This window comes from Pelobates fuscus, chromosome 10 (assembly GCF_036172605.1).
Source record: "Pelobates fuscus isolate aPelFus1 chromosome 10, aPelFus1.pri, whole genome shotgun sequence".
Classification (NCBI taxonomy): domain Eukaryota; kingdom Metazoa; phylum Chordata; class Amphibia; order Anura; family Pelobatidae; genus Pelobates; species Pelobates fuscus.
Genome location: NC_086326.1, coordinates 138,489,140 through 138,561,228, shown reverse-complemented (window position 1 = coordinate 138,561,228; position 72,089 = coordinate 138,489,140). Strand labels below are relative to the sequence as shown.

Here is a 72,089-nt window from a genome sequence, read left to right as displayed (position 1 = left end):
AGTGGGGCTGCTGAGCGGCTGACGTGCAGGTGGCGATGGAGCAGTGATCTTCCTGCTCAGCTCCCTCGCGCGCCTCTTAGTGGTCCCGGAGCCGGAGTGATGTCATATTCCAGCTCCAGCACCACTGCTGTGCACGCAAGGGAGATCACTGCTCCCTCGCCGCCCACGCCCATTTTGTTTTCAATTATTTTGGCGACCCCAATCAGTGTTCCTCAGAACCCTAGGGTTCCGCGGAACACCAATTGGGAAACACTGTTTTATAACATACTTGCACCTTGTGTCAGACAGTGTTTGACAAATGACAGGCTCTATGGTCTTCCCAGCTTCAATCTCTGCACAGTGCAGTGACCTCATCAGACCCAATGACCTTATCAGATCCAATGACATTATCAGACCCAATGACCTTATCAGACCCAATGACCTTATCAGACCCAATGACCTCATCAGACCCAATGACCTCATCAGACCCAATGACCTCATCAGACCCAATGACCTTATCAGATCTAATGACCCTATCAGATCCAATAAAATGAAAATCCAGCGCATTCCCTTATCTACTAAACAGCTACTTTGGTGCTGACAGATTTTGCATTTTTACTGTACCTTTTATTTTCATTTTTACTGTACTTATTGGTTTGGTTTTTTTTTTTTTTAGTTTTTTCTTTACTGGTACTATTTTTGAAAATTTTCTGAAATCGCAGGAACCTGGAGAGAGCATTAAAGGCTGCCTAACCCAATGTGGGCTCTCAGACTGGTTTAAAAGGCAGTGTTTTACATGTGTGATTTTTAGTATTGTATTAGACAGTCTAATTCATTATGATGGATATTCTGCTTAATCTTCATGCGGGAACTGTTTACGTTTGTTGTGTGTTTGATTTGGCTATTTAACTTTACTAAACACAAAAGACAAAATTTTATCGGTCAATACTTTTCGACAAAAAGATAATAGATGAATCCTTTAAGCGAGGGAAAGATCTGCAGGTAGATAACATCAAAGTCCTAACTCAACACTAGCAGGTGTGACAGGAAGGTGACTGAACTCTAATTACACTTGGGACCAAAGTGTTCCAATAGCAGCAGCTTCTTTAAAGTGGCCTTTTAAGAGGTTTGTTGTTCTTTTTCTTCACCTAATTGCAATCATCAAGTAATGTAATTTATATGTGTTCATCTGATTTATTTAATTGACTACATTTTAGTGTTCTTGCCATACTTTGCATACAGGGTTACACACCAAAGGAAGAATTGTCCGGACTTCAAAGTGAATTCAATTGAATTTAAATTTTCAGTCCAAAATAGTTGAACTGTTAACATTTTCCAAGCTATCTATGCTTCCAGTTTGGATATTTTGTCCTTAAATTTGAAATTTACTTTGAAATCCCAACAAGTCTCACTTTAGTGACTAGCTCTTTTATGGTTGCCAGGTCCACCATGTTTTCATGGACTCACATCTATTCTACTGGTAAACATACCTCCTATAATGTCTTCGATGTACGCTAAACTAGACACCTTCTATAATGGCTTTGCTGTATGCTAAACTAGACACCTTCTATAATGGCTTCGATGTACGCTAAACTAAACTAGACACATTCTATAATGGCTTTGATGTACGCTAAACTATACACCTTCTATAATGGCTTTGCTGTATGCTAAACTAGACACCTTCTATAATGGCTTCGATGTACGCTAAACTAGACACCTTCTATAATGGCTTTGATGTACGCTAAACTAGACACCTTCTATAATGGCTTATATGTACGCTAAACTAAACTAGACACCTTCTATAATGGCTTCGATGTACGCTAAACTAGACACCTTCTATAATGGCTTTGATGTACGCTAAACTAGACACCTTCTATAATGGCTTTGATGTACGCTAAACTAGACACCTTCTATAATGGCTTTGCTGTACGCTAAACTAGACACATTCTATAATGGCTTCGATGTACGCTAAACTAAACTAGACACCTTCTATAATGACTTTGATGTACGCTAAACTAGACACCTTCTATAATGGCTTCGATGTACGCTAAACTAGACACATTCTATAATGGCTTCGATGTACGCTAAACTAAACTAGACACCTTCTATAATGGCTTCGATGTACGCTAAACTAGACACCTTCTATAATGACTTTGATGTACGCTAAACTAGACACATTCTATAATGGCTTTGATGTACGCTAAACTAGACACATTCTATAATGACTTTGATGTACGCTAAACTAGACACATTCTATAATGGCTTCGATGTACGCTAAACTAGACACCTTCTATAATGGCTTTGATGTACGCTAAACTAGACACCTTTTATAATGGCTTTGATGTACGCTAAACTAGACACCTTCTATAATGGCTTCGATGTACGCTAAACTAAACTAGACACCTTCTATAATGACTTTGATGTACGCTAAACTAGACACCTTCTATAATGGCTTCGATGTACGCTAAACTAGACACATTCTATAATGGCTTCGATGTACGCTAAACTAGACACCTTCTATAATGGCTTCGATGTACGCTAAACTAAACTAGACACCTTCTATAATGACTTTGATGTACGCTAAACTAGACACCTTCTATAATGGCTTCGATGTACGCTAAACTAGACACATTCTATAATGGCTTCGATGTACGCTAAACTAAACTAGACACCTTCTATAATGGCTTCGATGTACGCTAAACTAGACACCTTCTATAATGACTTTGATGTACGCTAAACTAGACACATTCTATAATGGCTTTGATGTACGCTAAACTAGACACATTCTATAATGACTTTGATGTACGCTAAACTAGACACATTCTATAATGGCTTCGATGTACGCTAAACTAGACACCTTCTATAATGACTTTGATGTACGCTAAACTAGACACATTCTATAATGGCTTTGATGTACGCTAAACTAGACACCTTCTATAATGACTTTGATGTACGCTAAACTAGACACATTCTATAATGGCTTCGATGTACGCTAAACTAGACACCTTCTATAATGACTTTGATGTACGCTAAACTATACACCTTCTATAATGACTTTGATGTACGCTAAACTAGACACATTCTATAATGGCTTTGATGTACGCTAAACTAGACACATTCTATAATGGCTTTGATGTACGCTAAACTAGACACATTCTATAATGGCTTTGACGTATGCTAAACTAGACACCTTCTATAATGGCTTTGATGTACGCTAAACTAGACATTTTCTATAATGGCTTTGATGTACGCTAAACTAGACACCTTCTATAATGGCTTATATGTATGCTAAACTAGACACCTTCTATAATGGCTTTGATGTACGCTAAACTATACACCTTCTATAATGACTTTGATGTACGCTAAACTAGACACATTCTATAATGGCTTTGACGTATGCTAAACTAGACACCTTCTATAATGGCTTTGATGTACGCTAAACTAGACATTTTCTATAATGGCTTTGATGTACGCTAAACTAGACATTTTCTATAATGGCTTATATGTACGCTAAACTAGACACCTTCTATAATGGCTTCGATGTACGCTAAACTAGACACCTTCTATAATGGCTTATATGTATGCTAAACTAGACACCTTCTATAATGGCTTTGATGTACGCTACACTAGACACCTTCTATAATGGCTTTGATGTACGCTAAACTAGATACCTTCTATAATGGCTTATATGTACGCTAAACTAGACACCTTCTATAATGGCTTTGATGTACGCTAAACGAGACACCTTCTATAATGGCTTCGATGTACGCTAAACTAGACACCTTCTATAATGGCTTATATGTACGCTAAACTAGACACCTTCTATAATGGCTTCGATGTACGCTAAACTAGACACCTTCTATAATGGCTTTACTGTACGCTAAACTAGACACCTTTTATAATGGCTTTAATGTATGCTAAACTAGACACCTTCTATAATGGCTTTGATGTACGCTAAACTAGACATCTTCTATAATGGCTTCGATGTACACTAAACTAGACACCTTCTATAATGGCTTTACTGTACGCTAAACTAGACACCTTTTATAATAGCTTTAATGTATGCTAAACTAGACATCTTCTATAATGGCTTTGATGTACGCTAAACTAGACATCTTCTATAATGGCTTTGATGTACGCTAAACTAGACACATTCTATAATGGCTTTGCTGTATGCTAAACTAGACACATTCTATAATGGCTTTGACGTATGCTAAACTAGACACCTTCTATAATGACTTTGATGTACGCTAAACTAGACACCTTCTATAATGGCTTCGATGTACGCTAAACTAAACTAGACACCTTCTATAATGGCTTCGATGTACGCTAAACTAGACACCTTCTATAATGGCTTTGATGTACGCTAAACTAGACACCTTCTATAATGACTTTGATGTACGCTAAACTAGACACATTCTATAATGGCTTCGATGTACGCTAAACTAGACATTTTCTATAATGGCTTTGATTTACGCTAAACTAGACACATTCTATAATGGCTTTGATGTACGCTAAACTAGACACCTTCTATAATGACTTTGATGTACGCTAAACTATACACCTTCTATAATGACTTTGATGTACGCTAAACTAGACACATTCTATAATGGCTTTGACGTATGCTAAACTAGACACCTTCTATAATGGCTTTGATGTACGCTAAACTAGACACCTTCTATAATGGCTTTGATGTACGCTAAACTAGACATTTTCTATAATGGCTTTGATTTACGCTAAACTAGACACATTCTATAATGGCTTATATGTACGCTAAACTAGACACCTTCTATAATGGCTTCGATGTACGCTAAACTAGACACCTTCTATAATGGCTTATATGTATGCTAAACTAGACACCTTCTATAATGGCTTTGATGTACGCTAAACTAGACACCTTCTATAATGGCTTTGATGTACGCTAAACTAGATACCTTCTATAATGGCTTATATGTACGCTAAACTAGACACCTTCTATAATGGCTTTGATGTACGCTAAACGAGACACCTTCTATAATGGCTTTGATGTACGCTAAACGAGACACCTTCTATAATGGCTTCGATGTACGCTAAACTAGACACCTTCTATAATGGCTTATATGTACGCTAAACTAGACACCTTCTATAATGGCTTCGATGTACGCTAAACTAGACACCTTCTATAATGGCTTTACTGTACGCTAAACTAGACACCTTTTATAATGGCTTTAATGTATGCTAAACTAGACACCTTCTATAATGGCTTTGATGTACGCTAAACTAGACATCTTCTATAATGGCTTCGATGTACACTAAACTAGACACCTTCTATAATGGCTTTACTGTACGCTAAACTAGACACCTTTTATAATAGCTTTAATGTATGCTAAACTAGACATCTTCTATAATGGCTTTGATGTACGCTAAACTAGACATCTTCTATAATGGCTTTGATGTACGCTAAACTAGACACATTCTATAATGGCTTTGACGTATGCTAAACTAGACACATTCTATAATGGCTTATAGGTATGCTAAACTAGACACCTTCTATAATGGCTTCGATGTACGCTAAACTAAACTAGACACCTTCTATAATGGCTTCGATGTACGCTAAACTAGACACCTTCTATAATGGCTTTGATGTACGCTAAACTAGACACCTTCTATAATGACTTTGATGTACGCTAAACTATACACCTTCTATAATGACTTTGATGTACGCTAAACTAGACACATTCTATAATGGCTTTGACGTATGCTAAACTACACACCTTCTATAATGGCCTTGATGTACGCTAAACTAGACATTTTTTATAATGGCTTTGATTTACGCTAAACTAGACACATTCTATAATGGCTTATATGTACGCTAAACTAGACACCTTCTATAATGGCTTAGATGTACGCTAAACTAGACACCTTCTATAATGGCTTATATGTATGCTAAACTAGACACCTTCTATAATGGCTTTGATGTACGCTAAACTAGACACCTTCTATAATGGCTTTGAAGTACGCTAAACTAGATACCTTCTATAATGGCTTATATGTACGCTAAACTAGACACCTTCTATAATGGCTTCGATGTACGCTAAACTAGACACATTCTATAATGGCTGCGATGTACGCTAAACTAGACACCTTCTATAATGGCTTATATGTACGCTAAACTAGACACCTTCTATAATGGCTTATATGTACGCTAAACTAGACACCTTCTATAATGGCTTATATGTACGCTAAACTAAACTAGACACCTTCTATAATGGCTTCGATGTACACTAAACTAGACACCTTCTATAATGGCTTTGATGTACGCTAAACTAGACACATTCTATAATGGCTTTGACGTATGCTAAACTAGACACATTCTATAATGGCTTATATGTATGCTAAACTAGACACCTTCTATAATGGCTTCGATGTACGCTAAACTAGACACCTTCTATAATGGCTTATATGTACGCTAAACTAGACACCTTCTATAATGGCTTCGATGTACGCTAAACTAAACTAGACACCTTCTATAATGGCTTCGATGTACGCTAAACTAGACACCTTCTATAATGACTTTGATGTACGCTAAACTAGACACATTCTATAATGGCTTTGACGTATGCTAAACTAGACACATTCTATAATGGCTTATATGTATGCTAAACTAGACACCTTCTATAATGGCTTCGATGTACGCTAAACTAAACTAGACACGTTCTATAATGGCTTCGATGTACGCTAAACTAGACACCTTCTATAATGGCTTATATGTACGCTAAACTAGACACCTTCTATAATGGCTTCGATGTACGCTAAACTAAACTAGACACCTTCTATAATGGCTTCGATGTACGCTAAACTAGACACCTTCTATAATGGCTTTGATGTACGCTAAACTAGACACCTTCTATAATGACTTTGATGTACGCTAAACTAGACACCTTCTATAATGACTTTGATGTACGCTAAACTAGACACATTCTATAATGGCTTTGATGTACGCTAAACTAGACATTTTCTATAATGGCTTTGATTTACGCTAAACTAGACACATTCTATAATGGCTTATATGTACGCTAAACTAGACACCTTCTATAATGGCTTCGATGTACGCTAAACTAGACACCTTCTATAATGGCTTATATGTATGCCAAACTAGACACCTTCTATAATGGCTTTGATGTACGCTAAACGAGACACCTTCTATAATGGCTTTGATGTACGCTAAACTAGACACCTTCTATAATGGCTTATATGTACGCTAAACTAGACACCTTCTATAATGGCTTCGATGTACGCTAAACTAGACACATTCTATAATGGCTTTGATGTACGCTAAACTAGACACCTTCTATAATGGCTTATATGTACGCTAAACTAGACACCTTCTATAATGGCTTATATGTACGCTAAACTAGACACCTTCTATAATGGCTTATATGTACGCTAAACTAAACTAGACACCTTCTATAATGGCTTCGATGTACACTAAACTAGACACCTTCTATAATGGCTTTGATTACGCTAAACTAGACACCTTTTATAATGGCTTTGATGTATGCTAAACTTGATCCCTTCTATAATGACTTTGATGTACACTAAACTAGACACCATGTATAATGGCTTCGATGTACGCTAAACTAGACACCTTCTATAATGGCTTCGATGTACTCTAAACTAGACACCTTCTATGATGGCTTATATGTACGCTAAACTAGACACCTTCTATAATGGCTTATATGTACGCTAAACTAGACACCTTCTATAATGGCTTCGATGTACGCTAAACTAGACACCTTCTATAATGGCTTTACTGTACGCTAAACTAGACACCTTTTATAATAGCTTTAATGTATGCTAAACTAGACACCTTCTATAATGGCTTTGATGTACGCTAAACTAGACATCTTCTATAATGGCTTCGATGTACACTAAACTAGACACCTTCTATAATGGCTTTACTGTACGCTAAACTAGACACCTTTTATAATAGCTTTAATGTATGCTAAACTAGACATCTTCTATAATGGCTTCGATGTACGCTAAACTAGACATCTTCTATAATGGCTTTGATGTACGCTAAACTAGACATCTTCTATAATGGCTTTGATGTACGCTAAACTAGACACATTCTATAATGGCTTTGACGTATGCTAAACTAGACACATTCTATAATGGCTTTGACGTATGCTAAACTAGACACCTTCTATAATGACTTTGATGTACGCTAAACTAGACACATTCTATAATGGCTTCGATGTACGCTAAACTAAACTAGACACCTTCTATAATGGCTTCGATGTACGCTAAACTAGACACCTTCTATAATGGCTTTGATGTACGCTAAACTAGACACCTTCTATAATGACTTTGATGTACGCTAAACTATACACCTTCTATAATGACTTTGATGTACGCTAAACTAGACACATTCTATAATGGCTTCGATGTACGCTAAACTAGACATTTTCTATAATGGCTTTGATTTACGCTAAACTAGACACATTCTATAATGGCTTTGATCTACGCTAAACTAGACACCTTCTATAATGACTTTGATGTACGCTAAACTATACACCTTCTATAATGACTTTGATGTACGCTAAACTAGACACATTCTATAATGGCTTTGACGTATGCTAAACTAGACACCTTCTATAATGGCTTTGATGTACGCTAAACTAGACATTTTCTATAATGGCTTTGATTTACGCTAAACTAGACACATTCTATAATGGCTTATATGTACGCTAAACTAGACACCTTCTATAATGGCTTCGATGTACGCTAAACTAGACACCTTCTATAATGGCTTATATGTATGCTAAACTAGACACCTTCTATAATGGCTTTGATGTACGCTAAACTAGACACCTTCTATAATGGCTTTGATGTACGCTAAACTAGATACCTTCTATAATGGCTTATATGTACGCTAAACTAGACACCTTCTATAATGGCTTTGATGTACGCTAAACGAGACACCTTCTATAATGGCTTCGATGTACGCTAAACTAGACACCTTCTATAATGGCTTATATGTACGCTAAACTAGACACCTTCTATAATGGCTTCGATGTACGCTAAACTAGACACCTTCTATAATGGCTTTACTGTACGCTAAACTAGACACCTTTTATAATGGCTTTAATTTATGCTAAACTAGACACCTTCTATAATGGCTTTGATGTACGCTAAACTAGACATCTTCTATAATGGCTTCGATGTACACTAAACTAGACACCTTCTATAATGGCTTTACTGTACGCTAAACTAGACACCTTTTATAATAGCTTTAATGTATGCTAAACTAGACATCTTCTATAATGGCTTTGATGTACGCTAAACTAGACATCTTCTATAATGGCTTTGATGTACGCTAAACTAGACACATTCTATAATGGCTTTGACGTATGCTAAACTAGACACATTCTATAATGGCTTATAGGTATGCTAAACTAGACACCTTCTATAATGGCTTCGATGTACGCTAAACTAAACTAGACACCTTCTATAATGGCTTCGATGTACGCTAAACTAGACACCTTCTATAATGGCTTTGATGTACGCTAAACTAGACACCTTCTATAATGACTTTGATGTACGCTAAACTATACACCTTCTATAATGACTTTGATGTACGCTAAACTAGACACATTCTATAATGGCTTTGACGTATGCTAAACTACACACCTTCTATAATGGATTTGATGTACGCTAAACTAGACATTTTCTATAATGGCTTTGATTTACGCTAAACTAGACACATTCTATAATGGCTTATATGTACGCTAAACTAGACACCTTCTATAATGGCTTCGATGTACGCTAAACTAGACACCTTCTATAATGGCTTATATGTATGCTAAACTAGACACCTTCTATAATGGCTTCGATGTACGCTAAACTAGACACCTTCTATAATGGCTTTGAAGTACGCTAAACTAGATACCTTCTATAATGGCTTATATGTACGCTAAACTAGACACCTTCTATAATGGCTTCGATGTACGCTAAACTAGACACATTCTATAATGGCTTCGATGTACGCTAAACTAGACACCTTCTATAATGGCTTATATGTACGCTAAACTAGACACCTTCTATAATGGCTTATATGTACGCTAAACTAAACTAGACACCTTCTATAATGGCTTCGATGTACACTAAACTAGACACCTTCTATAATGGCTTTGATGTACGCTAAACTAGACACATTCTATAATGGCTTTGACGTATGCTAAACTAGACACATTCTATAATGGCTTATATGTATGCTAAACTAGACACCTTCTATAATGGCTTCGATGTACGCTAAACTAAACTAGACACCTTCTATAATGGCTTCGATGTACGCTAAACTAGACACCTTCTATAATGGCTTATATGTACGCTAAACTAGACACCTTCTATAATGGCTTCGATGTACGCTAAACTAAACTAGACACCTTCTATAATGGCTTCGATGTACGCTAAACTAGACACCTTCTATAATGACTTTGATGTACGCTAAACTAGACACATTCTATAATGGCTTTGACGTATGCTAAACTAGACACATTCTATAATGGCTTATATGTATGCTAAACTAGACACCTTCTATAATGGCTTCGATGTACGCTAAACTAAACTAGACACGTTCTATAATGGCTTCGATGTACGCTAAACTAGACACCTTCTATAATGGCTTATATGTACGCTAAACAAGACACCTTCTATAATGGCTTCGATGTACGCTAAACTAAACTAGACACCTTCTATAATGGCTTCGATGTACGCTAAACTAGACACCTTCTATAATGGCTTTGATGTACGCTAAACTAGACACCTTCTATAATGACTTTGATGTACGCTAAACTAGACACCTTCTATAATGACTTTGATGTACGCTAAACTAGACACATTCTATAATGGCTTTGATGTACGCTAAACTAGACATTTTCTATAATGGCTTTGATTTACGCTAAACTAGACACATTCTATAATGGCTTATATGTACGCTAAACTAGACACCTTCTATAATGGCTTCGATGTACGCTAAACTAGACACATTCTATAATGGCTTCGATGTACGCTAAACTAGACACCTTCTATAATGGCTTATATGTACGCTAAACTAGACACCTTCTATAATGGCTTATATGTACGCTAAACTAGACACCTTCTATAATGGCTTATATGTACGCTAAACTAAACTAGACACCTTCTATAATGGCTTATATGTACGCTAAACTAGACACCTTCTATAATGGCTTAGATGTACGCTAAACTAGACACATTCTATAATGGCTTCGATGTACGCTAAACTAGACACCTTCTATAATGGCTTATATGTACGCTAAACTAGACACCTTCTATAATGGCTTATATGTACGCTAAACTAGACACCTTCTATAATGGCTTATATGTACGCTAAACTAAACTAGACACCTTCTATAATGGCTTCGATGTACACTAAACTAGACACCTTCTATAATGGCTTTGATTACGCTAAACTAGACACCTTTTATAATGGCTTTGATGTATGCTAAACTTGATCCCTTCTATAATGACTTTGATGTACACTAAACTAGACACCATGTATAATGGCTTCGATGTACGCTAAACTAGACACCTTCTATAATGGCTTCGATGTACTCTAAACTAGACACCTTCTATGATGGCTTATATGTACGCTAAACTAGACACCTTCTATAATGGCTTTGATGTACGCTAAACTAGGCATTTTCTATAATGGCTTTGATTTACGCTAAACTAGACACATTCTATAATGGCTTATATGTACGCTAAACTAGACACCTTCTATAATGGCTTCGATGTACGCTAAACTAGACACCTTCTATAATGACTTTGATGTACGCTAAACTAGACACATTCTATAATGGCTTTGACGTATGCTAAACTAGACACATTCTATAATGGCTTATATGTATGCTAAACTAGACACCTTCTATAATGGCTTCGATGTACGCTAAACTAAACTAGACACGTTCTATAATGGCTTCGATGTACGCTAAACTAGACACCTTCTATAATGGCTTATATGTACGCTAAACTAGACACCTTCTATAATGGCTTCGATGTACGCTAAACTAGACACCTTCTATAATGACTTTGATGTACGCTAAACTAGACACCTTCTATAATGACTTTGATGTACGCTAAACTAGACACATTCTATAATGGCTTTGATGTACGCTAAACTAGACATTTTCTATAATGGCTTTGATTTACGCTAAACTAGACACATTCTATAATGGCTTATATGTACGCTAAACTAGACACCTTCTATAATGGCTTCGATGTACGCTAAACTAGACACCTTCTATAATGGCTTATATGTATGCCAAACTAGACACCTTCTATAATGGCTTTGATGTACGCTAAACGAGACACCTTCTATAATGGCTTTGATGTACGCTAAACTAGACACCTTCTATAATGGCTTATATGTACGCTAAACTAGACACCTTCTATAATGGCTTCGATGTACGCTAAACTAGACACCTTCTATAATGGCTTCGATGTACGCTAAACTAGACACCTTCTATAATGGCTTATATGTACGCTAAACTAGACACCTTCTATAATGGCTTATATGTACGCTAAACTAGACACCTTCTATAATGGCTTATATGTACGCTAAACTAAACTAGACACCTTCTATAATGGCTTCGATGTACACTAAACTAGACACCTTCTATAATGGCTTTGATTACGCTAAACTAGACACCTTTTATAATGGCTTTGATGTATGCTAAACTTGATCCCTTCTATAATGACTTTGATGTACACTAAACTAGACACCATGTATAATGGCTTCGATGTACGCTAAACTAGACACCTTCTATAATGGCTTCGATGTACTCTAAACTAGACACCTTCTATGATGGCTTATATGTACGCTAAACTAGACACCTTCTATAATGGCTTTGATGTACGCTAAACTAGGCATTTTCTATAATGGCTTTGATTTACGCTAAACTAGACACATTCTATAATGGCTTATATGTACGCTAAACTAGACACCTTCTATAATGGCTTCGATGTACGCTAAACTAGACACCTTCTATAATGGCTTATATGTATGCTAAACTAGACACCTTCTATAATGGCTTTGATGTACGCTAAACTAGACACCTTCTATAATGGCTTATATGTACGCTAAACTAGACACCTTCTATAATGGCTTCGATGTACGCTAAACTAGACACATTCTATAATGGCTTTGATGTACGCTAAACTAGACACCTTCTATAATGGCTTATATGTACGCTAAACTAGACACCTTCTATAATGGCTTATATGTACGCTAAACTAGACACCTTCTATAATGGCTTATATGTACGCTAAACTAAACTAGACACCTTCTATAATGGCTTCGATGTACACTAAACTAGACACCTTCTATAATGGCTTTGATTACGCTAAACTAGACACCTTTTATAATGGCTTTGATGTATGCTAAACTTGATCCCTTCTATAATGACTTTGATGTACACTAAACTAGACACCATGTATAATGGCTTCGATGTACGCTAAACTAGACACCTTCTATAATGGCTTCGATGTACTCTAAACTAGACACCTTCTATGATGGCTTATATGTACGCTAAACTAGACACCTTCTATAATGGCTTATATGTACGCTAAACTAGACACCTTCTATAATGGCTTCGATGTACGCTAAACTAGACACCTTCTATAATGGCTTTACTGTACGCTAAACTAGACACCTTTTATAATAGCTTTAATGTATGCTAAACTAGACACCTTCTATAATGGCTTTGATGTACGCTAAACTAGACATCTTCTATAATGGCTTCGATGTACACTAAACTAGACACCTTCTATAATGGCTTTACTGTACGCTAAACTAGACACCTTTTATAATAGCTTTAATGTATGCTAAACTAGACATCTTCTATAATGGCTTCGATGTACGCTAAACTAGACATCTTCTATAATGGCTTTGATGTACGCTAAACTAGACATCTTCTATAATGGCTTTGATGTACGCTAAACTAGACACATTCTATAATGGCTTTGACGTATGCTAAACTAGACACATTCTATAATGGCTTTGACGTATGCTAAACTAGACACCTTCTATAATGACTTTGATGTACGCTAAACTAGACACCTTCTATAATGGCTTCGATGTACGCTAAACTAAACTAGACACCTTCTATAATGGCTTCGATGTACGCTAAACTAGACACCTTCTATAATGGCTTTGATGTACGCTAAACTAGACACCTTCTATAATGACTTTGATGTACGCTAAACTATACACCTTCTATAATGACTTTGATGTACGCTAAACTAGACACATTCTATAATGGCTTCGATGTACGCTAAACTAGACATTTTCTATAATGGCTTTGATTTACGCTAAACTAGACACATTCTATAATGGCTTTGATGTACGCTAAACTAGACACCTTCTATAATGACTTTGATGTACGCTAAACTAGACACATTCTATAATGGCTTTGACGTATGCTAAACTAGACACCTTCTATAATGGCTTTGATGTACGCTAAACTAGACATTTTCTATAATGGCTTTGATTTACGCTAAACTAGACACATTCTATAATGGCTTATATGTACGCTAAACTAGACACCTTCTATAATGGCTTCGATGTACGCTAAACTAGACACCTTCTATAATGGCTTATATGTATGCTAAACTAGACACCTTCTATAATGGCTTTGATGTACGCTAAACTAGACACCTTCTATAATGGCTTTGATGTACGCTAAACTAGATACCTTCTATAATGGCTTATATGTACGCTAAACTAGACACCTTCTATAATGGCTTTGATGTACGCTAAACGAGACACCTTCTATAATGGCTTCGATGTACGCTAAACTAGACACCTTCTATAATGGCTTATATGTACGCTAAACTAGACACCTTCTATAATGGCTTCGATGTACGCTAAACTAGACACCTTCTATAATGGCTTTACTGTACGCTAAACTAGACACCTTTTATAATGGCTTTAATGTATGCTAAACTAGACACCTTCTATAATGGCTTTGATGTACGCTAAACTAGACATCTTCTATAATGGCTTCGATGTACACTAAACTAGACACCTGCTATAATGGCTTTACTGTACGCTAAACTAGACACCTTTTATAATAGCTTTAATGTATGCTAAACTAGACATCTTCTATAATGGCTTTGATGTACGCTAAACTAGACATCTTCTATAATGGCTTTGATGTACGCTAAACTAGACACATTCTATAATGGCTTTGACGTATGCTAAACTAGACACATTCTATAATGGCTTATAGGTATGCTAAACTAGACACCTTCTATAATGGCTTCGATGTACGCTAAACTAAACTAGACACCTTCTATAATGGCTTCGATGTACGCTAAACTAGACACCTTCTATAATGGCTTTGATGTACGCTAAACTAGACACCTTCTATAATGACTTTGATGTACGCTAAACTATACACCTTCTATAATGACTTTGATGTACGCTAAACTAGACACATTCTATAATGGCTTTGACGTATGCTAAACTACACACCTTCTATAATGGATTTGATGTACGCTAAACTAGACATTTTCTATAATGGCTTTGATTTACGCTAAACTAGACACATTCTATAATGGCTTATATGTACGCTAAACTAGACACCTTCTATAATGGCTTCGATGTACGCTAAACTAGACACCTTCTATAATGGCTTATATGTATGCTAAACTAGACACCTTCTATAATGGCTTTGATGTACGCTAAACTAGACACCTTCTATAATGGCTTTGAAGTACGCTAAACTAGATACCTTCTATAATGGCTTATATGTACGCTAAACTAGACACCTTCTATAATGGCTTCGATGTACGCTAAACTAGACACATTCTATAATGGCTTCGATGTACGCTAAACTAGACACCTTCTATAATGGCTTATATGTACGCTAAACTAGACACCTTCTATAATGGCTTATATGTACGCTAAACTAGACACCTTCTATAATGGCTTATATGTACGCTAAACTAAACTAGACACCTTCTATAATGGCTTCGATGTACACTAAACTAGACACCTTCTATAATGGCTTTGATGTACGCTAAACTAGACACATTCTATAATGGCTTTGACAAATGCTAAACTAGACACATTCTATAATGGCTTATATGTATGCTAAACTAGACACCTTCTATAATGGCTTCGATGTACGCTAAACTAAACTAGACACCTTCTATAATGGCTTCGATGTACGCTAAACTAGACACCTTCTATAATGGCTTATATGTACGCTAAACTAGACACCTTCTATAATGGCTTCGATGTACGCTAAACTAAACTAGACACCTTCTATAATGGCTTCGATGTACGCTAAACTAGACACCTTCTATAATGACTTTGATGTACGCTAAACTAGACACATTCTATAATGGCTTTGACGTATGCTAAACTAGACACATTCTATAATGGCTTATATGTATGCTAAACTAGACACCTTCTATAATGGCTTCGATGTACGCTAAACTAAACTAGACACGTTCTATAATGGCTTCGATGTACGCTAAACTAGACACCTTCTATAATGGCTTATATGTACGCTAAACTAGACACCTTCTATAATGGCTTCGATGTACGCTAAACTAAACTAGACACCTTCTATAATGGCTTCGATGTACGCTAAACTAGACACCTTCTATAATGGCTTTGATGTACGCTAAACTAGACACCTTCTATAATGACTTTGATGTACGCTAAACTAGACACCTTCTATAATGACTTTGATGTACGCTAAACTAGACACATTCTATAATGGCTTTGATGTACGCTAAACTAGACATTTTCTATAATGGCTTTGATTTACGCTAAACTAGACACATTCTATAATGGCTTATATGTACGCTAAACTAGACACCTTCTATAATGGCTTCGATGTACGCTAAACTAGACACCTTCTATAATGGCTTATATGTATGCCAAACTAGACACCTTCTATAATGGCTTTGATGTACGCTAAACGAGACACCTTCTATAATGGCTTTGATGTACGCTAAACTAGACACCTTCTATAATGGCTTATATGTACGCTAAACTAGACACCTTCTATAATGGCTTAGATGTACGCTAAACTAGACACATTCTATAATGGCTTCGATGTACGCTAAACTAGACACCTTCTATAATGGCTTATATGTACGCTAAACTAGACACCTTCTATAATGGCTTATATGTACGCTAAACTAGACACCTTCTATAATGGCTTATATGTACGCTAAACTAAACTAGACACCTTCTATAATGGCTTCGATGTACACTAAACTAGACACCTTCTATAATGGCTTTGATTACGCTAAACTAGACACCTTTTATAATGGCTTTGATGTATGGTAAACTTGATCCCTTCTATAATGACTTTGATGTACACTAAACTAGACACCATGTATAATGGCTTCGATGTACGCTAAACTAGACACCTTCTATAATGGCTTCGATGTACTCTAAACTAGACACCTTCTATGATGGCTTATATGTACGCTAAACTAGACACCTTCTATAATGGCTTTGATGTACGCTAAACTAGGCATTTTCTATAATGGCTTTGATTTACGCTAAACTAGACACATTCTATAATGGCTTATATGTACGCTAAACTAGACACCTTCTATAATGGCTTCGATGTACGCTAAACTAGACACCTTCTATAATGACTTTGATGTACGCTAAACTAGACACATTCTATAATGGCTTTGACGTATGCTAAACTAGACACATTCTATAATGGCTTATATGTATGCTAAACTAGACACCTTCTATAATGGCTTCGATGTACGCTAAACTAAACTAGACACGTTCTATAATGGCTTCGATGTACGCTAAACTAGACACCTTCTATAATGGCTTATATGTACGCTAAACTAGACACCTTCTATAATGGCTTCGATGTACGCTAAACTAGACACCTTCTATAATGACTTTGATGTACGCTAAACTAGACACCTTCTATAATGACTTTGATGTACGCTAAACTAGACACATTCTATAATGGCTTTGATGTACGCTAAACTAGACATTTTCTATAATGGCTTTGATTTACGCTAAACTAGACACATTCTATAATGGCTTATATGTACGCTAAACTAGACACCTTCTATAATGGCTTCGATGTACGCTAAACTAGACACCTTCTATAATGGCTTATATGTATGCCAAACTAGACACCTTCTATAATGGCTTTGATGTACGCTAAACGAGACACCTTCTATAATGGCTTTGATGTACGCTAAACTAGACACCTTCTATAATGGCTTATATGTACGCTAAACTAGACACCTTCTATAATGGCTTCGATGTACGCTAAACTAGACACCTTCTATAATGGCTTCGATGTACGCTAAACTAGACACCTTCTATAATGGCTTATATGTACGCTAAACTAGACACCTTCTATAATGGCTTATATGTACGCTAAACTAGACACCTTCTATAATGGCTTATATGTACGCTAAACTAAACTAGACACCTTCTATAATGGCTTCGATGTACACTAAACTAGACACCTTCTATAATGGCTTTGATTACGCTAAACTAGACACCTTTTATAATGGCTTTGATGTATGCTAAACTTGATCCCTTCTATAATGACTTTGATGTACACTAAACTAGACACCATGTATAATGGCTTCGATGTACGCTAAACTAGACACCTTCTATAATGGCTTCGATGTACTCTAAACTAGACACCTTCTATGATGGCTTATATGTACGCTAAACTAGACACCTTCTATAATGGCTTCGATGTACGCTAAACTAGACACCTTCTATAATGGCTTATATGTATGCTAAACTAGACACCTTCTATAATGGCTTTGATGTACGCTAAACTAGACACCTTCTATAATGGCTTTGATGTACGCTAAACTAGATACCTTCTATAATGGCTTATATGTACGCTAAACTAGACACCTTCTATAATGGCTTCGATGTACGCTAAACTAGACACATTCTATAATGGCTTCGATGTACGCTAAACTAGACACCTTCTATAATGGCTTATATGTACGCTAAACTAGACACCTTCTATAATGGCTTATATGTACGCTAAACTAGACACCTTCTATAATGGCTTATATGTACGCTAAACTAAACTAGACACCTTCTATAATGGCTTCGATGTACACTAAACTAGACACCTTCTATAATGGCTTTGATGTACGCTAAACTAGACACATTCTATAATGGCTTTGACGTATGCTAAACTAGACACATTCTATAATGGCTTATATGTATGCTAAACTAGACACCTTCTATAATGGCTTCGATGTACGCTAAACTAAACTAGACACCTTCTATAATGGCTTCGATGTACGCTAAACTAGACACCTTCTATAATGGCTTATATGTACGCTAAACTAGACACCTTCTATAATGGCTTCGATGTACGCTAAACTAAACTAGACACCTTCTATAATGGCTTCGATGTACGCTAAACTAGACACCTTCTATAATGACTTTGATGTACGCTAAACTAGACACATTCTATAATGGCTTTGACGTATGCTAAACTAGACACATTCTATAATGGCTTATATGTATGCTAAACTAGACACCTTCTATAATGGCTTCGATGTACGCTAAACTAAACTAGACACCTTCTATAATGGCTTCGATGTACGCTAAACTAGACACCTTCTATAATGGCTTTGATGTACGCTAAACTAGACACCTTCTATAATGACTTTGATGTACGCTAAACTAGACACCTTCTATAATGACTTTGATGTACGCTAAACTAGACACATTCTATAATGGCTTTGACGTATGCTAAACTAGACACCTTCTATAATGGCTTTGATGTACGCTAAACTAGACATTTTCTATAATGGCTTTGATTTACGCTAAACTAGACACATTCTATAATGGCTTATATGTACGCTAAACTAGACACCTTCTATAATGGCTTCGATGTACGCTAAACTAGACACCTTCTATAATGGCTTATATGTATGCTAAACTAGACACCTTCTATAATGGCTTTGATGTACGCTAAACTAGACACCTTCTATAATGGCTTTGATGTACGCTAAACTAGACACCTTCTATAATGGCTTATATGTACGCTAAACTAGACACCTTCTATAATGGCTTTGATGTACGCTAAACTAGACACCTTCTATAATGACTTTGATGTACGCTAAACTATACACCTTCTATAATGACTTTGATGTACGCTAAACTAGACACATTCTATAATGGCTTTGACGTATGCTAAACTAGACACCTTCTATAATGGCTTTGATGTACGCTAAACTAGACATTTTCTATAATGGCTTTGATTTACGCTAAACTAGACACATTCTATAATGGCTTATATGTACGCTAAACTAGACACCTTCTATAATGGCTTCGATGTACGCTAAACTAGACACCTTCTATAATGGCTTATATGTATGCTAAACTAGACACCTTCTATAATGGCTTTGATGTACGCTAAACTAGACACCTTCTATAATGGCTTCGATGTACGCTAAACTAGACACCTTCTATAATGGCTTATATGTATGCTAAACTAGACACCTTCTATAATGGCTTTGATGTACGCTAAACTAGACACCTTCTATAATGGCTTTGATGTACGCTAAACTAGACACCTTCTATAATGGCTTATATGTACGCTAAACTAAACTAGACACCTTCTATAATGGCTTCGATGTACACTAAACTAGACACCTTCTATAATGGCTTTGATGTACGCTAAACTAGACACCTTTTATAATGGCTTTGATGTATGCTAAACTTGATCCCTTCTATAATGACTTTGATGTACACTAAACTAGACACCATGTATAATGGCTTCGATGTACGCTAAACTAGACACCTTCTATAATGGCTTCGATGTACTCTAAACTAGACACCTTCTATGATGGCTTATATGTACGCTAAACTAGACACCTTCTATAATGGCTTCGATGTACTCTAAACTAGACACCTTCTATGATGGCTTATATGTACGCTAAACTAGACACCTTCTATAATGGCTTCGATGTACGCTAAACTAGACACCTTCTATAATGGCTTCGATGTACGCTAAACTAGACACCTTCTATAATGGCTTCGATGTACGCTAAACTAGACACCTTCTATAATGGCTTCGATGTAAGCTAAATGAGACACCTTCTATAATGGCTTCGATGTACGCTAAACTAGACACCTTCTATAATGGCTTTGATGTACGCTAAACTAGACACCTTCTATAATGGCTTCGATGTACGCTAAACTAGACACCTTCTATAATGGCTTTGATGTACGCTAAACTAGATCCCTTCTATAATGGCTTTGATGTACGCTAAACTAGACACATTCTATAATGGCTTCGATGTACGCTAAACTAGACAGATGGAAATCCTTGCCCTTTTCTCTTCTTGGATGGATACATTTATTAAAAATCGTCGGCTCCCCATAACTGCTCTTTCCAGTCCAAGTGTTCCCAGTCTTACTCTCCACCCTAAACAAAAAAGTACGGTAATTCATGTGGAAAGATTTTACTCCTTGTTCAGTTATCACCAGTGTCTTCTTCTCAAAATGACCCACAGTGCCTATTTCACACCTGTCCGGTTATGTTCAATGGAAACCTGATAGCAAATGCTTTTAAATGTTTAACTGAAAATGCTGGTATGCTTCATTGTTTTTGGGGATGCTTGGTGATTGGAAATTTCTGGAAGGAGGTTCAAAATTACTTCGCAATCCACAAACTGCCCTGCCCTACCCTAAAATTTGGTTCATTTATTTTTTATATTGGGCCCTACAAACCAGCATTATTTTGATAAGAAATTTACCATAATTGTAGTGGCAGTAGGTCGAAAAACTACTATACAAGTGTGGAGTCAACCCACATCCCTCTCACTCTAATTATTCTTAACAAAACTCCAATACCTCTTCAAATTGGGCTGACCTCTCACCTTAACTATGAAGAAATGACGTACTAAAATCCTTCATTCCAGCGTACATTACAAACTACTTTAGAATACACTGTTTGGTATTAGAGGAGATGGCGGGCCATACACCCGTTCAAAACTCAAGTATAAATTGGCAATAAATGTTATTTATTTTTTGTCCTTCACATAGCAATACACACTTTCCAGGATTCCACAAGTAGAGAGACATGGTTTATGTTTGTTAACTGTGTTCTCATGTTCTTGTGGACATAACCACTCTTTCCTTACTCTGATATTGAGGAAACCATACCTTGTTTTGTTTTTACTTTTGGTCTTTCTTTAACCTCACCATTTTGTTTTTCCTTAAACAAAAATTTGAAATGAGAATGTTCAATGCTATATATTTGGTGTGAACACACTACAACTTGCTATCTCTAATTTGGAGATATATCATTGCTCTAATGTCTACAACATTCTCAATAAAATGTTTGAGGTGAAAAAAAAACCGCTATATACATGTTATGTTTTGATTTCACCACTATTTTGATCTATAAAAATATATACAGATTTTATAGAAAGAGGTATACCTCACTAAGCCACTACCCACGTATGTATACCTGTGTATACATCACTAAGCCACTACCCACGTATGCATACCTGCGTATACATCACTAAGCCACTACCCACGTATGTATACCTGCGTATACATCACTAAGCCACTACCCACGTATGCATACCTGCGTATACATCACTAAGCCACTACCCACGTATGCATACCTGCGTATACATCACTAAGCCACTACCCACGTATGTATACCTGCGTATACATCACTAAGCCACTACCCACGGATGCATACCTGCGTATACATCACTAAGCCACTACCCACGTGTGTATACCTGCGTATACATCACTAAGCCACTACCCACGTATGCATACCTGCGTATATATCACTAAGCCACTACCCACGTATGTATACCTGCGTATACATCACTAAGCCACTATCCACGTGTGTATACCTGCGTATACATCACTAAGCCACTACCCACGTATGCATACCTGCGTATACATCACTAAGCCACTACCCACATATGTATACCTGCGTATACATCACTAAGCCACTACCCACGTATGCATACCTGCGTATACATCACTAAGCCACTACCCACGTATGCATACCTGCGTATACATCACTAAGCCACTACCCACGTATGTATACATGCGCATAAATCACCCATCCACTACCTGCGCATACATCGCCCATCCACTACCTGCGCATACATCGCCCATCCACTACCTGCGCATACATCGCCCATCCACTACCTGCGCATACATCGCCCATCCACTACTTGCGCATACATCGCCCATCCACTACTTGCGCATACATCGCCCATCCACTACCTGCGCATACATCGCCCATCCACTACCTGCGCATACATCGCCCATCCACTACCTGCGCATACATCGCCCATCCACTACCTGCGCATACATCGCCCATCCACTACCTGCGCATACATCGCCCATCCACTAACTGCGCATACATCGCCCATCCACTACCTGCGCATACATCGCCCATCCACTACGCATGCACACAGATACAAAATCTCCTGCCTATGTGTGGGTGAGGTTCACGGGAACCCTCTAGATGTGGTATACAAAATATTACATTCAGAATTAGAACTATCCTCACACAGCCAAAAGCTAAAAAAAAATCAAAACAATATTGTCCTTTCAATGCAGAATATTTTGATGTCTGTTTTTATTTGTATTAATTAATATTATTACTTCCATTATTATTGTTCATTGCATTTATCTACACAGATCATTTCTATTATTACATAATCCTTAACACATATCGTCATCTGCATCATATCACTTTGGAGGAAATAGAACATAAACTGTAGAATATTTGCTCTGCCTTAAACTAACATCCTCTTCCTTCCCCTGCCTTGCTAGTGTCACACGGATCGGGGAATGGGACTTTGATAAGACCCTGTTCTTCTGTGCAGCATCTACAACTTCCTTATTTTTTTATTCTCCACTAAATGTTGTCCTTGCCACACAGGAACACACTCACATTGTCGGCTGACCTTTCACATTTCAATACTGACTGGGAGGGATTTTTTCCGTTCTTTGTTAAAGCCTCCCCCCCACCCCTAGTTCTCAAGTTGAAGGCAGTTCAAAGGGGATTTTGAGACGTTATTCATTCCCAGAGCTTGGAAGTTCAAGTGGGCCCTAGTAGAGAAGAGACTGAAGCTATGGAGGGCAAACTGTGTTCTATAATATTCTGTCTTGGAATGGTGAATGCGGTTACTTCTTTGGTTAACCGACATGCCTATGATGGATCTTTATCTGTAGGGTCCAGACTTGAAGTTCACGGATCTTCCTTATACAATCACGGTCTCCCTGGATATGACAGACATCTGGTGAAAAAAGAACATTTGGAACAGAGCCTTTCCGATACACCAAAGACTACAGCAACAGACCCCGTGGATAGAAATTCCCCAGGTGCTGAGCATCCAGATCCAAGGAGGGGGTGAGTGCAGACATATCATTTAAGACTCCGTGCTATTTGCTAAACTGAGAATATAAAGTGAATTTTACATCTAAGGCCATGTCGTTGAACTGAAAGCACGTTTCCTTAAAATTGAAATTCACTTTGAATCCTCTTAGGGTTATTCACTAACATGAGAAGAATTCGATCAATCTTTGACACATAATGACCTCGTACTGAAAATCACTGGTTGGTTAGATACTACATAAAACTTGTTTAGTTCATCTTTGCACTTATTACCACAATCATCATATTTGTCGTAAAGGGCCAATTTATTCAGTTTTACTACAGCAGCAAACGTTTACTTGTGGTCCTAGTGATCTCCGAATCCAGCATGCGTAGAACTTCTACAAACTGTAACACAGGAGATGCTTTTGTAGTCGCTGTGTGAGTTTAAATTCTAATGTTTGCTTTAGAACAGGTATAAAAAAACACTACATGCACATCAGCCTTAATTACTCCTCACAGACAGGGAGTTTGAAATGAATGAAGACAAGGCTGAATTAATACGCTCTGAATTTACAATCAAATTGACAGATTTTCCTATAACAGCTGAATTTAATTAAAAAATAAAAATAAGGCATTTAATTGTAAAATGTAGCAGTCCGGCTATGAATCGGCAGATAAATAGTGAATGGGAATCTGGTACTCTTTCTTAAAACAGTAAATTGAATTTATAAACAAATGTATTGGCTATCTAGCCTCATAGGGAAATAAAAAAATACAGATTTAAATATCCTGTGGATTTGCTAGGATCAACCTCTTTTGGCCATTTATCCAATGTGTTGGATGGAGGGTAGACAAACCACAAATTGTGCCAGAACCCCCATAAAGTCTAGATTGGGGTAAAGATTAGTATCCAAGCCAGTGGGCATTCTGTCAGTTAATACTTCTTACCCCATCACTTGTTATACACTAGGGATTATTTAATGAATGCTGGACCAACCACATTAAAGGCAAATTCTGGGAAATATTCAATGTAACTATTTAGCTGTTTTCTTGGCAAGGGAGACAGGTGGGAAGATTCTGATAAGAGAGCCCAATGTATATTGCAGTTGGATAGTGGCATGACTGGTGTAATACAAATTTAGCTACCCATGAAGTCTAGTACACATTCCCTGGTGCATGCTTAATGGGACTGCAGCACACATAACCAAGTCTTATTTAAAACGACACATAATGGTCTATAAACTTAATAGCTAGTAAAATATAGCACAACCACAATATAAAAAATATTATTACACTTATTTCCAGGTCCAACCATGTTCACCAGGAAGCTAAATTAAAGATTTGCGCAGACTTTATTCTATTTTGTATGTGTGTAATCTCCATATATTTGCTACGTGTTTTGCTGCAATATATATCTGTAGAATTATTTTCAGATTAAAATGACGTGTTGTGAATGAGAGAGTCAAAATTAAAGGAACACTCCAAGCACCATAACCACTACTTAAATAAAGGGGAGCATCAAGACACTCCTAGCACCATAACCACTGCAGTGTACTGTAGTGGTTATGGTGCTTGGAATGTTCCTTTAAATATTTTAACAAATCTCCAAAAATCCTTGGATAAAACTCTGATACGACAATCAAATGTAAACGGTGTGTTTGAACACTTTAGATTGAGTGTTATTATTTAATTCATTTATTTATGAAGCATTACAACAGTAGTTCATACGGTAGTCATGCATTCCAGATGATGGGGAAATATGCGTGGGATTGAGTTATTTGCCATCGCTGGGGAAATAAGCTTGTCCCAACATCCTGTCAACTTTGTACCATTAACCAAAAATGAACTGCCTTGCTCTTATATATTTACACCGTAATATGGGCTAAAAAAAGATTCCGATCCATTACAATTCTCCTTTAACATCTCTCAGTTTTTGCTGATGATCCAAAAAAATGCGAAAACCAAATTTGAAGTGATTACATATTAATGAAGAGTTTTTGATCAGCATTATATTAAGATCTCTCTCTTCTTCAATGTATGCAAAAAATGAAAATGCATGTAAAAAAAAAAAGTTGTGCAAAAAGGTTCTCGACAAATACAATGGTTCAAAAACATTAAAATGTTTCCCGCAGTGTGACATGTAAAGGTGCAGTAAAACGCGTAGGCACAGGGATGTACAGTATATTAGGTTGCATTTTGAGATTGCTCAGTGTATCTTTATCCAGAGCAAGTTAGCTGAAATTGATAGCCTGCTCAAAAAAATCAATGTATATATCTAGAGGTAAAAGTTCACTCCCCTGTTTCCTTCACCACGGTGAATGCCAATAAAGTGTTTGCTGAGATGCAGTTTGCACACGTACCTCTGTTGCACTACCGAGATAATCTGAACAAGCGTGCATCCTTTTCCCATGAAGTCAATGGCGGCACGCAGTGATTGGTGGGACATTTTGATAATAGCACAACGTTGCACTCCATACAAGGTTATTCCCTGAAATAGGAATTGTTTGGAATTCACCTGGAAATTGCAAATGTTGGTACAGAATGGCCGTTTGGGAAATAATGCTGACTTGGGGGGATTTTTCCAATTTGGCAGAAATGGGGGATTCCACGAATAATTCCTGAAAGTGAATAAAAAAAGTTTAAAAAAACAAAACCCTAAAGCTGATCGCTAACTTCTAGCTTACTATTAGAATGATCCATTACCACCAGACTGACATTTCTATTTAAATATCAGACATTTAGAGGGGCTCTGCGTCTTACAGTGCTCCTCCAATGATTACAATAATCAACAAATGGACTGCAAATACTGCTCAAACAACCTCAAATTTCAAAATACATTTATACATCAGGCTGTATGGGGTTATACGAAATGCTATGCACTTAAAGGCACACTGTAACAATAGAAGTATAAACGTGTTCTTCTAACGCTATATCTAGCGCTTTCCCTGTCTGTATATATTCCTGGCCCACACTAAAAAGTTCTATAAAGTAGTTTTACTCCTCTTATATTCCATGCCGCACTTCTTTTGCAGTGACCACTGCTCCAACCTTACTGACATCATTACTGATAATCTTAGCCAATTCAGTGGTTCCCTGTGGGGACTACTATGCATGTGTGGCATTTGCCACACTATGCCAATCAGCATCTGCTCATAGATTGAGATCATGTATCTGCCAAATGTCAGTCCTGTACCAGGTGACCGCTGCTAGAGGTGATTATAGAAGGCAATATTAAAAATGAGGTCAGAAAATTCAGTGCTTACAAATGATAGACTGCATAGACAGTCTGTTTGCACCAGAGCCACTACATGTATGTAGTGGTGATGCTGCTTAGTGTCTCTTTAAAGGTTGGCAACGCATCATTGTAGTCTAAGGCAGCTGGAGTGATCCACCTTTTGTCCATTCCTACATTGGGCATAAAAGCATAGTGTATAATAGTTAAATGGTTAAATAATAATTTGACAATTGGCATAATCGTGTAAGTTCGTATATCAACCTTGCTCAAAACATGCCAGAATAATATGTACATAGAGGAAAGTATTTTACATTTGAATATCACTGTTCCATAGATCTTGGATATTAACCAATAGCTCCCTGCTCATCTGGGGGTGAGGTGGTCTCGATTTGGTCTACATAATGTAGACCAAATCGAGACTACCTCACGACTACATACTGATCATTCCTACGTTGTTGTTGTGTTTTGTCTTTATGTTGTTGTGAGTCTCTTCTGCGCAGTGGGGGAGTAAGGTGCCAAAAGGAAAGGAGGGATAAACCCATTGATCAAATACCATGTCTACCACGGCTGACTCACCACCACCTCCGTACCCAAGGTACGGAGGTGGTGGTGAGTCAGCCGTGGTAGACATGGTATTTGATCAATGGGTCTCAGCCTCATGCTGCCGTTTTTTTTTTATGGAATGGTTTTAGAGTAAGGGGGGGGTGATTTATGGGACATCCATACACCCCAACTCGGCTGTGGTGTGTTCCGCTTCCGGGCCTTCTTTAGCGTAATAGTCTATCCATGGTCACCATACCTTCTGCAAGGTGTCATGGCGTGTGGCTGAATCTGCTGCCATGATTTCATATGTGTGAAACAGGTGGGTCATTTTTAAGAGTTGTGTTTCAGAGGGGAAAATTTGTTGTTTCCAATGGAGAGTGATAAGGTGCATTGCTACCATGACAATGAAAGGGTCTGTCTGTTTGGTACTTGTAGATAAATGCTTTGGGAATTGCAACAGTAGGCACGTGTTTACATCAATGTTAAAGCATGCATGCCTATGTGTGACATTATCTGAGTGACTATACCCCATAGTTTGGCTATGGTTGGGCACGACCACCAGATGTGTCATGGTGCCTACACTATCCCTGCATCTCCAACATAGGTCGGAGGTATGAGGAAACACATGGTGTAGCCTTTGTGGTGTGAGGTACCACCTATAGATTAATTTCCTGTGTGCCTCTATATGCGAATAGCACCTACCTGGTGACCCCTTTCAATGCGTTAAGAGCTGAGGCCCACTCCTCGGGCATCAGCTCGCAGCTGAGCTCCCTCGACCATTGTTTCTGTGTCTGGTTGCCCTGCCATCAGGGCTTGATAGCAGTCTGAGAGGGCTTTGGGTTTCTTAGGTGAGGACCTACCTCTCTGGAGGATATTTGTCTCAACAGATGCCACAGGGCTCATGCCAGCGTCCGTTAGGACATAGAACAGAGTTATACTCTTTAGTTGAAGGTATTGAAAAATTTACCGGTTAGGTAAGTTATCTTTGCTTTGTAATTCTGGGAAGGGGGCAATACAACCTTGGGTGTAGATGTCGCCTATATATTTTATACTTTTAAAGCCATGAGTGAAACGTAAACCAAGTGGATATCCCTGACAGAGCTGTGATTGGGGCTTTTTGGTGTAATTTATTGCTATCACCCATTCTGCACTGGAAATTGTCCCACTGGAGTATGGAAAGTTGTGAGGTTGGGTGTAGTGGTATATTCTTACGCCTAAGGTGTTTGGGTGTCCACATGATATCTGTTAGTAAGGTGCCCGAAATCCGTGAGTTTTCTGTGTCAACCCATTGAAGGTAATTTTTTGGGGCGTGCATCCTAATTGCTGACTCTAACAAAGAGGCCTTATGATCTACAGTTACGTTAGGAAGCCCCACTACACCTTTACAAGAGTGTTTTTGCATCAGGGCAAGCGATACTCGGGATCTGTGGGAGTCCCATATGAATTGATGACCAATTAGATACGTTTTCTAAGGGAGGTTGGGAGATGCATGGGTAGCATGCGGAATGTGTACAGTAGTTTTGGCAATATAACTATTTTGGTAGTATTGACTCTACCCAGGCAAGAGAACTTAACTTTTTTTCCATTTTGCAATAGCAGAGGCACACATTTGTGGTAAAGTTTGGTAGCTCAGTTTGAAGGTTCCCTGTAGTATAGGAGCTAGTTTGACCCTTAGGTATGTAGTACTAGATTTCCTCCAATCAAAAGAGTCCTGTTGTGTGAGTTGTTGTACTGTTTGTGTCGGTATACCAACTGGCAGGGCTTGTGTTTTGGCTTGGTTGAGCTTATAATACGAGACAGTGCCATTGTATGAGTAGGTCTGTGAAATTGCTGTAGTGGACATTCTGTGGGTTTAGTTGTGGCAGCTGCACTGAGTGTAAGAAGTGTTGTATGGATTCTGTGGTGGGAGCGGAGTGAGAGGGTCATCTTTCAAGTTATATAGGGTGCTATAATATGTTGTGAATTTGTTGACTATGTCATTTGGGTGGAGGAGTTTGCCTTTTGAGGGTGAGTCAATATAAGCAAATTTGGAGTGTCATACGCGCTTTCAGTTGGGAAGCTAGTAGGGCTTTGTTGCCCTGTGCAAAGAATCTGTGTTTGTATCTCCTGAGCATGGATGTGGTTTTGGCCCATTCCATCTCTTTTAGTTTAGTTTGTAGACGCCTTAATTTGGTTTGGGTTTCTGGTGAAGGATCTGTTTTATTTTTGTCGGTTAGGTCTGCTAGTTCTCGGAGTACCTCTGTGTATGCTTTAGTTCGCAGTTTTTTAGCAAAGCTTGCTGCTTTTATGAAGCTGCCTCGTATTACCGCTTTGTGTGCCTGCCACAGGTTGGCAATGTTTGTATCAGTCGCTTTGAGTAGGAAATAATTCTTGAGTGCTTTCCCTATCGGGGCAACATTATCAGTGTTATGTAGAAGTATCTCATTAAGTCTCCATGAATTGGGTAGGGAATTTTTCTTTTAGGGAATTGGGGCATGGTCAGACCATGTGATCAGCTTTATAGATGTGTTTATTACCTTGGTCATGAGATGGGGTGGGAGGAGAAATCTATCAATTCTGGTGTAAGTATTGTGTGCCGTTGGGTGGAATATTCGCCATACATCAAAGTTATGTTGAAAGAGTTTGAGTTTTAGCTCAGTTGAGGAGGTTTCTATTTTTTTGCTAGAGGCTAGGTAGGGATATTGAGCGGGTAGCTGAGGTGTCTAGGTTGTGGTCTAGGAGAAAATTTGTGTCGCCACCTCTTATTACATCTCCGAAATTGTGTAGGGTTGCCAACGCTAGGATCTTGTCTAAGAAAGCGTGTTGGTTGTTGTGGGGGTCATATGTTTATGAAAGTGTATGGTTCATGATTTATGTAGCATTGCAATACCAGATATCTGCCCTCCTTATCTCCTATCATCTTAACCAGGGAGAATATTACAAATCTTAATGCAATACGATCTATTTCTGGGGTATCCAAACCTGTCATGCATAGGTTATGGAGCCCCATGTGTAGTGAGATCTGTTATTTTGAGGCTGGTCAGGCCTATAGGTTGACATAGCAGTGGGGTAGGGAGGGGGAAGGAAACATAAAGAAAAAACTATAACTATGTACAGATGTCCGTCAAGGGTTGTGCGGCTACGCACAGACGGCTCAAGCATGTCTTTTGTGAGCCTGTGGAGGGTGGAACCTCCCGTGAGAGATCTTACGCCCCTTGTAGTGAAGGTAAGGCTAGGGGCCTTAGTGGTCATTAACATTGTAAGGTACCTTTTTTAGGGGATAGAGTTAAGACTACTGCAAAAATTGTTAGTTTGGTTGCTCGACCTGTCTCTCAAATTGGGTAAACCTTAAAAACAAATGCTATGGCGAGGGCCATATTAAACATTAGGAACCCGTCATAAAACAATTGTTCAACATGGGTACAGTTAGTAAACGTTATATCTTATCTGCCGGTGCCAATCAGAAGATAAATCGAGGGAAATTTCTTAGAGATGGTGAGCGGCCTGGTCACTTCACTGCTGCTGCATACCAGTCTGTGGCAAGTCTCGAGGATGAACAATGGGATTTCCCTTGAGCTGCGTGTTGTGCTGGTATCTCTAACGGTATCTTCCACTCTTTGAGCAGTCTTTCTCCGTCTGCTAGTGTGGTAACATGCCTCGTTGTACCATTGTGGGATATTATGAGGCATGCTGGAACCCCCCATTTGTACTTCACGTTTTCCGTGTGCAGTGCTTGCGTGATCGGTGTGAGAAGGTTCCTTTTCAGGAGTGTTGATGCTGACAGGTCTGTGAAGAGTTTCACTGTCGCGTATTTGCCCTCCAGATCCGGTGAGCGTCTGGGGGCCTGCATGATTTTCTCCTTAGTAGTGAAGTGGTGCAGCTTGATAATTACATCCCTTGGCAAGGATTGCAGTAAGTTTTGTGGCCGTGGCAGGCAGAGTATTCTGGAGTCTCTGGGAGAAAGCTCTGGTACAAGTGACTTGAAGAGCTCCATAGCATAGGTAGCTAGGTCTTGGGGCAGGATATCTTCCAATATACCCCTCAGGCAGATGTTGCTTCGCCTGCCACAATCTTCATGATCTGCCACTTTATTTTCAAGCTTGTCCAGCCTTGTTAGAAGCTCGGTATAGGAGGCAGCCAAGTTGTTATGGGCCTCAATTATCTCCTCCGTTTTCTCCTCTAGCTGGTTGGTCTATTTAGCAATAGTTTGGATGTCAGATCTAACGTCTCTGGCCAGCTTGGCAAATTCCACCTGCATGGTGGACTGCAATTCGAGCAGCATCTTCTGTACTGAGGAGTCTGTTGCTGGAGCTTGTGTATACACGTGCTGTCTCTGCCATCTGAGCAGGATGCGGGCAATCTCGGGTCTTCGGCGCCATCTTGGGATTGCGGGGATGACGGGGCCGAGATCTGTAATGTGGCCTTCTGCTTAGTTTTTTTCGAAGATTTTGGTGCCATGGTGTGCATGGACCTTAGATGCCCTGATATCTTGTTGTTTGCGGGCTGAAAATCGCTAGTAAAATCGCTAGTAAAATCGCAGCTCACGTCCATCTTGGTGAGCTGCTAAGCCACGCCCCCAACAATACTATTTTCATGCATTTGATAGTTTGTTTGGTTTTTCCGCATTAATATGATATATTGTTTTGCATGCTCAAATCATTATAGTTTTTGCATAAATACATGTTTTGCAGAAGCCTGCCTTCTTGAATTAAAAGCTGCTCAGACAGTGCTGTTGGGACTGAGACTGTGTGCGTACGTCTGATAAGGAAGTCTGTCTGGCTTGAGGAGGTGTGGCTAAGGAGGCAGTCTTATGGGGCAGGATTCTGCCAAACATTTAAATGGACACTATAGTATTATAGTAATGTATTTGTTATGGTGAGTATAATCTTTCCCTTCTAGCTTTTTGCAGTAAGCACTGTCTTTTCAGAGAAAATGCAATGTTTACATTAAAGCCTAGTGATAACTCCACTGGCCAATCCTCAGATGGCTACTGGTGCTGCACAGTGTGACTGACATTCAGTATCTCCACCCTCTGCATGGAGACACTGAACTTTCCTCATAGAGATTCATTGATTCAATTCATCAATATGAGGAGATGCTGATTGGTCAGGGCTGTGTTTGACTTGTACTGCCTCTGCCTCTGATCTGTCTCCTTGACAGCCACAGCCAATCCTATTAGAAAGCATTGTGATTGGCTCAGAACAACACTTCTGAGCCAGCAGCAACAGACTGACATAAAGGTAAGATTTTTACTATATTTAGGTGACTCAGAGAGGGCTAGATTGTGGTTTTAATAGTCACCAAAACAACTTTAGCTTAATGAAGCCGTTTTGGTGTATAGAACATGCCCCTGCAGCCTCACGGCTCAATTCTTAAATTACTGTGTTTATGAACCCTAGTCACACCTCCCTGCATGTGACTTGCACAGCCTTCCTAAACACTTCCTGTAAAGAGAGCCCTATTTAGGCTTTCTTTATTGCAAGTTCTGTTTAATTTCGATTTTCTTATCCCCTGCTATGTTAATAGCTTGCTAGACCCTGCAAGAGCCTCCTGTATGTGATTAAAGTTCAATTTACAGAGAAAGAGATAAAATTGTTTAACCCCTTAAGGACCAAACTTCTGGAATAAAAGGGAATCATGACATGTCACACATGGCATGTGTCCTTAAGGGGTTAAGGGAAATTACATCTGATTTGAAAGTGAAAACATTTTTTTTTTTTTTTATGCAGGCTGTGTCAATCAAGCCAAGGGAACAAAGTGATTTAACTCCTAAATGGCAGTAAAACCTGAGATGCATGATCTATACACTAAAACTGCTTCATTAAGCTAAAGTTGTTTAGGTGACTACAGTGTTCCTTTAACACTATAGGGTCAGGAATACATGTTTGTATTCCTTTAATTTTTTTTGTGTGTGTAAATACTGTAAAGAGTTGAGCATGCAAAAAATACAGCATATTAATGAGGGCAAATTCTATCAAATGCATGAACGCTGTATTGAAGTGTCCATTTATGCTCAAAAATAAAGTTAAAAAAATAGCAACGTTGGCACTGTATTATAACCCACACTAATCTAAGGCAGTCCAAGATGTGTATCTCCCAGTTCTGCCAGAGATTAGGGCCTCTGAACTGCATGGAAGCAATGTGTGACTTATTCCGTGTCCCCATTCATGCAGTATGGGAATACATACATCAAATAAACTATGCTGCGTTTCTAACCATATCCTGTAGAGAGAGATGGTAAACAATGTCTGTTATTCATATTATTTAGCTAGGGACTTCCATGGACTTTTAACCTCTTCCTGTCCATAGCTACTATATATGGGATCGGTGAACCGTGACACAAACACTCTAATTATCCTGTAGACAAGCCGGACATTCCTATAGCTACAGTCTAAAAACGCTGGTAATTAGCATTAATTAACATATAATTTGTATATTTAACAATCAGCATGTGTTACAAGCATTGCTCCTTCCTGGAATTACAAACAATTAGCCACTGTGCCAACTAAATGCTGGAGTAATGTTTTATGTTTTGCCATAACCCAAGCACATCAATCAGACTGAGCTCCTGTGTAATAATGCTTTAACATACCTCTTACTGAACGTATGCCAACGAAACAATGTTTAACAAATAGAAACACATGTATTCATTACTGGCATTTATAAAGCACCAACATATTCTGCAGCGCTGTTCAACTGGGAAAAAGACAAACACAATAAGAACAGAGCGGTACAATAGGTAAAGGGCCCTGCCCGTGAGCTTACAATCTAAAGATGTGATTGTATAATAAATGCACCAACAATCTACTGTGAATTTATCCATTTAACCCCTTCACTACGAAGTGCTTTACATTGATTTTATATATATATATATATATATATATATATATAAATAAACAATATAGACACTCATGAAGTCATAATGGGAGCTGAAGACCCTTGGCACCTATCACCGTTTTTTGGTTTAATCCTAAAGTTATCCCATGGCACCCTTATGCAGGGCCTCCTCTATCCTTCGTCCGGGCTGTCACTCTGATAAAGAAGGTTTGCCTTGGGCACCGGTGATAGGCTGCTATCACCATTGCAAATAATATCACCATTTACTGGAGTCCTACCAGAAAAAGAGGTTGCTGTTAGTATGAAACATTGGTACTTCTATGGGGAAATCCTAATGCGAGTGTTGCACAATTTCAGTGTTTGCCACACATTGTGCAGCTTATTGTGCCAGTTACTGTGTAAATGGTAACACTCAAAAGGAGCGTTTCCGGTTGTAAAGGGAGCAGCATTGCCAGAAGAAGGGGAGTTAGGCCGGAGGGAATGTTTGACTAGCCACACCCAGGTCAGCATATTCCCGAAGTGCTTTACCAGAACTCTGTTTGGGCTGATGGCCTGACCGTTTTTTACTGATTGGGGACATTCAGGACAGGAGCTTGAATTAGAGACTGTCCCACTGAACCAAGGACAGTTAGGAGATATGTAATTCATTAACAGATGTGTGATTAACTTCACTCCATACAAGCTATAAGACTTAAAGACGTAAGGTTGGATACAGTGAAAATGATCACATTAACCCCTTAGGGACCAAACTTCTGGAATAAAAGGGAATCATGACATGTCACACACGTCATGTGTCCTTAAGGGTTTAAAGGGACACTATAGTCACCAGAACAACTACAGCGTAATGTATTCTGGTGAGTATAATCATTCCCTGCAGCTATTTTCATGTAAACACTGCCTTTTTAGAGAAAAGGCAGTGTTTACATTGCCCCATAGGGAACCTGCAGTGGCCATTCCTTAGATGGCCACTGGAGGTGCTTCCTGGGGCAGTTTTCAACAGTGTGCAGCACTGCCAATCAACGTCTCCACGCTCTGCATGGAGGCGCTAAACTTTCCTCATTGAGATGCATTGATTCAGTGCATCTCTATGAGGAGGTGCTTATTGGCCAAGCCGGCATTTGGCCCCGCCCCATCCCATCTCCTTGTTGATTTCAGCCAATCCGATGCTTTACTTATTCTGATGTCAGCAAGGAGGCAGGGCCATCAGGTAAGTTTTATTACCTTTTAAGGGGGGAAAGGGGAGGGGCGGGTAAGCCACCTAAATGGTGGTTTTAACACTATAGGGTTAGGAATACATGTTTGTGTTCCTGACCCAAGCTATAATGTTCCTTTAAATATATGGTCGTTATTCACTAATATGTGAACCAAAGGGACATAATATGTTTTTATTTGGCGAGTATTTTTTTTTTCTTTTTGGGAGGTGACCGTCTTATTTTAAGCATAGTTTGGGAGAACATACAGGAAACTAACTGTACAGTTACAAAGTCATTTTAGGTAGCAGATGAAGAATATTAAGTTTATTTTATTTGGGAATTATTTAGATTAACACAGGGGACACTCTAATGTAACGAAAACTCTGGATGTCGATCAAACCGAGTGGTGTAAATGTCTCTGTCAGAAAGAGTTAGGAGGGGAAGTGAGAACAATGCACAGTTATGGAAAGCCAGGGCTGTCTCGCTTCTCCAGGAAACCGCTTTGGGCTTGATTAAGGTTTTCCTCCAGCAAATTACTACTAAAACACAAACTTCAGCTCCCTTGGGACCACCTATTATTTTACTCAGACCCACGCTGGATGTAGGGGAGTGAGGTCACTGTGTTTTCCACCCAATATAAAAACGTTACAGGGACCATGTTGTCTATAGGAGCGAGTTTTACTATGCAATGAGAGCCATTATTAACCACTTATGGGTTAAATGCTTCACTCCCTGCACAGAAGCTGGGAGGACCATATAGACTAGCAGGTTTCAAACACTGTCTCACTCAAGGTGTATGTATTTGGAGTTTTTGTAATTTTTTTTTTTTTCTACCATATTGAACATTCACCATAGAGATGCATTGATTTAAAGCATCTCTATGAGGAGATGATGATTGGTGCAGCGCTAAGTTTTGCCGCCTATGGGAAAGCATTGGATTGGATGAAATCCTAAAGGTTAATGATCTCAGTCATGGAGGCAGGGGCCAGGCAGGGGTCAGCCGTGGGAAGACCTGCACCGCTTGGGAGAAAAGATTAGTAATATCACCTTTTTACTGCACAGAGAGGGTGTCTGTCTCATTAACAGCCACTTCAGCACTATGGTGTCAGGAATACATGTTTGTATTCCTAACGCTATAGCGTTCCTTTAATGAAAGGATTATTATGTAAAAAAAATAGTGTGGCAGTGACAGTTGTCCATAAAAGCAACACTTCCAACACCATAACCACTACATAGTGCTGTAGTGGTTATGGTGCCAGCAGTGCCTTGGGGTTTCCCCTTCCCATTGCAAATAGTGAAACCTTTTAGAAGAGTTGGACTTCCTATGTGTAGTGATGTCACGAACATAACATTTTCGGTTCGCGAACGGCGAACGCGAACTTCCTCAAACGTTCGCGAACCGGCGAACCGCCATTGACTAAAATGGGCAGGCGAATTTTAAAACCCACAGGGACTCTTTCTGGCCACAATAGTGATGGAAAAGTTGTTTCAAGGGGACTAACACCTGGACTGTGGCATGCCGGAGGGGGATCCATGGCAAAACTCCCATGGAAAATTACACAGTTGATGCAGAGTCTGGTTTTAATCCATAAAGGGCAGAAATCAACTAACATTCCTAAATCACAATGGATATAGATTGACACCTGACATATGACATATTGACACATTGACATATGGATTGACGCCTGTCCTCATAAAGCCTGATACACACTGACACATAGCAGAATAGGGACTGTTCCCCCTACATAGGGTCACTTGGCAGATATGGATTGACACCTGTCCTCAGGGACCCTGATACACACTGACACAGAGCAGAATAGGGACTGTTCCCCCTACATAGGGTCACTTGGCAGATATGGATTGACACCTGTCCTCAGGGACCCTGATACACACTGACACAGAGCAGAATAGAGACTGTTCCCCCTACATAGGGTCACTTGGCAGATATGGATTGACACCTATCCTAAGGATCCATGATACACACTGACACAGAGCAGAATAGGGACTGTTCCCCCTACATAGGGTCACTTGGCAGATATGGATTGACACCTGTCCTCAGGGACCCTGATACACACTGACACAGAGCAGAATAGGGACTGTTCCCCCTACATAGGGTCACATGGCAGTTATGGATTGACACCTGTCCTCAGAGTCCCTGATACACACTGACACAGAGCAGAATAGGGACTGTTCCCCCTACATAGGGTCACTTGGCAGATATGGATTGACACCTGTCCTCAGGGACCCTGATACACAATGACACAGAGCAGAATAGGAATAAATATACTACAACTTGATGGGGAAACACCAAACACAATGATAAATCACCACTAAAGTTGACTGCTGAGACCAAATGTGACTACCATAACCACTGTGTCACTGTAAAAATAGCCGCCTAGGCCTATACCGATCTCCAAGAGCAGGCTGATTGGAACGCATCCAGAGCCGCAGTGGAACGCACGCGTATGACAGGCAGTGTTGATACAGCACGAGGAGATCCAGACTCGCTTTTATCCGGCCGGTGAAAGAGAGAAACCAACAACTTGTGACCCTCAGACTGCCAACCTGGTACTATCTGCCTTTCTTATTAGGAACATTTTATGTATTAGTTTTTATATATTTGTGTGTAATGTTCTGACAGTGTATATGTGCTAATAAACCTTTCTAAGATGCACTCTGTCGGCTGCACTATATAACTGATACCAACTTTGAAGTTTAAACCTAAGAGGGCTAATCGATTTATTTTGTTTATTCTTATATGTACTGGTTTATAAATATTTTAGAAACCTTTACTAGATTATCATTTCAGCTAATTTGATTTTTCTCCCACCCTTTCATGTGGAGGGATATGGTATGATTAGCTGATACATTTTATCTCGAATATATTGAGACATTTTTATACATTCTATAGTCACAATTTTCCCATTAACTCCATTTCCACAGAGTCCTGTAATACTATTGTTAACTCAATATTCATCTGGTACAGAGCAGAATAGGGACTGTTCCTCCTACATAGGGTCACCATTTTTAGCCCAAGGCAGCTCATCTCAGCAGGCCTTTTTTAGTCGAATGTATCACCCAGTGGCGTACATACCAGGGTCGCAGGGGTCGCGGCTGCGACCGGGCCCGGCCCACCAGGGGGCCCGGCCGCCCCTGCGACCCTGTATGTACCCACTGGGCCAGCCTCTTCTCCTGGGGGGCCCTGAAGCCGGCCACCTCCGGGCCCCCCGAGGCTGGCCCTGCTTACACCCGGCGGGCAGTCAGGCTGGCCGGTGCGCGAGGGAGCACTCTCCCCTGAGTGCTTCCTCTTCAGCTCCCTCGCGCACCGCACTGATACCGGAGCCGGAAGATGACATCATCTTCCGGCGCCGGCATCCCTACGCGGCGCGCGAGGGAGCTGAAGAGGAAGCACTCAGGGGAGAGTGCTCCCTCGCGCACCGGCCAGCCTGACTGCCCGCCTAGGAGCCCAGCAGCACCACTGGACCCCAGGCAATCCCCTCAGCACTCCAAAAGGTAGGGAGGCTGGGGGGATTAAATAAAAAAAAAAACATGTGTAAGTGTGTGTGTGTTAGTGTGTGAGTGTTAGTGTGTGAGTGAGTGTGTGAGTGTGTGTGTGTGTGTGTGTGTGTGTGTGAGTGTTAGTGTGTGTGTGAGTGAGTGTGTGTGTGTGTGAGTGAGTGTGTGAGTGAGTGTTAGTGTGTGAGTGAGTGTTAGTGTGTGTGTGTTAGTGTGTGTGTGTGTGTGTGTGTGGGTGTGAGTGAGTGTGTGTGTTAGTGTGTGTGTGTGAGTGAGTGTGTGAGTGAGTGTGTGTGTGTGTGTGTGTGTGTGAGTGTTAGTGTGTGTGTGAGTGAGTGTGTGTGTGTGTGAGTGAGTGTGTGAGTGAGTGTTAGTGTGTGAGTGAGTGTTAGTGTGTGTGTGTTAGTGTGTGTGTGTGTGTGTGTGTGTGTGTGTGGGTGTGAGTGAGTGTGTGTGTTAGTGTGTGTGTGTGTGTGAGTGAGTGTGTGTGTTAGTGTGTGTGTGAGTGTTAGTGTGTGTGTGTGAGTGTTAGTGTGTGTGAGTGTTAGTGTGTGTGTGTGTGTGTGTTAGTGTGTGAGTGTTAGTGTGTGTGTGTGTGTGTGTGTTAGTGTGAGTGTTGGTGTTTGTGTTAGAGTGTGTGTGTCTGTTACTGAGTGTCAGTGATCCCTCCGCCTCTCAGCTCTGAATGCGCATGCACGGCAAGAGCCGTGCACGCATTCAAACCGCCCATAGGAAAGCATTACTCAATGCTTTTCTATGGACGTGCAGTGTCTTAAAATGGCGGAAGCGCCTCTAGCGGCTGTCAGTGAGACAGCCGCTAGAGGCTGGATTAACCCTCAGTGAAACATAGCAGTTTCTCTGAAACTGCTATGCTTTCAGCTGCAGGGTTAAAAGTAGAGGGACCTGACACCCAGACCACTTCATTGAGCTGATGTGATCTGGGTGTCTATAGTGGTCCTTTAAGTGTGTGTGCATCTGTATGCACTGGTGTACATACCGCGGTCGCAGCCCTGCAACCCATGCGACCAGGTGCCCGCCACCATGTGTTGCTGCCCCGGCCCGCGCAGAGTAAGCGCAAGGAGGGGGCCCACAGATCAATTCTCGCACCGGGGCCCCATGGGTCATGTGTACGCCACTGGTATCGCCCACTGTCAGTCCCTTCGGGATCCATCCCTCATTCATCTTAATAAAGGTGAGGTAATCTAGACTTTTTTTTAAACCTAGGTGACTTCTCTTCTCAGTGACAATACCTCCTGCTGCACTGAAGGTCCTTTCTGACAGGACACTTGAAGCGGGGCAGGCCAGAAGTTCTATCGCAAATTGGGATAGCTCAGGCCACAGGTCAAGCTTGCACACCCAGTAGTCAAGGGGTTCATCGCTCCTCAGGGTGTCGATATCTGCAGTTAAGGCGAGGTAGTCTGCTACCTGTCGGTCGAGTCGTTCTCTGAGGGTGGATCCCGAATGACTGTGGCGATGCGTAGGACTTAAAAAGCTCTGCATGTCCTCAATCAACAACACGTCTTTAAAGCGTCCTGTCCTTGCCGGTGTGGTCGTGGGAGGAGGAGGATTACTTTCACCTCTTCCCCTGTTAGATTCCCGTTGTGCTGTGACATCACCCTTATACGCTGTGTAAAGTATACTTTTTAATTTATTTTGCAAATGCTGCATTCTTTCCGACTTGTAATTTGGTAACATTTCAGCCACCACATTTCTTTTTGTAGCTTGGACACCCAGTACAGGTTATTCTCCTTCAGCATTTTTATACGAGGGTCCCTCAACAGGCATGACCGCATGAAAGACCCCATTTGCACAAGATTGGATGCCGAGCTACTCATTTCCCGTTCCTCCTCCTCAGTAATCTCAATGAAGGTATGTTCTTCCCTCCAGCCACGTACAACACCACGGGTACCAGATAGGTGACAACGAGCACCCTGGGATGCCTGTTGTGGTTGGTCTTCCTCCTCCTCCTCAAAGCCACATTCCTCCTCTGACTCCTCTTCCTCACAATCCTCTTCCAGCGTTGCCGCAGGTCCAGCAAGCGATGCTGATAAGGCTGTTTCTGGTGGTGATGGTGACCACAACTCTCCCTCTTCCTCTTCACGCTCATCTACGGCCTCATCCAGCACTCTTCGCAGGGCACGCTCCAGGAAGAAAACAAATGGTATGATGTCGCTGATGGTGCCTTCGGTGCGACTGACTAGGTTTGTCACCTCCTCAAAAGGATGCATGAGCCTACAGGCATTGCGCATGAGCGTCCAGTAACGTGGCAAAAAAATTCCCAGCTCCCCAGAGGCTGTCCTAGCACCCCGGTCATACAAATATTCATTAACAGCTTTTTCTTGTTGGAGCAGGCGGTCGAACATTAGGAGTGTTTAATTCCAACGTGTCGGGCTGTCGCAAATCAAGCGCCTCACTGGCATGTTGTTTCGCCGCTGGATATCTGCAAAGTGCGCCATGGCCGTGTAGGAACACCTGAAATGGCCACACACCTTCCTGGCCTGCTTCAGGACGTCCTGTAAGACTGTGTACTTATGCACAAAGCGTTGTACGATCAGATTACACACATGTGCCATGCACGGCACATGTGTCAACTTGCCCAACTTCAATACCGCCAACAAATTTGTTCCGTTGTCACAAACCACTTTGCCGATATCCAGTTGCTGCGGAGTCAGCCACTTTTCCACCTGTGCGTTCAGGGTGGACAGGAGTGCTTGTCCGGTGTGACTCTCTGCTTTCAAGCAAGTCAAACCCAAGACGGCGTGACACTGCCGTATCCGGGATGTGGAATAGTACCTGGGGAGCTGGAGGGGTGCCGTTGATGTGGAGCAAGACGCAGCAGCAGAAGAGGACTCAGCCGAGGAGGTTATGGAAGAGGATGGAGTAGGAGGAGTAGAGGAGGTGGCAGCAGGCCTGCCTGCAAGTCGTGGCAGTGTCACCAACTCCTCTGCAGAGCCACGCATTCCATGCTTGGCAGCCGTCAGCAGGTTTACCCAATGCGCAGTGTGGGTGATATACCTGCCCTGACCATGCTTTGCAGACCAGGTATCAGTGGTCAGATGGACCCTTGCCCCAACACTGTGTGCCAGACATGCCATTACTTCCTTTTGCACAATCGAGTACATGTATGTACGTAGTGGGGAATTACGATGAAGCATAAACATAATTAACCCCATTCAACCTCCCCCCAATAACGACAGACAACGTGGTATGGATGAACAGGCCACAGCATTTATTATAACATAAATAAATTACTGTATAACACACCCATAACTCCATATATTAAACTCTTCTTTCTGTAACGAAATTGTTAGCAACAAAACATAAATAACATATATATATAAATAACAACTCAACATACAGTGCTATACAGAGAAGCCCCCGTCCTTGCCAATAAAAACCTGCAGTGGCTCCTAAACACCACTGCCTCTCACCTCCCCCCCCGTCATAAAAAACATAATCCAATGCCTGCCATCAGCCGACCTTATCCACGCTCGATGGGCACGAGACCTCAGGCAACCTAAAGTTAAACCTTTTGAAGCAGGGGAGGCTGAGACCTGTAAACATGAGGAACTTATTCCATCCTTAACATAACCACACTTAATTGGCAAGGACATACCCCCGACTCGCTGTGACTAACTAAACCTACGCGGGGTGGGCGGGCGGGAAGCTGTTCACTGGCCCGAATCCCAAGTGGCACTGAGGTAAGACCTCCCCCCTGCTAGCTCACATAGCCCTAACCCCCACCCACACAATACACCCACTATCAAAGACCCTCCCCTGCATCTATCCCCACACTCCTACATGTGCCCTTGTCCGCTTAGCTGCGCTATCTCCCCAGGGCCTGGTTTGGGATTGCCTTTTGTGCAAAGAAATTTCGTCCGGGTACCTTCCACTGCGGTATCCCAATAGCCACAAATTTTTTGAACGCCTCAGACTCCACCAGCTTGTATGGTAAAAGCTGGCGGGCTAATAGTTCAGACAAACCAGCTGTCAGACGCTGGGCAAGGGGGTGACTTTCTGACATTGGCTTCTTACGCTTAAACATGTCCTTGACAGACACCTGACTGTGGGCAGATGAGCGGGAACTGCTCAAGGCGAGAGACGGAGTGGCGGATGGTTGAGAGGGGGCAAGGAGGACAGCAGTGGTTGACGTGGCTGAAGATGCTGGACCAGGAGGAGGATGGCGGCTTTGAGTTTGTGTGCTGCTTGTACTCATGTGTTGAGCCCATAGGCGTTTGTGATGTGTGATCATGTGCCTACGCAAAGCAGTTGTACCTAGGTGGGTGTTGGACTTCCCACGACTCAGTTTTTGGCACAGGTTGCAAATGGCATCGCTGTTGTCAGAGGCAGATACACAAAAAAAATGCCACACTGCTGAGCTCTGCAATGACGGCATTCTGGTTGTGGACACAACATGCGTTGATTGGCGTGCTGTCGGGCTGACCCCGGGTGCCGATGCATGCTGTCTGACTGTGCCACTAGCTCCTTGCGACGACCTCCCCCTGCTTCCAACTCGTCTCCTCCTCCTCCTCTCTGTCTCCCCATCTGAACTTTCGCCCTGTTCTTCTTCTTGCCGAGCGGGCACCGACGTGACATCCATGGACGCATCGTCATCATCAACTGCTTCACTTGTATCTGACAACTCAGCAAAGGAAGCAGCAGCGGGTACAACATCATCATCCTCACACCGTACGTCCATGTGTGTAATGCTGCCTGCCTGAGACATATCCCTGTTATCTACATCCTCTGGCAATAATGGTTGCGCATTACTCATTTCTTCAAACGGATGTGTAAATAACTCCTCTGACATACCAAGTGAAGAGGCTGTGGTGCTAGTGTTGGTGGTGGCGGCAGGCGGGTGAGTGGTATCTTGAGAGGTGCCCGAAGCTAAGCTGGAGGAGGATGGTGCGTCAAGGTTCCGAGCGGAAGCTGTAGAAGATTGGGTGCCCTGTGTTAACCAGTCAACTATGTCCTCAGAACTTTTCAAGTTCAGGGTACGTGGCCTCTGAAAACTGGGCATTATTCTAGGGCAAAAGGGAATCACAGCACCACGACCACGATGGCCCCTGCGGGGTGGCCTGCCTCTGCCTGTCATTTTTTTGGGGATTAGTGGTACTATGCGTGCAAGCTACTGTGAGACCAGATATGAGTGGCACTGTGCAGTGGCAGAGGTTGGCAGAGTACACGCTGTAGGCCTGACATACCCGCTTGAAGACAACTAACTGCTATTCAATCTATAACAGTGAAAAAAGTTTTTGGGTTTTAAATGCACGCTGTTGTGACACCAGATATGAGTGGTGGCACTGGGCAGGTGGGCACAGTATCCACTGTGAGCCTGACACACAGACGCTTGCAGACAACTAACTGCTATTCAATCTATTACAGTGAAAAAAAAGTTTGTGGGTTTTTAAATGCACGCTATTGTGCCACCAGATATGAGTGGCACTGTGCACACTGGCAGAGTACACGCTGTTGGCCTGACACACAGACGCTTGCAGACAACTAACTGCTAATTAATCTACAGTGAAAAAACTTAATTACAGTGAAAAAACATTTTTTGTTTTTAAATGCAAGCTATTGTGACACCAGATATGAGTGGTGGCACTGGGCAAGTGGGCACAGTATCCACTTTGAGCCTGACACAGAAGCTGGCAGGCAGGCAGGCAACTGCAATTAGATTACACAAAAAAAAAAAGCAGACTGATGTTCTAGCCCTAAAAAGGGCTTTTTGGGGTGCTGTCCTTACAGCAGAGATCAGATGAGTCCTTAAGGGCTGTAATGGACACTGAATAAACTAGCCTAGCTATACATTTCCGTATCAAATGAGCAGCAGCTACAATTTCCCTCCTCTATCTAAGAATGCAGCTTCAGAATGAATCTAAAATGAATGCTGTACAGGAGGTGGGAGGGTCTGGAAGGGAGGGTCTGCTGCTGATTGGCTGGAATGTGTCTGCTGACTGTGAGGCACAGGGTCAAAGTTTAGTCAATGATGACGAATAGGGGGCAGATCGAACCGCGAATGTGTTCGCCCGCCGTGGCGAACGCGAACACGCTATGTTCGCCGGGAACTATTCGCCGGCGAACAGTTCGGTGCATCACTACTTATGTGGGATCAGCCGGCGGCCTCTCCTGACTCCACCACAGCCTCAGTATGAGCAGGAAGCACGTTGTAGTTGTTGTGGTGTTCGGAGCGTTCCTATGAAGATGAACTTTATCTCTTTCTTGGTAATATGTCTCTCTTATTGGAGTAATGTATGCCATGGGCTTAAATAGGGTTTAGACAGATGACTAACACCATCCTTTTTCACAAGATGCAGTGCATACAAAAACGCATTTCCCATGATCCCCTGCATGAACAAGTGTTTTCACAGGCATGACCTAAGGAATCATGGGACATTTGCTTGGTCTCCATTTGATGTAAATGAAAACATAGATCATGCATTAAAACAAACAAGGCAGGGGAGAAACCGTTCACTGCGTAAGGAACATGCACATCTTGGACACCCTAGCCTCTTTAAACAGAGCTGTGAGACCATTTGTCTCATGACTTGGAGACCCCACTAATGGCTTCCATAGTGCCAAGCATGTTTGATAACTTGTTATTGGATATTTACAGTCATGACCGTGTAATAGTGAGTAATAAAGGCTAAAAGGTTGCAGCTAAGTCATCAATCTAAAATTAGCCAAAAAATTGCAACTCGTTGAACACTGTTGTATATAGAAGGGTTCATAGCCTATCCAGGCTTTTTATTATTGATTGCACTTTGCAGTTTTGTGTCAATATCCATCTATATTTTTAATTATGAATTTCAATAAATTGTACATTCTTTTACTAATTTTTTTTTTTTTTTCGTTTCCTCTCCACTTTGAGACAAAGCTGGTAAATATATTATTGATTATTGATTGTGGCGCCCCGTTATTTTGTATCGATTTTCTCTTTACTTTGTGGTTCTATGTTGTATCTATAACTCATTTTATATCGTACTAAAATAGCATGTATAATTTAAAAACTGGTAAACTGGGCATATAAATATGTTAATTCACCAGCACCATGATTTCACAGTTAAAAATGTTTCTTTATTAGCATAATAAAAAAATTCTATGATACTTCACCCAAACATGTCTGAAACACATAGCTTGTGTGCTTAATGGACACTTTTTCAGTTTCCATGAATCAATCTGCCAAGAAGGATACCACTCAGGGAATTATGGGAATAATTATCTTCTCCCTCACTATAGCAGGATTGTCCAAGTTCTAGATGCAAGTACTAATGATTGGGCTATTTACGCATATGAAAATCCTAGATCCCATATCCCCAGACATGTCCCAATGGTTCAGTCTATTCCTGCCTCCTGCCTCACTATTGAAGATCTATGGTAATGGGATTCCCAATTGCACATTCTGATTTTAATTACATGAAGAATGGTGCTTTTAGACTGCTGCCCACCCCTGCATGTTAGTGACCAAAGAAGGCAATTGCCCACTGCCCCATTTTCAGGCCTCTAATGAATTGCGTTATGGCTGTGTACATTAAACTCCCACCGTCCTCTAGCTGGTAGAATTATAATTCAAAATGTCTGACATTCTACTTCCTTCCGAAGAGCCGAACGTGTTTCTATTTATTTTTCTTGACAGATAAGCAATCATTTCATCAGTCTTTCTACACATAATAAATTACTTTTAGGAATCTGACCTCTCTAATATCATTTGTGTCGTGCACTTAATGGCCCCGCTTGCTTTGAACTAGTAAAATGTACTCTTTTATCAGAATGAAACGTAGTTTTATAAGAAATGCAGATTTTCATTTTAATGAGAACCAACTGGCAATATGGTTTCAATTCTAAAATACCACCAAAACCCTTCTGGTCTTTTGGATTTCAATAGTTGTGGAGTTCACAAAGAAAGAAAAAAGGGATTTATCAATACTAAAACCAGTGGTTAAGATGACACAGACCTTGTAAAACGTAACAAACACTTATCCCACTGCCAGCCCCCGGGCCATGAAAGGGTTAGGTAACCCTTTAAACACCAACCTGATTCCAGGTCCAAGGACACTGTCGGTTTAAGGTTCTTAGAAAGGCTCATCATCCACTCTCTCTCCCTCCATCCCCGTTATTACTTTCCCTGGTTTTTCTTTTCTCCTTGGTTTTGAGTTTTATTTCTTATAAAAAGGCTCGGTGGGCGTTTCATTTGCTGCTTATGTACTTCAGGACACTAATGTAGCTCATGTGTTGGCTGTAATATTCTTCTCTAGTGTTATTTATATTATTCATGTGTATGCCCACAGCTACTGAAATAAGAGATTATAAAAATATATATATATACACTACTGAACAGCCACAACATTAAAACCACCTGCCTAATATCTAATATGGTGTAGGCCCCCTTGTGCTGCCAAAACAATTCTCTGCATCTCATCATGGACTCCACAAGATTTCCGAATCTGTCCTGGGGTATCTGGCACCCAGACATTAGCAGCAGAACTTTTTAAGTACTGCAAACTGGGGTCTCCATGGATTGGATTTGTTGTTTCACCACATCCCAACGATGCTCAATTGGATTGAGATTGGGGGAATTTGGAGGCCAAGGCAACACCTCTTTGTCATGCTCTTCAAACCATTCCTGACCCATTTTTGCAGTGCGGTAGGGTGCATTATCCTGCTGAAAGAGGGCACTGCCATAGTGGAATTAAATTGGCATGAAGGGGTGTACGTTGTCTGCAGCAATCCCTAGGTAGGTGCTAAGTGTCAAAGTAACCTCAAAATGAATGCCATGATCTAAGGTCTCCCAGCAGAAAATTGCCCAGAGCATAACACTGCCTCCGCCGGCCTTCTTCCCATAGAGCATCCTGCTACCATCTCTTACCCTGGTAAATGATGCACTGGATCTAAAAGAAAACTTGATTCATCAAGCCAGGCATCCTTAATCAGACCAGGCAAACTGTGTTTCATTGCCCTTGTATGCACATGGTACAGTGACATTAAAGTTGAACCTGAATTAGATTGTACCAAATGGGCTAGCACTCTTCACGTGCATCAATGAGCCTTGGGCGCCTCTGATGTCCGTTCACTGGTTGCCCTTTCTTGCACCAATCTATATAGGTACTAACCACTGCATTCTGAACACACCACAAGACTTGCCATGTTGGCATTGCTCTGACCATCGAGCCATCACTATTTGTCCTTGTCATAGTCTTTCAAATCTTTTTGCTTGCCCATTTTTCATGTTTCCAACACATGAAATTTAAGAACTGACTGTTCACTTGCTGCCTAATATATCCCACCCCTTGGCAGGTGCCATTGTAACTCTATAAGCAATGTTATTCGCATGGTTTAAATGTTGTGGCTGATCAGTGTCCTATAGTTTCTACAAGGGCTAGTGCATTATCACGTAAAGCCACTAGATGATGCTGCGGAGCCCTTTATTTAGCAATGCTGGACGGAGTAGGTATTGGAGAAGCAATTAATTGTAATGCTTTGCTTTGTGGATGCTTTTGTATTGGGGATGTATAGGCATAATACATTAGCAATCTTGAAACAATATATTAGTATTGTGGGGGAGGGGGGTGTATTTCGATATGAAGCGTTATTTAGAGAAGGCATTTGTTGTTAAATTAGAAATTAGCTCTTAATACATATTCAGGAATCCTGAAATGCTTCTTGTAAAATATCTGCTAAATGTCATGAGTGGAATCCCATCAGCAAAAATTTCCTTTACCGAAGGCTGCAGTGCAGGGTCCTTTGTGACCTTCTTGGGGAGTTCTGGTTAAGGCTATGCTCCTCCTTCCCATATTCTTTACAAATGTAGATAGCTAGCCATTCACCTAGAAACTCTACCATTCATACATACAGATTAGAAACACAATCACGCAATCTAAAGGGTCATAACCACTACAGCCCATTGGTTATAATGGCGTATGTACCCAGTAATGGAGCAAACCATTTAAAAATGATTTGCCATCTTACTTGGGTCGCCGCCAGGCATCTGATCTCTGTGCAGCAGTCTTGTTGTAGAAGCCATCTGCTGTTGCTGCCGCTCATTCGTTGGTTGAGAGCATCAACTGATTGCTCTCCGCCAAGAAATGACGTTCTGTGCACAGAATTATGTACAAGATTGACATTAGTCAGGAACTTTTGTACTGGGTAGGCTAATGATGCTCCAGCGATGCTGCCGGAGATGGAGTCACACCTCCAGCAACACAAGGGATAAACTCTGTGCAGCCTCTGAAAGTGAAACATTACACATACAGACTCCAGGAACCATGGGCACTTCAATGGGCATGGTGTCCAGTAGTTGGGAAGCTGTGTAGCTACTTCCACTTATTCCCCCCTCCTTCCCGTTGTTCAGCCACCATACCAGATATCACTCTGCACCCACAAGATGTATCCGCATAGCAGTCCATCACCATGCACCAGGTCTAATTAAGCAAACACCTGCCAGGCAGAGCAGCTGCCACTGGAACAAGTGAGAATCCTGACACCCATCCTCCCCTATACTGCTGCCCTGCTACTACCTCCCGTCCATCTTTGCATCTTCTACTCCTTGCTAGGCAACGTCAACATCAGTTCAGGCAGCTGGACCATTTGCCTTGCGGTAAAGAACTTGCCAAGATAACACGCAATGTATTTTCCTAAGATCATTTTTTTTTTTTCCCAAGAAGTTTTTTTGGATTATTAAATAAAACTCATGAGCTAACACGATTTATTGCTTTTCTATTCGCCCTCTCGCTTTAGCCTAACCTCTGCAATACTTCATTGACAATTCCTGTTTCCAACACATAATGTGCCGTGACTCATTTTTAAGGAAACCGTTTTTCTTCCTTGATAAGAGATCATTAAGTGAGAGCATGATCCCAAATTAACATTTTCCAACATTAAGAAATGAATGAGTATTCAGACTTTTTTTTTTATATAATGTTAAAATAAAAAATAAAATGGATCCTTCGTAAAATATCAAGAATATGTGAATCATAAATATGAAATATGATCCCAGTTGTCACCAACACTCCACGTTCCACCTGTGTACAAATGTTGGTGGTAAGGTTAAAGATACCACCCCGAACGACTTGAAGGACCACAAGGGCTCAAACCCTCCTAACTGATCCAGAGCTGAATGTCCCAAAGTAAAGCATGCCTAACTAAGGCCACAGGTGGATATTAATGGGAACACATACCAAAACAGCAGCTGGGAGTTTGGCTCATACCTTCTAAAACCATCTTTGTCCTCTTGCTGCTGAAGCCTATCAGCTATGTTTTGCCTACTCTTTTTATGCCTGTAGTCTATTATACCTACTTGCCCAGTCAATGAAAGGTGTATATAGTCCACCACCTTGGGGTAGGGGTCTCCATACAGAGGGCATAGGCAAACTGACTACCTCTCCCACATACACTGGATATAAGGGTCACCCTCCATTCACAGTCACACACTTCTGTCACGTGTGGCTATCTCACAGCCATGCTATTGCCTTGACAGGTTGCTTACACTGTGCGTGTCCATGCCGTCGTGGCAGCTGAAACTCATTTGTTATACTATTATTTTATTTCCCTTTAATTTTATTATCTGCTATGCATGTGACCGAATACTACTTGAGACACCAACAACATAACCACTAAAAGGTCTACTTGTCTCTCGATTACATCATTCACATACTCGCTGCATACAGAGACTAGCTGGTGACAGTACCATTTGTTTTCACGACTGTGGAGTGTTCGTGCTTGAATTTTTAGCTTCCTAAAATACATAAATCCTGTGCGGTTATCTCACAGCCATGCTGCCGTCTTGACATGTTGATTTTTTCGGTGCTCGTTCATGCCGCCGTGTCTGCGCAAGCTTATTTGTTATACTTTGCACTCCCCAAAATAAAGAATTTAAAAAAGATTCCACCCATTTATACTTTGGCTTTCTGGATCTAGTTTCATGATTCCAACATCTGACCCAGTCAGGTTGTGTCTCTCTCAAAAATATTTATTAAAAAAAACATTACTTGAGGAGCCAATAGGATTTTCATCTGAATCCAAGCCTCAACATGTAAAAGATTGTTTTAAGTGAAACGGGGAGAAAAAGATATCGCTTTGCTTTATCTAACCGTTATTAACAAGATCATCAAGTGATTGGAAAAAAACCCAGCAAAATGCATTGCGGCACCAATCTGATGGTCTCTATGAGAACGTCTGATTGAACCAGCAGAGTTTAACCCCTTAAGGACCAAACTTCTGGAATAAAAGGGATTCATGACGTGTCACACACGTCATGTGTCCTTAAGGGGTTAAGAAGCGTCTAATGTTTGTCTGAGTGACCGCCACTAGAGTCATATAAACCCTGCAATGAAAACGTGTTCACTTGCAGAGTTCAAACATGAAGGACACGGCCCTCAGACAACTTGTGCCTGTAGTGTCCCTTTAACATACATGAAGTACGAAGAAACTTTCCCTGTCATTCGTTGATTTGTAACTCTAAAGAAACCGATACAAACAGTGGATTGCTTGAGACAGTGAAAATATAAGAACACCGTAAAAACACATAATAGGTGGGGTCTACTCTGGTGCATTCTGGAATGTCCGATTGCCTGCTATAAATAGAGCAGAGAAACAAAGCCTAACGTTACACTGCAATTCACTTTGGGAGATATTTATAGAGTGAAATCTAGGGAGGTTCAAGGAAAAGTCTTCATATTGGGAGGAAAAAAAAAACGCCATTGAAGCCAGTGAAACGTTCCGGTTAATACTTTGACCCAGAATTCTTTCAGTTTTGTTTTTTAGGCGGGAGATGTTTGGGAAAACCAGTGTGATCTTCAGTCAGAGAAGTGCTGTTCCTCGCTAAAAATGGCCGCCAAAGGGAGGGAATATGAGGAGATAACCTATATATAGAGACAATGTTTCTGTAATAGAAACAAAACTAAAATCACCTAATATCCTAACCAACACATTGCAAATGTCTGGGTGTCTGCAGAGCCCCTTCTGTACCCGCAAGATACATTAATCACGGGAAACAAAACTAATAATGAATAGATCTCTTGGGAACACGGCACTGGTATCAGCCGTTACTACTAGTGATTTCAAAAGATTTCCACAGAAATTGCTCTTAAAGGTTTTTGCTTTTTTCCCCCCAGGAACTGGTGCTCGTTTGTCCGCTCCCGTGTGGTGTCATACGTTGAGCTGTGCAAGACGGAGAAGTACGTTATAAGGTCACAGATGCCTTGTCCAAGCAGGACATCAGATTGCCAAAAGACAATGTAAGTACTCGAATTACGTCTTATACAGGGATTATAATTAGCAATAATCTCAGGCAGTTGCTTATATCGCATAGATCTCCGGTGCACAGAGTCCCCAGCTTTTGCAATACTGCAACTCCCATCATGCTGTAACAGTGTGGACTGTCAGAGCATCATGGGAATGCATGCTGTAACACCTGGGGACGTTAATTTTTGACACCCCCTGCCCTAGAGGGTTGTATTTTAAAAAATTGTGCATGAAAGCGTTGACCTATCTGTTCAGTCCAGACTTTAATGTATGCACTGGAGATGGTAATGTATGTGTGTTTGTAGGGCGGCACTTGAATTAGTGAAGCAGGCTAGTATCGGGGGTGGAACATACCAGGCCAAATAATGCTAAAATATAGAGCTTTAAGAATACGTATTTCATAATTGTCCCTTTACAATTGTATCTGGCTGTAAAAAAAATGTTGTAAGACTCAAAATGCCCCCTTGTGGTTTTACATATAACTGCAGGACAATGCATCTAACAGACCAAATTCATAGTCAGAACAGTTGAGAGAGAGAGAGAGAGAGAGAGAGAGTGTGTGTGTGTGTGTGTGTTTTCTATTAATTAATCTAGTGCGTTAAGCTGATTTCATTGATTAACTCACAATAAAAGTGTATTTTAAAAATGTATGTATCCCTAATAAAAGTGAACATAGCCAATAAAGATCACACAATGTACAAGTTCAATGTAACCAATCCATTTCTTCTCTTACCTCCAGGTATCGGCTGGCCCAGAAGCCAGTGTATGAAGTTAAACGGAAAGCAGTGACCAGTTTAGAGTGGAGATGCTGTGATGGTTATATCGGTGACCATTGTGAGGACAAAGGTAAGCAAAGTGTAAACTCACATGAGCATTTATTGTTATTCATTTACTTGCAGTGTCTGCTCCGCTCATGTTAGAAGATTTTTGGAGAGTCAGTGATTGAACGTTCTTCTCTGAGACGGTAGGGAAGAGACAGTCTATGGCCAACGTAAATATAGCCTGAAATCCATTATGTCAGGCTAGGTTCTTGCATGGGACGTACAGGCTTAAAGGGATACTACAGTGCCAGGAATACAAAGCTGTATTCCCCCTGCCTCCCTGGTAAATAAAGTGTTAAAAAACATTTATTTACTTACCTTATCCCAGCACCGATGTCCCTCAGCACTGGGCCAACACTCTGCCCCCTCTGACGTCCCGCTAATGCTGCGCGGGCATTAGACTTCCCCATAGGAAAGCATTGAATGAATGCTTTTCTATGGGGAATAACCAGACGCTGGATGTCCTTCTGAAGAGCGTGAGGATGTCTAGCATCCGATGCCGGACCAAAAGTCTGTTTCGATCCAGGAAGTCCCTCCAGTGTCTGGTAGACATCCACTGGAGGCAGACTTAGTGCTGCAGAGTAAATATTGCAGCACTAAGTGCAAATGGGACACTGCACCCAGACCACTTCAATGAGCTGAAATGGTCTGGGTGCCTACAGTGTCCCTTTAACTTCCCTGACTGTCCCCTTTAGGTCAAAGGAAACCACAATACTTATAAATAAGCTGTCATAGTTAAATGTGTCAGAAATAGAAAGTTCCCAAACTAGCATTAATATTGTTTTGTTTTATTTAGTCCATGAATCTCTATGCAATAATTTATTTCTTCCCAAGTAGCTCCATCTGTGGCTACACACTCCATACAGCTCTAAGCAGCCTAAAGTGTACATTCTTTGGAGTCCTCAAAAATCAGTTCTATAAACGATTGCATGAGTATATAGCCATATTTTATTTTTTTGTGTGTGTGTTTAAGTATATTGTAATAATGTATTCCTCCGTAGCTCTCTGCGTTAAATTAGATTGGAGACATTTCAGTTGTGGACATTGGTAACAAATGCTACTATTTGCCTTTGGTTTAGTTGCTTGTTTCTTTGATAGGACACAATTAGCAGTTTAGTTTTAAATTAAATTTAATTAAAAACAATATTTTCAATAGATAATGCAACAGCAGCCAATTTGTGTGTTTTTGCTAAAATAGTTGTACAGAGCTTAATTTACAGTCACCGTACAAATGCATTGCTTTCAGTTTGTGACCTCATCGGATGTGACCCTCGGCTGATAAAATGCTCCCAACTTTAATGCATTATATTTTACCAACGTGGGTTGCCTGGCTTTCCATTGGGCCACTGCCACAATATCTGTTGGCCTCTTTTCCTCCATCTTGATTGGCTATTGGCACCAGCCCTTCTAGTTGACAGCATGATCTCATTCAGTTTCTTAAAGGAACATTCCAAGCACCATAACTACTACAGCACTGCTGTAGTGATAATGGTGCCAGGAGAGTCCTTGCACCAGCCTCTTTGTAAGTAGTCAAACTGTTTTTGAATGGCTTGACTGCTTACCTAAAGTATCCTAGGTGAAGCACCCCACCTCCACTATTAACACAGAAGAGCTGATATCTCCTAAGCAAGAACATACTTTCTCTCTCCTGAGCTAAACCATGCAGTATAACCCTTTCTCACTACCTAGATCCCAGAACCTATGGAATGGGGAACAGGTAACAATAATGGGCGACAAATTATGTTCACCTTGCATTTTATGTTTGAATTTAGGAAAAAAGTTTGATACCCCCATTAATTTTTTAAATCCGCCATATTATTTTATTAGGTTTATTTAAAATGTAAACAATTGATTGTAATTCTGTTAGTGCAGTGTACTGACTGACACCTTCATTTTCAAATAACTCGTATGTAACATTAGTTTCTTTGTATCGTCGCAGATCCCAATGCTATACAGGTACCCGAAGAACTCTTGGCAAAGGTGGAGAAAGAGCTGGAACCTGCAATGAGCACAGGTACACAGCCTGGAATTCACATACTGAAAAGGAAGCTGTCCGTCACTAAAGTGTAAATTCAAATTTAAGGCCAGAGTAGTCAAACTCCTAGCTTAACGGAGTTAAAGAATGTTTCTAGATCGGCTCGTCTGACCTGAACTTTGAAATTCACTTTGAATTCTCACTTTAGTGATTAACCCTGTGTCACCTCTCTGGAAATAAATACACTAAAAATCACCTATACCTTTTGTTAACTCTTCGCTGTTGCATGGATTTTGTAACCGTACGCATAGACCGTCATTGATTTGATTATTGTCCAATATAAGACCGTGCTTGTTTTCCTCGGTTTCTCTGTTTTTCCCCGTCTGTCTCTGTTTATGGCGATAAAATCATCAGTACAGTAGTCGTACTGTTATCAAGATACAGTGATCTCGTTCAGCTGATGATGTTCAGTAAGAGGATGGTATGACCGAGGATGTTATTGGTTGGAGAACAATGAAGCTATTTACAAACCCGGGGAAATGCAAATTTTAGACCAATTAGCCAAGTTTAAAAATGATTGAAGATAAAGGATTTTTCCACTTTGACTGAAAATGAATGTGCAATCCCCTTCTTCATTTAGTGAATAGTCCTTGGTATGTCCGAGTTGCAGAATAACTAACAGACCTCTTACAGCTCTGGTTAACCAATGGCCTTTTATATGGAATTACTGGTTACAGACAGAACCGAAAGGCAGAGAGAGTGTGTGTGTCTCCTCTTACATATTAACTGCCTCCGTGTAAGGAACACAATAGGGTCAGGATCACAAACATGTATTCCTGACCATATAGTGTTAAAAGCACCCCCTGGCCCCCTCTTGCCTCCCTAAATATAGTAAAATCTTACTTGTATTAAAGTCTTCAGCTGCTGCCCCTGACTTGCCTGCTTGGCTGGCATCATCAGAAGTGATTCTGTGAGCCAATCACAATGCTTTCCCATAGGATTGGCTGAGACTGACAAGAAGGCAGATCAGGGGCAGAGCCAGCATAAGCCAAACACAGCCCTGGTCAATCAGTATCTCCTCATAAAGATGCATTGAATCAATGCAACTCTATGAGGAAAGTTCGGTGTCTCCATGCAGAGGGTGGAGACACTGAATGACAGTGCTGCACTGCCCCAGGAAGCACCTCTAGTAGCCATCTAAAGAGTGGCCAGTGGTGGTATCCCTAGGCTGTAATGTATTCTCTGAAAATACAGAGTTTACTGCAAAACGCCTGAAAGGAATGATTGAACTCACCAGAAAATATACAATAATCTGGAGTTGTTCTGGTGATTAGACTGCCCCTTTAACTACTTGCACTATGGGTTTGCCCTGATACGGTTACTGGACTTCATGAGGTAAGCCTAGTATACGAGGTAATGGCGCCATCTTGGTACTCCAAAGACCTTTCTAACTGTGCTGCTGGATAATCTTGTGTCCATTAGTGGCAGAACTAATGTAGAGAGAGCCCTGGTGTAAGAAATTGGTAGAAAAGGTAGATCCTTAATTAACGTGCAAGTCCCACAATGCTTTGTTAACTGGAGCTCTACCCTTCCCCTAGGTTGTATTTGTGAGCTGTGTGTGTGTTTGAATGTAAGCATGTTTTTGCATGGAGTATGTGGTTGTGAATGTAGTAGTGTATTTGTATGTATTGCTGCCATTTGAATGGAGTAGTGTGTTTGTATGTGGTGTTGGCATTTACATGCAGTTTTGCATTTGTGTGTAGTGTTGGCATTTGAAAGCAAGGGTGTATTTGTGTATTGTGTTAGTGTTTGAATGCAGGGATGTGTGGACATATACACATACAATGCCCCACACATTTTCTGACACATGCACACTGACATACACACACACACACACACACATATACTGACATAAATACACGTATATAATCACACAAACACACACACTGACAGATACACACAAACATACACACACAAATCATTATTCGATATTTTTAGACACTCCTGTTCCCATATTTTTTGGGTGCAGAAAGGTGGCTCTCTTGCGGTCCCGGTGCACCGGCTGTAGTTCTGCCACTGTTGTTCATGATGCCATTATCCTAAATGCCTTTTCTGTGTAGACAGACACATAGACCAACCTGAAAGAAGGGTGGTCTGACTAATCAACTTTATCTTTTATTTTCTTTATTCCCATTTCTTCCCCTCTCACCCATGTCTCCTATACCATTTCCCTTTAAGTGACGAACATTCATATTTTTTATGGAAATTACCCAGAAATCTACATGGTACATATTCTTTTAATCTCCCATATCCCTCTGCAGATTGCAGAAAGGATAATGGCAGATTTTATTTATTAGTGCTAATTTACTTAACACATGAATGATTTGATGGGGATTAATGAATTTATGCATAATCTTATTTCTAGTCTTCAAGGATGCAATTCACTTCAATTAACATAAAAAATAATCCTGAGGACAAAGTTAATCCATGCAGAAATAGCAATATAAATGAAAATACCGGACTGTTTAACATAGACATAAAAAAATAAACACTTTATTATTGAAATCCATTAATTAAAAAAGAGAAAAATCCGATTTTCACTTGGCAATGAAATTAGAAGGAATAATTAAGAAAAGGATGGGATGAGAACATTTAGAAACGATATGTGGAGGAAAAGTGAGATATTAAATGAGCACTCCGCCCACCTAAAGCTCTTTAGCGTGCTGTAGTACTTTGTGTGAAGAGTGTTTTTTTTTTTCATTTTACAAAAAGTTCAGAATAAATCGTGTTACAAGTCCCTGGCTGTCAATCACACAACTGTTACTTCCTGGTTTGGTTAGCTCAGTGGAGCTAAACTCAATAGGCAGTAATTGCCCAGAGCACCTGCCTTGCAAAGACTTCTCATTGAGCTGCATTGGGAAGTCTGTGATTGGACAGCCACAGAAAGTCTGGGCGGGGTTAGAAGGGGAGGGCTTGCAAAGGCTTTAGATAAGGGATCTGCAGCTTTTGCAAACCGTTTTTATATATACCCCAAAGAAAAATGTTTTCACTAGGCGTATATCTACTAAATAGTGATTTATTTTTTATTGGGCAGTGGAGTGTCTTAAGGACACATGACATGTGTGACATGTCATGATTCCCTTTTATTCCAGAAGTTTGGTCCTTAAGGGGTTAAAGACAACACAAGACACAAACGTGAAAAAAGTTAATTATATTTAAAAAATGATTTAGTAAGAAAAAGCAAATCCACTATCTTGGCAGAATAGATAGCATTACATCTGACGGCTATCCGCTGTTGATGCAGCAAAAACTGCAGAATATATCAGATATTTAAATATATACAACTTTAAAAGTAATGAGGATAAATGTTGCTTGCATCAAGACTGAATGTGAAAAGAAATCAGATTAAAACACTAGTGACGATTCCAGTGCATAAAATAGTAAACACACCTAAAGAAATGTGTACACAGAAGGATAATTACTGCCGAAAAACATACAGCCGCCCACTAGGAATAAACAAAAAAATAGCTTTCTGCAATCAGGCCAACTACCTTAATGAACTGTAAAAGAATGTTAACATGTAAAAAAATCCACTCCGATCGAAGAACTCAAAGGCGCCATTATGTGCGTTTTTGGACTTTTGATATAATTGGGGAGTCAGATTGCCTTGGAGCTAATTATAATGTTTACTATAGCAAGAGGTAAACATTTTACACCAGAGTAAAACGTAAAATGTATTATTTATACAAGAGGAAAGGAAACCTAAAAGAACAAAAACATCTGCCCTCCACGTTAAAACCTGATGTCCGATATTATGGCCATTAGTTAATTACTAATATCTAATTTTCCAGATGCATCTGAGATCATGAAAGAATTACAAAGCCAAGAAAATCTACTAGTGAGTGTTCAGAATGATATCCATCAGGCAAGTGGTAGTCTTCTGGAATTTCAAAGTGGGATAGAAAACAACGTGACGCTCACAAACGACAGTGAAAGCCAATTAGGTAAGTTATGGAGATAAGACCTATGTTTCTGGGGTTTTCGAACTGGTTGAATGTTGGCATGGGTGAGCAATGTGGCACACATCACAACATTGGCTGGGATGGTATTGTAGATGGAGAACGGGGCCGATTCGAGGGTCACAGGTGCCTGGGTGCAGAATTTTTAATTCTTTTTGGTGTTCCTAAGTGGGTGTGGTCATTTGACTAACCCCTCCCCTTTTCAAATGTTCTGTCCAGACAAAAATGTTTCTATGGTCACCTCTCCATCAAGAATCTCACATTCACACTGATTTGAAACACTCTCACTGACCGACACACACTCTAAATGACTGACACACAATCTCACTTATTTGAAACACGCTCACTGACACACTCTCACCAATTTGAAAAACACTTACTGACAGTCCCTGACAGGTACACACAGACACATACAGACACATTATTGCACATACACATTATTGCACACATTCACAAATTAGTTTTATTTTTTGTGGTTTCCAGTGTGGATCCTTAGCTTGGGGACCCCTGGGGATATTCTCCCCGGAGTCCAGTGGCTCCTATAATCTTCCTGCTCTTGCAACACCATACCCTTGCACAGTATTTATTGATGCCGGGGCTGGAGTGATATCATATTCTGGCTCCCGGCATTGCTGCAGGTTGCGAGGGAGCAGTGAAGAACTGGAAAAGCAATAACATCAGATCTCCCTTGCCACCGCCTTTCTCTCCCCACTGGTATATTTCAGCAGCGTAGGCACTTGCTGTCCAGGTATGCAGGTGACTGCTTTCTGCCATTGGCTTGCTCCTCTCGGGTACATCCAACCAGGAAAGGCCCTGAGGGAGAAGATGCGCTGCACTATGTGGTATTTAAGTAATAAGCAGTAGCAGACTTGTCAGAATTTAAAGGACCATTATAGTGCCTGGAAAACAAACTTGTTTTTCTGTAGATAAATTGTTTAACAAGTTTTTCCAACACTATTGAATCATTTGGAAAGCGTATTAAATCAAGGCCTTTATTAGTAAATGAAGAATAAATAATTTGCTGTCAGGTGGACAGAGTATGCCTAAAAAAAATAGAGTATTAATACATTATAAAAATAATTGTTTTATTGTCCTGTTTATAACTGAACAAGTACAAATGTTCTTTCTTTATGAACCTTGTAACAATTGCATTTATTTATCAAGCTCAATGTATTACCCAAATTCAACTTGATATCCAATAAGGGACAGAGACGTATAAAGATCTTTTAAATGTAAATAACGTAGACAGGATTTTTCAATGTCTTTATCTTCAGCAGGTGTTGAAGACCGACATCTCCGAGAAGTGCTTCTTCCTCATGTGGAGAATTTCCTTCGGGAGCATTTTAATCCGATGTGGGTCAGTTTCAATAAAAGTCTTCAAAACCTTTCTAGCATTGTGAAAAACCTCTCAGAAAACGTGGAGTCCAATAGGAAGAGATTGGACAGATTTCTAGAGAACAGTATCCCACAAAATGATCTTCGTGAGCTAGGGTCAAAGTTTGAATCAAAGATCCAAGAGAACATTGTAAAACTGGAACAAATGAGACATGAAATGGACAACCAGTTTCACGTTGTGCAAGCAGGAATTCATTATAACTTAACTATGATTAAAACGGAAACGGACATGAAGTTCAAAAGGAATCACAAGCTGCAACAATCTCAATTATCGCAGGTCAATCTTAGCATCTCTGAACTTCGTAGAGAGCAAGAACAGTTTCAGGATGACCTTCAGGATATTACTCAAAACATAACCGAACTCTGGGAATCTTGCACTCCAAAAGAAAGAGAAACCACCCCGGAGACCAGCCATCATGTCAATGAGACCCTTGCAGAACATAACAGGCAGATTAAGGATTTGTACACCGAATCAGACGCAGCATTTGAAAACATTTCTACTCTGGAGAAATGGTTTAAAGAACTTCGGACTGACTTTAAAAAGAATTCAGATGAAGTTCGGGTTTCCTTCATAGAAAAAAGTCTCATTTTGGAAGAAAACAAGGACTTTATTCTGAGGCAACTTATGGAGCTGAATTACACTATTGTTGGTATTCAAGAAAGCAGTGATGAGCTATTTAGAAATTGTGATTGTCAAAAAATGTCCTTGGATATTCTTTCCTTAGAAGAAGTGCAAAGAAACTTTTCTAATTTATATAAAGACATTCTGTATGGAATAGAAGATGTGAAGCAAAAGGAAGGAAGTTCCAAAACTTCTCTAGAAAATTCATTTGAGGACCTTTCTCAAGCTCTTCAAATGAATCGTCTGTCCTTAACTGCTCAACAGGAACAAGGCAGAAGTCTAATGAATCTCACTTCACACCTTCAATCCCAGGCAAATAATTTTTCCAATGATTTTGTATTTCTAAAGAAGAACAATAACCAAATTCTTGACCATATTAAACTTCTTGACAGTTCTTTCAACTCTCTTTTGGAAGATGCAACCAGACATGACAGAGCCCTCGAAGCTTTGCTAGGTGATGAACTTCTAGAGGAGTTTTCTGAAGAAACACCTTATCTTTTGCAGATGACCATATTACAGATGTATGAACTTCTTAATGAAACTCAGTTCAGACTTGAAAACCAACAGCAAACTACCAAGTCTCTTATGGACCGGATCCACATTCTTGAGAACCAACCTCAGAAGAAAGATTACTCCGATCCGAATACAATTTTTAACATTGGGCATCACATAGAAGGTGTGACTAATGATAGTCCATTTAAGCAGAACACCATGAATCGTATGGAAACAAATCATGATGCTTCAAGCGAATATGAAGCTACTAACAGTGATATCACTACTTTAAAATATGACATTGAGCATCTCAGCATTAAAATTAAACAGCTAGAATCTTACTTACCTGATGGTAATGACACTGTAATCAATACCTTAAAGCCGTTGAATAACTCCATTGGAACCATGAAATTAGAAATTGTTTCACTGAGAGAACTTTTTAGCAAACATACTGAAACTTTTCATAAGCTGTTTGGGAATCATGAAGCGTTAATTGCTTCTAACACACCTCTCGATCTGGCAAAAGTCCACTCACTTCTGGACAAGAAAGTGAAGAAAAAATCCAGAGGGGGTGAATTAAAACACAAAAAGAACGATGAGCTGCAATCTGATGCATCAGGAGAACTTCCCCCAAGACAAGGTACCTTTTATTGTGTATACATGATTGCAGAAGGATGGAAAATTAGAAATGTATAGATAGATTGAGGCAGGACTTCAATCAGAAATGTTGTGGCCACTTACACAACTCAAGATCTGACCCCCGAGGGTCCACCCCCAAGTTTACCCACAGGGTCAGCCTCTGAGTCCACTCACAAGGATGTGGAATAGGATAGGGGATGGCTTCTGTGGGGAGTTTTTTTTTTTTTATATATATAACAGTTTTGAGTTATTGATTTTTATTCCTTGCATCTTACCTGTGGCCAGGGAGGGGGGCATTACACTCCCTGGTGGTCCAGAGGCATTGTACTGGCTTCCAGGCACTGTGTGGTGAAGAGAGGGCCCATAACATTGGATATTCAGCTTTCAGCAGCTCCTCTCGCCAACTCTCATGAGCCCAGCATGTGTGCCACGTGGAATGTTGCCAACCCGCGGTGATGACTGAGGGCTCTAAAGAGTTGAAGTAAGCTTCTAAAAAGCAAAGATATGCAGTGTTGGGCCCCCTCTTCACCACACAGGCAGCCACCGATAGAGAGATATCTCTCTCTCTATCTATATCTCAAGTCTGGGCTCATGAGAGTTTAAATATAGCGAATATATATATACAATCGCTATATTTAAACATGATAAAATAAACTGTTCACTTCCGAAAGACTTGTTTTGAAGCCGCCAAGTGTTAACTGGATTTGTTCCCATTGATTTGGGGTGAGCGGTGGGCGATGGGTGGTGGAGTAAAACAGCAATAGGTTAAACCGTGGCTTAGTCTGAAACCTAGCGTGTGCATATTAAAATCTGAAGGAGTTATTAGTCTGAGTGCAGGCTGTAAATTAGCACCACCCTGAAAATCTATTAGAAGCATGCCAGTGTTTTATTATTTATGGCTAGCTATCGATTCAATCAGCTTAATAGAATTTGGAGCTGCTTCAGCATTTCAGAGTGTAGAGAAAAGGATCAACACAAAAAGCAATTAAGGAGAGTGCTTATAAAATCACAGAATTAATTATTGCACATTGCATCACACATCAAGATAATCCCCTCACGCCGCTCAGCTCGGTATACATCGGGCTATGATTTACACGTAGATTGAGAGGGCTGCACAGGTCTAGTTCTCTCCTGCTTTCAGGTAGTTTAAGTTAAAATTAGAAGTGTAATAAAACAGATACAGGCCAAGCACCATAACCACTGTAGTGTGTTTTTGCACCAGGAGAGCCTTGGGGTAGTCCTAAAGTAAGCAGTCAAGCCATTTAAAAAGACAACTTACTTTGGTTCCCTGGAATGCCCAATGCAGCCGCTTCTGGTTCGTTCCCCTGAGCTAAGCCCAGCCATACAGCGCCACACTCACTGATTAGAGTGTCAGCTGTGTGCTCTCCGCCTGTCAGCTTGGCCTTGCATGACTCTGTGGCAGGAGCTTCCTGCAGCAATGGGTGACCAGCAGACCCTGGTAAGTTCTTACTCTGGAAGGGCACTAAGGCGCTCCTAGCACCATAACCACTGCAAAGGACTGTAGGGATTATGGCACTTGAAGTGTTCTTTAACAGTGGTTTATAATCACGCTGTTGTCATTTTGGCATGCAGAACACATCACTTCAATTGGGCCATACTGCCAGGCATCTGGTTATTAATCAGAAACGGGAAGCATTTGTTACACAGCTAAGTACTAACCGTAAAGAAGTAATTAAATACTAGCATATGTTGTAAGGGCTGCATGTGCATCCCTTCTGTGGACAGAGCTCTCTTACCATGAGCTTATTTCATTGTATAGATTTAGCTGTGTATATCTGCATATCATTTATTTTTTTTAAGTGGGCTAATAATGTTTCCACTAACCATTCTGATTTCTATATCTGAACTTCTCTTTTGTTTCAGATTCTTCGGTAGCATTTACTGCTAGTTTTACTGAAGGCGCAGACGCCGTAAGATTAATACAGTTTAATAGCATTCTCCTCAACTATGGCAACGCCTTCAACCCAGATGACTACGAATTCTCAGCACCGTACAAAGGAGTCTATGCTTTCTCGATTAGTGTTGATTTTGCTCCTGGACGAGCCCTTGGACACTTGGTGTTCAGAGGACAAGAAACAATTATCCTTCAAAATATCAGCACCAAAGAAGGTGATGGTTTAAAACACAGCTTCGCAGTGGTGGAACTTGACAAAGATGACAAAGTCTGGTTTATGCTCCTTCAGGGCTCAATTAAGAAGAATTCTTCTGGAACCATTCTGGCTGGTTACCTGATCTTCAAAACGTGAATAAACCCTCTTCGTGAACATGTCCGATATATGTGAACAGCAGTGTTTAAAAGAATAAACAATTATCTAAAGTTTTAAAAGCTAGTTTATCTAGGAGTTATAAGGCGTTTTTGTATTGAATGTTTTTGATTCTAGGTTTTGAGAAATACCGACTTTAGTTGGTAGGCATCAGCTAATCTTCACAATGCTTCCATCATAGTTCAAGACTGCTATTGCCAATCTCCTGACCTTTTATGGACTGTCTGTAGCACAATTCTTCCTACAACCACTGCAATAACCCATGACCACCTACTGTACTATTGTGGTGCCTTCACTGAGGTCAACCTCAATTATCAGATGCAAACTGTAAGTGGTCCTAGACAATCAGACTAGATAAGCATTCATGTTTGAGACCCTTATTTCTTCACATGAATATGTTTAAGTAATTTTGTTACTTATCCCAGATTCTATTGAGTAATATTGGTGACTGCTGAATGTCCAATGTTTTAAAAAGAGAAATGTGTGTGTATATATATATTTTATTATTATTAGAAGAAGCACAAACATTAGAAATAAAAAAAAACGGTATTTCTAATGTTAGACTTACTGCCCACCACTACCACCAAAACCGTGTTATTTACTTTTAATACAATGTCATCCAAAAAAGGAAGCCGAATGTGTATTCACTAATCAGCATCCCCATATAGAGATGAATTATACCAAAACATCTCTATTGCGAATGTTCGGCTTTTTCATGCAGAGCATGAAGACGCTAAATGTTGGTCCTACAAAGATTGTAGGACTGTAATTAAAAGGTACCTCTTGTGGCTGGCTGAGTGAAAGCCCATGATGGTGGACTTAGGCACAATTGTAAACACTGCCTTTTCTCAGAAAAGACTGTGTTTACAATTGTCAGACTGCAGAGACCATCTCTTTACGCCAGAACCACTATATTGAGCTGTAGTGGTTATAGTCCTAAGAGTATCCTTGTAAAAGTCGTGTAGCAAGGTACTGTGTGGAGACCAATTTGGAAAGCATAGTACAAACCTTAAGCTGTTTAAACACGATTGATGCAATATCTCCTGTTTTATTCCCATGTAGATCAAAGACTGAGTTGGCCTACGTAAGGAAAATATACTTGATAACAATTAGAGAAATTGTACCTAAATATGTCCATAAAATGTGAGGTGATTCATGCTAATGTTGGACATGAAGTTGCCATATTCTTATAGAGCAGCTATCTTGTTATCCGTTAAATTAAAGACTATTTGTAATATAATACGGTTTCACAGAGTTATTTACTGAAGTGTGAACTCCAATTAAATTTTAAGCTGAAATAAAAACGTGACTGACTTGGAGACTTTGCTAGATTGTTTCAACCTCTGATCTCGAGAGTGGTGTAGATAATCAGTAATGGACATTGTCACAGGAATCTGCGAGAAATCGTAAAATTTAAATCTTTCAAAAAGCTTTGTTTCAGAAATCTGAATTACAACTGCAAAGGCAGTCTGTGGGTAGATTTAGAGGGAAACACACATTCTAGGGACTTTGTACTCAGTCAGACAATCTATAGAAATTCACAACAAATGGACTGCTTCGGAGTGATTCTTGTGAGAAAGGAAATTATGATATGTTCATATTAAACATGTCATCGCTTTCCATCCTCGCTCTGTGTTGTATCCACAGTACCCTCATCGTGATAAAAATGTATGTGTCCTTATTAGCAATTGTGGAGTTGTTTTTAAATGTATATTCAAAATCTTTGACTTTTTTTCTGATAAACGTTTCATTTTTAGATAAATGTACACAGATTTTTTTTTTTTTTTGAAATACTATTTGTTTCAGTAAAATGTAATTTTGAGGAATATATTGTAACTGTTATAAATGTTTTAAGAGATTAAACTATTCTATACGGTGCTCTGGAAGCATTAAACACTGCTCTGTTTCCCTGTTTTCTTTGACCATACAGACTGCGTTTGGTGTGTTGTCCGACACAATGAGTTTAATGTTTTACATAACATGAGGCTCCGAGCAGATCCCAAGAAATGTTGACAGCTGTGTAGCAAGGATTTAAATGGCACACAGGACACCAGTTTGGAGAACAATTGTGCAGAACGTAACTGAACACATGGTAATCGCACAGTTAGTGCACGGATTAATTTGTAGGTAGTTTGACAACTGAAATATTAAGCCGACAACTAGTTCAAGCTCAGAACTCCAACAAGCGCCTGTGCCTCACCCAGCATCCTTTGCACCAAAAGAAAAGCAGACCAATCCTAAAGAGAGCTGAGACAGAAGGGGGCCAAGCAGGACTTCCCCATAAGGTTGAGAAGCCATCTTGTAATATTGAGGATATTAAACAGTCATTAAAAAAAAATATATATATATCAAGCAATTTAACCGGTATTACAAACCCGGGTAATGCAGTTATACGGCTCTTCTTAGTACCCTCATGCTATTGGGTACTTGGTACCAAATAAAGTTACACATTAACACTGGTGCACACTTCTTTCAATTTCGGCAGCAAATTTTAATTTAGTTTTAGTCACCTGAATTGTTGGCTTACTAAATCTCAAAAATGTTAGTCAACAAAACTAACAATGATATATACAGCACTGGAGATGCAACCATTGGAAACAAACATATCCCACTACTCATGGGCAGCAGCAATGACTATAGTACTTAGACACAACACATACAATAAAACAAGTTATTTGCACACTATCCTAAATCATTATGAACATTTAAATAACTGGAGGGTTTTTAGGATCATACCGATGGCCATTTAAGTGTAAGCTTATCTGCCACGTCAAGGGAGAACCTCCTAGGTGAGTCCTACACCAACAATTAACCTTGCTGCTCTCAGCTAAAGGGTAAGCTCTCTAATAAGAGAGAGGGGGCATACTTCTTAACCCTTAATAGGGAACACATGGGGTGGGCAGCAGGGCTTTACAAAAATACCTCTTTTTGGCTGAAAGCAAGGTGATTTGTTACTGTAGGACTAGTGAGGTCGCGAACACAAAATGTTTCTTCAATGGGCAGGCGAATTTTGAAACCCACAGGGACTCTTTCTGGCCACAATAGTGATGGAAAAGTTGTTTCAAGGGGACTAACACCTGGACTGTGGCATGCTGGAGGGGGATCCATGGCAAAACTCCCATGGAAAATTACACAGTTGATGCAGAGTCTGGTTTTAATCCATAAAGGGCATAAATCACCTAACATTCCTAAATCACAATGGATATGGATTGACACCTGACATATTGACACCTTGACATATGGATTGACACCTGTCCTCAGGGACCCTGATAAACACTGACACAGAGCAGAATAGGGACTGTTCCTCCTACATAGGGTCACTTGGCAGATATGGATTGACACCTATCTTAATGATCCCTGATACACACTGACACAGAGCAGAATATGGACTGTTCCTCCTACATAGGGTCACTTGGCAGATATGGATGGACACCTGTCCTCAGAGACCCTGATACACACTGACACAGAGCAGAATAGAGACTGTTCCCCCTACATAGGGTCACTTGGCAGATATGGATTGACACCTGCCCTCAGAGTCCCTGATACACACTGACACAGAGCAGAATAGGGAATATTCACTAAATGCCAAACATTGTTATACAGGGGAATATTCAGTAAATAATGATAAGGGGGGGCCTACTGTCCTCCCCCCTGGCCCCCACCCCTGCGCGGTGGGTGGGGACCATAAATCACAATGGGGGGACCTACTGTCCTCCCGCCCGCCCCCACCCGTGAGCGGTGGGTGGGGGCCATAAAAATAATGAGGGGGGGGACCTACTGTATGATGCTGTATCGATCAAGTAGTGTAAGGGTTACGCCCGCTTCACAGTGACAGACCAAACTCCCCGTTTAACGCACCGCAAACAACCGCAAACTCCCCATTTGCACAAGGTTGGATACCAAGCTAGCCATGTCCGTTCCTTGTCCTCACTGATGTCATTGAAGGTCTCTTCCTCCACCCAGCCACGTACAACACCAAGGGTCCCCGAAAGTATGCTAGTAAACTGAAAAAAGAAAAAATCTCCCAAGAAGGAGATCTAAAACTGGCATAGGAAAAGGTTAGACAACTATAATAAAGTGATACCTACAAATCCTAGTGAGCATAGGTGTATAATAGAGGGAGAAAGGGAAAGCAGAGTAATGCTTCCTAATACCGTGGTTAGTACCCTTTGTTAAAGTAAATTGAGTAATGGACAAAAGTCTTTATTGTATCATTTATAAATAACAAAGGGGTACTATACTCATTCCCCTATAGTGGCTAATTGTGTAATAATGGTAATACTATTACCTATTATATAATATTGGCAGGGGCAAGGAAATTCCCTCTAAATAGATGAGTATAGGCAGAGAGTATGGAGACCGGAGTGATAAAGTGTCAATAAGGTGATATAAAGTTAAATGTATCACAGACACACAATCACCCTTTCTCTTAGCTAGTTTCCAGAAATGCAGGATAGGTAGAAGGGCTATAAAGACTCAGAGAGGTCTAAGAAGAATCCTCTAAACTAACCCTAATCTCCTTAAACACCTTCAAGGGTGTTCTAAGCTAAAGCTCAATCTAAACATTTAGATGACTGCCTGATTTCCCATCACAGATGCTGGCTAGGAATAACACTGTGCAAGACAAAGAGTGGGTCTAAGTGCCCATAGTGCAGTAAAGTGTCCCTAGTGAAGTGAAAAAGAGAATAACGAGCTGGCGCCCTATCAGGGGACGTGTATATGGCATCGATTTTAGGAAGCGGGAGATGGAAAAAGAGGCTTGGTCGGTCCTCCTACTTCAAATTTGGGGCACTGCGCGTGCACTCTAATGTGCCACCAGATAGGAGTGGTGTGTTAAGTAGTACTATTCCTATCAGTTTAATCCCTGTTATGTGTCTTTTTTTTGGTTTGGTTTTTGAAGCCACAGTGCAGCACCAGAGGCCCGAAAAATTAGGCATGTACACATGCCTGAAAATGTAAGTATTGTTGCAGCTGCTGCTGTAGCAGCGGACAGAAAAATTGATGTTTGTTTCCCAGGCAGAAAGTGCCCTAAAACATTGCGGCTTGAACCCTAGTTGGTGGCGGATAAGTCACGCAAGTCAACCGGCATTCATCTCATCAGGCCTTTTTTAGTCGAATGTATCGCCCACTGTCAGTCCCTTCGGGATCCATCCCTCATTCATCTTAATAAAGGTGAGGTAATCTAGACTTTTTTGACCTAGGCGACTTCTCTTCTCAGTGACAATACCTCCTGCTGCACTGAAGGTCCTTTTTATACGAGGGTCCCTCAACAGGCACGACAGCATGAAAGACCCCATTTGCACAAGGTTGGATGCCGAGCTACTCATTTCCCGTTCCTCCTCCTCAGTGATCTCAATGAAGGTATGTTCTTCCCCCCAGCCACGTACAACACCACGGGTACCAGATAGGTGACAACGAGCACCCTGGGATGCCTGTTGTGGTTGGTCTTCCTCCTCCTCCTCAAAGCCACATTCCTCCTCTGACTCCTCTTCCTCACAATCCTCTTCCAGCGTTGCCGCAGGTCCAGCAAGCAATGCTGATAAGGCTGTTTCTGGTGGTGTTGGTGACCACAACTCTTCCTCTTCACGCTCATCTACGGCCTCATCCAGCACTCTTCGCAGGGCACGCTGCAGGAAGAAAACAAATGGTATGATGTCGCTGATGGTGCCTTCGGTGTGACTGACTAGGTTTGTCACCTCCTCAAAAGGACGCATGAGCCTACAGGCATTGCACATGAGCGTCCAGTAACGTCGCAAAAAAATTCCCAGCTCCCCAGAGGCTGTACTAGCACCCCGGTCATACAAATATTCATTAACGGCTTTTTCTTGTTGGAGCAGGCGGTCGAACATTAGGAGTGTTGAATTCCAACGTGTCGGGCTGTCGCAAATCAAGCGCCTCACTGGCATGTTGTTTCGCCGCTGGATATCTGCAAAGTGCGCCATGGCCGTGTAGGAACGCCTGAAATGGCCACACACCTTCCTGGCCTGCTTCAGGACGTCCTGTAAGCCTGTGTACTTATGCACAAAGCATTGTACGATCAGATTACACACGTGCCATGCACGGCACATGTGTCACCTTGCCCAACTTCAATGCCGCCAACAAATTTGTTCCGTTGTAACAAACCACTTTGCCGATATCAAGTTGCTGCGGAGTCAGCCACTTTTCCACCTGTGCGTTCAGGGCGGACAGGAGTGCTTGTCCGGTGTGACTCTCTGCTTTCAAGCAAGTCAAACCCAAGACACTGCCGTATCCGGGATGTGGAATAGTACCTGGGGAGCTGGGGGGGTGCCGTTGTTGTGGAGCAAGACGCAGCAGCAGAAGAGGAGGACTCAGCCAAGGAGGTTATGGAAGAGGATGGAGTAGGAGGAGTAGAGGAGGTGGCAGCAGGCCTGCCTGCAAGTCGTGGCGGTGTCACCAACTCCTCTGCAGAGCCACGCATTCCATGCTTGGCAGCCGTCAGCAGGTTTACCCAATGCGCAGTGTAGGTGATATACCTGCCCTGACCATGCTTTTCAGACCAGGTATCAGTGGTCAGATGGACCTTTGCCCCAACACTGTGTGCCAGACATGCCATTACTTCCTTTTGCACAATCGAGTACAGGTTGGGGATTACCTTTTGTGCAAAGAAATTTCGTCCGGGTACCTTCCACTGCGGTATCCCAATAGCCACAAATTCTTTGAACGCCTCAGACTTCACCAGCTTGTATGGTAAAAGCTGGCGGGCTAATAGTTCAGACAAGCCAGCTGTCAGACACTGGGCAAGGGGGTGACTTTCTGACATTGGCTTCTTACGCTCAAACATGTCCTTGACAGACACCTGACTGTGGACAGATGAGCGGGAACTGCTCAAGGCGAGAGACGGAGTCGCGGATGGTTGAGAGGGGGCAAGGAGGACAGCAGTGGTTGA

At 40.7% G+C, this 72,089-nt stretch overlaps 1 protein-coding gene across 3 annotated transcripts; it reads left to right on the top strand.

The window, feature by feature from the left end:
- Positions 1-23,881: 23,881 nt before the first annotated feature.
- On the top strand, positions 23,882-65,698 carry MMRN2 (multimerin 2). 3 transcript variants are annotated; one of them, XM_063433597.1, is made up of 7 exons: positions 23,882-24,425; positions 52,805-52,927; positions 53,674-53,780; positions 55,695-55,769; positions 59,582-59,734; positions 61,027-62,898; positions 64,782-65,698. In XM_063433597.1, exons 1-7 carry the CDS (start codon positions 24,148-24,150, stop codon positions 65,162-65,164), a joined length of 2,991 nt encoding a protein of 996 aa, XP_063289667.1. In that variant the 5' UTR covers positions 23,882-24,147; the 3' UTR covers positions 65,165-65,698. The 3 variants fall into 3 exon arrangements, with proteins under 3 accessions (XP_063289667.1, XP_063289666.1, XP_063289668.1); XM_063433596.1 differs by having other exon boundaries at positions 61,024-62,898; XM_063433598.1 differs by lacking the exon at positions 59,582-59,734.
- The last annotated feature ends 6,391 nt before the right edge of the window (positions 65,699-72,089 follow it).

Excerpts from the sequence above, each read along its gene's own strand:
- MMRN2 (XM_063433596.1), top strand. The coding sequence starts at position 24,148 with ATGGAGGGCAAACTGTGTTCTATAATATTCTGTCTTGGAATGGTGAAT. Across the intron at positions 55,770-59,581 it reads GGAACCTGCAATGAGCACAG|ATGCATCTGAGATCATGAAA; the intron begins GTACACAGCCTG and ends CTAATTTTCCAG. Across the intron at positions 59,735-61,023 it reads CGACAGTGAAAGCCAATTAG|CAGGTGTTGAAGACCGACAT; the intron begins GTAAGTTATGGA and ends CTTTATCTTCAG.